At 39.5% G+C, this 72,089-nt stretch overlaps 1 protein-coding gene across 1 annotated transcript; it reads left to right on the top strand.

Moving 5' to 3' along the window:
• The first annotated feature begins 9,855 nt into the window (after window positions 1-9,855).
• Window positions 9,856-46,558, top strand: ERCC4 (ERCC excision repair 4, endonuclease catalytic subunit). The gene is made up of 11 exons (XM_004466621.5): window positions 9,856-10,082; window positions 11,251-11,431; window positions 16,313-16,508; window positions 17,396-17,603; window positions 19,822-20,002; window positions 26,702-26,830; window positions 27,749-27,859; window positions 30,743-31,340; window positions 33,051-33,143; window positions 39,475-39,587; window positions 41,658-46,558. Exons 1-11 carry the CDS (start codon window positions 9,876-9,878, stop codon window positions 42,389-42,391), a joined length of 2,751 nt encoding a protein of 916 aa, XP_004466678.1. The 5' UTR covers window positions 9,856-9,875; the 3' UTR covers window positions 42,392-46,558.
• Window positions 46,559-72,089: the final 25,531 nt, after the last annotated feature.

Genomic DNA, 72,089 nt, shown 5'->3' on the forward strand with positions numbered 1-72,089 from the left:
CAAATCTAATCTCTTCCTCTCACACCTCTGCCTGTGCTTCTCCAGGACTGTCAGAACCACAACGAAGTGTTAAAGACATCAGAAGTCTAAATTTCAGTCTCTGTGTGAATGAGATGCTCCCCCACCCCCAATCACCAGCCCACCTATCCCTCTTCCATGAGAGACCCTAACTCTAAATCAGTCAAATGGATTACAACAGCAGAGGCACCAGCACCTAATGCCAAACTACTAAAATGTTGTCATTCTCCAGCCCAAAGCTGCTCTGCCTGGGCCAGCTCCAGGGCGCCCCTCCTTTGCAGTTGCACCAACCGAGGGTTCAGAAGGGCCCTGTGCTTGGTTGAGTGCTCTGAGGGTGCCATCTTGAAACTGTTAATTTTAACAAGAAGTCCTGCATTTTGGTTTTGCACTGGGCTCTGCAAATTACATAGCCAGTCCTGTACTCTGTCCCTTCTCAGAAAACATCCTAAGAGTTGGGATACAGTAAGGGCTTCCAAAAATAAGGAAAACCACACCTTGCAAACCTTGCTTGACTAAAGCATTATTTTCCCCATGGGGAGCCTCCTTGTAAATCCCTCTGAAAGGTTAATTGCCTAGTACATAAGCACCACTATCATTTTCAGAAAAGACTTTTTGTCATTACAAAAAGAGCAGGTAATTGGTTTTTGTATTCAGCATCATTCTTACTCCCCCCACCTTACCATTTTCATTAATGATGAGTGGTTTGTCAAACAGTAAAAATTTTAATTACAGAGTCATCAAAAGTGCATATTTCTGAGAGAAAAGATTAGTTTAATGATGGAATTCCCTCTGCCTCCACAAGTAATAATTAGTTAACCAAATAGTAAGTCTTCTCTCAGAGGACTTGGGATCTACCACTAGTACTCAGATGACTTCATTTTTAGTTAATTAATGTAAGTGATCCATGCCAGTAGATCCCTCATGGACCTCAGCTCCAGGGGTATTATAACTGCTTCTCCAGTCCACGCCTGTACAAACCATTGTCTGCAGACAGAATGAACAATAGGTCTCTCAAGGACATGGACTGATGCTTGTGAAATGTTTACAGATGCTGTTGGCATTAGGAAGACAAATCTATGTGAAAATGTTGCGACATTCACATTAGGTTTTTTTGGAAGTATTGCCTCCATGAATGGATGCAAAAATCCTACTGCCATCATAAGGGTTTGTCCAAAAATACTTTATGCCAAAGGGATGTTTAAGCATGGAAAGGATAGGAACGGAGTCACATGTGGTCAAGTCTAAATGCCTCAGGGCGATGTTCAAGGACTTGCAGTACCAGCCATGTAAAGATTATACAGCAGATATACTCAGCTTTATGCTCCACATTTGGCTGGGTGGCTGTGGACAAGTTGCTTAGCCTCTCTAAGCTTTAATCTCCTCACTTGAAAAGAATAATAATAGTACCTCCCTTGATGGGTGCAGAATAAAATGAGGTTGAATGTGCTTAGTCTAGTACCCAGTAAGAACTTCATAAATGTCAGGTATCACATTGTCATGCCTATTACCTGTCCATGACTGACACAGAGACAGAGCATAATAAAGGTCCGTTTAATGAAGGAACAAAGTAATTTCCCAACCTCATCACCCAACACTTACCCCTGCCAAGCCCTGACATCATGCTGTAGATGAGAAAATTCATCATTCCTGAACATTCCATGTATCATAACAAGAGTCCCAAACCAGCAAAACTAACCCTAAAAAAATAAAAATAAAAAAATCTTTTGTTAATTAATGCTTTTAATTAATATCTGTACACAAGTGGTAAAAGGTTCCAAAAGACCAAAAGCAGGAGCTGCAAGTGGGGCCCAGGCTCAGAACTCATTGTGTTGGTCAACGCCAAGTCAAGTCGCAAAGCCAAACCAGATTCAAACTGTGGGAAGTCAACTCCACCTCTTGATGGGAGGCACAACAAAATTCTGTAGCCTTTATTGCAATCTACTATAGAGGTATATCAACTAATTATAATGTATGGACCTTATTTAAATTCCCATTCAAACAAACTGTTAATAAAAAGCATAAGGAGACAATATGGAATTATGGATTGGGTATATGAGGATATTGAGGAATTGCTATTGGTTTGGGTTTTGGTTTTTTTTTTCATTTTTAAAAGATTTCTTTATTTATTTTACCCCCACCCCCATTGTCTGCTTTCTGTGTGCATTCTTCTGTGTCTGCTTGTCTTCTCTTTAGGGGACACCAGAAACCAATCCTGGGATCTTCCAGAGTGGGAGAGAGGTGCTCAATCTCTTGTGCCACCTCAACTCCCTGGTCTGCTGCATCTCTTATTGTCTCTCTTCTGTGTCTCTTTGTTGCATCATCTTGCTGTGCCAGCTTGCCACTCAGGTCAGCACTCCACATGGGCCAGCTCTCCGCTAGGGCCAGCTCATCATCCAAACCCTGGACCTCCCATATGGTAGATGGGAGCCCAATTACTTGAGTCACATCTGCTTCCCTTACTATTAATTTTAATGGAATAATGATATTACAGTTATCTTTAATTTTTTTTAATGGGAGGGTCCTACCTTTCAGTGATAAAAACTGAAATAATCAAAGATGAAATTTATGATGTCTGGGGTTGGCCTCAAATCAACAGTAGAGAAGGAGAGTGTATTGTTTCCTATCACTGCTGTAACAAATTCCTGCAAACTTGGTAGCTTAAAACAACACACATTTATTTTTTTACAGTTCTGGATGTCAGGAGTCCTAAAATCAAGGCATCACCAGGGTTGTGTCCTTCAAGCAGCTCTAGAGGAGAATCTGTTTCCTTGCCTTTTCCAGCTTCTTGAGGCCAATGCATTCCTTGGCTCATAGCCCCTTCCTCTAGCCTCAGGGCGAGCAGCATAGCATCTTCCAATCTGTCACTCTCTGACCTCTGATCCCCTTGTCACAGCTCTTCTCTTACATACCACTCTTCTTCTTATAAGGACCCTTGTGATTACATTATGCAGGATAATCTCCCCATCTCAAGATCCTTCACTAAATCACATCTGCAAAGTACCTTTTGCTATGTGTCTTAATCAGTCAAAGGGGTGCTGATGCAAAGTACCAAAACTCTATTGGCTTTTATATAGGGTATTTACTGGGATTGAAGCTTACAGTTACCAGGCCTAAGGAGTCTACCTCAAGATCCCAGAAGAGGTACTTTCTTACCCAAAGTCTGTTGCCACACATTGATGCAAGATGGTGGGTGACGTCCGCAAGGGGTCAGTCTTCCTCCTTCCTCTTAAGGCTCTGGGGTCCCCGCTTCTTCTGATCTCAGGGATCTCAGGGGTAGGCTGGCATAAGGCTCATCACTTTCTCCCCAGGGTGCATTTCTTTCCCAGCTTTCTCAGCTGTTCACGGTTCTGGTCTCTTCAATTGCCAAATATCAGGCAAACAGCTTGGCTCTCTCCCTGGGGCTCCAGTGTCCAGAACTAAATTCCGTGTTCTCCTTCTCCATGTATTTACTTCTTTCTCTGTCTTTGACTGAGCATCCGTTTATCTAGCCCACACCTGTAGATTAACTCTAGGTGGGAAATCAAACAGAGTCACCTGAATGACATAGTCAAGTAAAAGCCCTAATCTTGATTTAATAAAGTAAAAGTAAAACTTCTGAGTCTAACACAATCTAATATACTGAGAGGAACAGGCCGGTTTTCAAACGCAATCCAATATCTATTTTTGGAATTCATGAATAATATCAAACTGCTACAACACGGAAGATAACATAGTCAGTTCTCGGGATTTAGGTGTGGACATCCTGGGGACCGTTATTCTGTCTATGCAGAGAGCAATGTGGTCTGTGAGTTGACAGTATTGAAGCAGGGTGTTAGATACACGAGGGTTCATTACACTACCCTATCTTTGTAGATGCTTGAAATCATCTGTAATTTTTTAAAAGTAAAAAATCAAAGTAGTAATAACTAGCCCAAGTTTGCAAGACTAATGGTAGCTGGATAAGGATCTTTAACCTTACTATTTAACTACAAAGTAAAAATAATAAATAGCCAATGAGTTCATAGCACTTATGAACCAGGGTCTGTCTATATTAACTCATTCACTCTTCATGGCAGTCCCATGAGGTCAGTACTACTTTTTATTTTTTTATTTTTTTACTTCTCTCCCCTTCCCCCCCGTTGTCTGCTCTGTGTGTCCATTCACTGTGTGTGAATCTGCATCCGCTTGCATTAGCCGGCAGCACTGGGATATTGCATCTCTTTTTTTTGTTGCTTCATCTTGCTGCGTCAGCTCTCCATGTGTGCGGTGTCACTCCTGGGCGAGCTGCACTTTTTTCACACAGGGAGGCTCTCCTTGTGGGGTGCACTCCTTACACGTGGGGCACCCCTACATGGGGGTGCCCCTGTGAGGCTGGGCACTCCTTGCGTGCAACAGCACTGCACATGGGCCAGCTCACCACATGGGTCAGGAGGCCCTGGGGATCAAACCCTGGACCTTCCATATGGTAGGCGGATGCTCTATCAGTTGAGCCATGTCTACTTCCCAGTATTACTTTTAACACATGATGAATAGGAGGAAACTGAGGTCCACAGAGGTTGAGGAGCTTGCCACACAGCTAGGAGGTAGTGAGTTTGGGATTTCTCCCCAATTAATCTGCTCTGGAGCACATACATTTTCAGCAGGGACAGCATCACCCTCAAGGAGGCAATAATTAGTCCTTGCAGTGTCATGGTGGAATTGCATCTCCCTGAAAGACACATTCAAGTCCTAATGCCTGGTGCCATGAATGTGACCCTACCTGGAAACAGGGTCTTTGAGAAGTGATTCGTTAAGATGAGGCCAAACTGGATTAAAGTAGGCTCTAATCCACGATGACTGGTGTACTTATAAGGAGAGGGAAACTTGGGCACAGATACACAGAGGCAGAGGCAGACTGAAGTGTGAGCTGCAAGGCAAGGAACGCCAAGGACTGCCAGCAAACACCGGAGGCTAGAGAGGCGCCAGGAAGGATTGTCCCCGCAGGCTGCAGAAGGAGCACGGCCCACGGCACCTTGACTTCTGGCCTCCTGAGCACATCTCTGTTGCTTTAAGCCACCAGGTTTGTGGTACTTTCTATGGCAGCCCCAGAAAACTAAGACAGGGCCAGTGCTTTCTTCTTATTTATAAAGCACAGGGACACATACCACACAGAAACAGAAATAGGGTAAGTCTGTGGCATTAAAATTGCATGTAGAGGGGGAGGAGCAGAGGGGCAACCAGGGAAAAATGTCTTTAAAGGCTCCTTGGGGGGTGATAATAAACAAGAAGATGGAGAAAGAGTGCCCTGGAGTCTGTGCTTTTACTCGCTTCCCTATCCTGCCTTGAGGGACATTAGGACAGCTAACTAGCCTGTGAAACGAGACCAGTGAGCAAGCCAGGACTAAGGCTAATTGCAGACTTGCCAAAAGCAGCAACTGTGCTGCACTTCTGCAGGTGCAGGGAGCATCACTGACCACTGTTCCCCTCTCTTGCTCTGTGCAGCTCCTTCCTCCCCCCAAAGCAGGGACAGGAGCTCGCTGGAGCCCACTCTTTTAGGCTCAGGGTGACCTGGAACCTTATGGGTGGTGTCCTCGGAGATGAGGACAAGGGTGGAGCAAGGCCCAGCAAAGGGATGGCCAGGCTTCTCTCCCGCCTGAGCTCCCCGCCCCCGCCCCACTGTCGTAGGCTGTGGGCACAGAGGTGGGAGGCAGGGGAGTCTGACTCCTGGGCTCCCCCGCCTTCCCTGGGCACCTTCCCGGGGATCAGTTTCCAGGACGGTAAGCACACACCCTCACCCCCAAATCCTCCTTGCTTGCTCCTCTTCCTCTCCCCCCACCCCAAGTTTTCAAACCACACCTACTTTATCCCTCCACACAAAAGTCCCAAATATCCTCTTTTCCTCTCACAATCATCTTTAAGGACTTTTTAAAACCAGAAACCGAATAATTAGGTTCAAACTACTTTTCCTTTATTAGAGAAAAGGGAAGATCCTGTGGTCAGATGCACCTCAGAAGTGTAAACCGTAATGTGAACTATAGACCCTGGTTAGTAACAAGGCTTCAACATTTGCTCATCAATTGTAACAAATGCACTATACTAATGTAAGATGTTATAAATAGGGGGAAATGGAGGAGGGGAGGAGGGATCCCATATATCTTAGAGGAATCCCCTATACTTCTGATATAACTTTTCTTTAATCTAAAACTTCTTTAAAAATAGAGTTTATTACTAAAGGGGGAAAAAAGAAGTAAGGACAAATGTTTGTCCTTCATCCATGGAGCTACATTTGCCTCATATCTTTGAATGGATCATTTGAAAGCAGCTGTCATTAAGTTACTATAGGGAAGCGGACTTGGCTCAACTGATAGAGCATCCGCCTATCACATGGGAGGTCCAGGGTTCAAACCCCGGGCCTCCTTGACCCATGTGGAGCTGGCCCATGCGTAGCGCTGATGCGCACAAGGAGTGCTTGTGCCATGCAGGGGTGTCCCCCGAGTAAGGGAGCTCCACACACAAGGAGTGCACCCCTCAGGGAGAGCCACCCCGCACCACAAAAACGCAGCCTGCCCAGGAGTGGTGCCACACTCATGGAGAGCTGACACAGCAAGATGACACAACAAAAAGCGACACCGATTCCTGGTACCACTGACAACAATGCAAGCGGACAAAGAAGAACACACAGTGAATGGACACAGAGAACAGACAATGGGGAGGGGTGGGGAGAGAAATAAATAAATAATAAATCTTTAAAAAAATAAGTTACTATATTGAAACTGGTTGAACATTCATATCCTGCTATATTCTTTATCTCAAGTAATCTCTACAATAACCCCAAGGTAGGTACTATTATTAACCACACTGTAAAAATGAGGTAATTTAGGCACAGAGAGGTCCTGTAACTTACAGGAGGTCACACAGCTAGCAGGTAGCCAAAGTGGGTTGTAAGCCCAGGTCTTCCTGACCAGAACCCAGGCCTTTAACTCACCACAGCAACCTCTAAGAAGCTTGATGGCCTTTGGGCCTTAGGAGAGGAGTTAATCCCAGGGAGCACTCAGTGTGCTCCCTCGTGTCTCAGGAAATTTCTACTTGCAGCTCCTTCTGCCTGGAACAAATTTCTCTCCCTCTTTACTTAAGGCAAGAGATTTAGACCAACTACAAACTGAGAAGGTCCCAAGACCGCCTTCATTTCTGACACTAACTGTGAGTTTGGGGGTTCCCCAAACCACCCTCAGTCTCTATGAATCACTAGAAGGACTCACAGAACTCACCAGAAGCTGTTACACTCACAGTTGTAGTTTATTACAGGATAAGGATACAGAGAAGGATTCAGCCAGGCGAAGAAGCAAGTCCAGAGTCCAGAAGTTTCAGACTTGGAGCTTCTGTCGTCCCCTCGCTGTGGAGTCAGACCTCGTCACTCTCTCAGCATCTGTGTATGACAACATGCCTGGTGTGTCGCCACCCAGGGAAACTCACTGGCGCCTCAGTGTCAGGCCCCCTTCCATAGGAATGATCGATGACTGAGCGCATCTGGAGTTACACTCCAGGTGGACTGATACCATGTGACCCAAAGCCCCCACTCTAAAGCCCATTGTTAGACCACACGGTATGGCCCAAGGCCCTCAGACACGCGAGGACATTCCCATCAGGCATAGCATTCTAAAGTTCCAGATATTATCTTCCAGAAGCAGAGGGCAAAGGCCTCCCTTGGGCAAGGCCAAATCCTTTAATGCGCACACGTAACTGGCTTCCCTGTGCTCATGCTCCCTCAGGGAAGCCTTCCTGGCCAGCAGACTAGATTGAGTTCCCTGTCACACTCGCAGTGTCCCTGGACCTTTCCTTCATAGCACTTACCATGTTTTTTATCAAATATTGGTTAATTTTGCCCACGGCCTCCTTCAGAGGGGGCACTCCTTGAGGGGAGGGACCTCAGTGTCGTGCCCATCGCCGACTCCTCAGCATTAAGCACCAAGCCCGACGTCGGCCTGGATTGAGTAGGCATTCCCATGAATATATGACAGAAGACTCAGAGGTTGCTGAGAGAAATTACAGTGGCTTGACCGGCGGTCAAGCTAAGGTTAACTTAGTGGGTAATGATATCCAGGAAGTAATGATATTGTTGAACACAAGCTCCCTACTAGAACATAAGCTCCATGGGGGCAGGGATTTTGCCTGTTTTATTCTTTGTTTCTTAGAAGAAAGAGTATTTGACACAAAGTAGGTGCCCAACATTCATTGACTGATTATATTTTCATGTGTATGTGTTTAAATATACACACATTTAAAAATTTTATATACATTGGCAAATTACCCTTTAAAATATTGCGTCAACATTTACTCCCATCTATGTTTTGTTATGTATTGTGTTGAGCACCTGGGGCCTTCATCTTTAGCGTTGAGTGTGATAGAAATAGAGAGTGCTTGTGCATTCATTTCCCACTGCTGCTGTAATAAATTATTGCAATTTTTTATTCCAGTAGCATATATATGTCTTAAAATTTCCACATTGTAACCACATTCAAATATATAATTCAGTGCTGTTAATTATATTCACAATGTTGTGCTACCATCACCCCCATCAATTACCAAAACCTTCCATCCTCAAATCAGAAACTGCAAAAATTAAGCATCAACTCCACATTCCACCCCCACCCCTACCCCTGGTAACCTGTAATTTAATTTCTCACTCTGTATATTTTAATTCATATATGTGAGATCATACAATAATTGTCCTCCTGTGTGTGGCTTATTTCACTCAATAGTATGTCTTCGAAGTTCATCCCTATTGTTGCATGTATCAGAACATCCTTCCATTAGGCGGCTGAGCTATATACTCCACTGTACCCATACACCACATTTTGTTTATCCATTTAAAGAGACTCTGTAAAAGAATATTAAATAAGATGTTTAAGGCTTGCCAAACGTTACGCTTTGGGGGTTTAAATCAGGGTTACTTATCTGCTGTCGTAGAATTCTGGGTGGAGAAAGAATGTGTGTGTGTGTGAACAGAAAAAGACACAGTATATATTTCGTGATGTTCATAGTGGTTATTTCTGGGCTTATGGAATAACAAGTGATTTTTATTTTTGCTTACTTATATTTTTTATTTTCCAACAATGAGCATGCATTATCTTTGCAGTGAGAAAAAAAAGTTTTGGGGAAAAGGGATTTCGACAGAACAATTCCTCTAGTTAGAGTAGCAGCTATAAAACAAGTACAATGAAAGGTGTCCCTCTAGTGGAAGGCGGGACGCGGCTGCTCAGGTCCACCTGGTTGCGACTCTAAAATAGCTTACGTATTTCAGACCTTTCGAGGAAAACACGACCCTGAAATTCAGTAAATTATTCAAAATATATATAATTTGTAAGCGGGGGGACGGGTCAAATGCAAAAAGTATGCAAAAGTAAAGACCAAATATCCACCTGGGAAACAGGTAGGCGCACTGGGCAGATTTACAATGAACTAAACACTTAATTTCCCCCTTCCTTGCTTTTTGGTAGCTTGTGTTCCAGGTCTAGGATGAAGTTGCCCGACTCTCAGATTAAAGGATGCGGAAACCTGCAGGCCCGGGGATGGCCCAAGGTCCGGAGCACACGAGTCTTCAAGTGACTCAGAATCTTCGGCCCGCGCGCTTTCGGATTCGGCCTTCTTCGGCTTCCTTCGGCCAGAGCGAGACTTCTCGGCCTCGGCTCTCTTCGGCCGTCTTTGGCCAGCGCTCGTCCCCTGTTCGACTCCTCTTCGGCTTCCTTCGGCCGGCGCTCGTTTTTCGGGCTCGGCTCTCTTCGGCTATCTTCGGCCAAAGCTCGTCTGGGCTCGGTTCCTCTTCGGCTCCCTTCGGCCGACGCTCGCCTCGGACTCGGCTCTCTTCGGCTACGTTCGGCCGCGGCCCCGGAAGGGCGTGCATGGAGCCGGGACTACCGGCTGGAGTGCCGGCTATGGCGCCTCTGCTGGAATATGAGCGGCAGCTGGTGCTGGAACTGCTTGACACCGACGGACTGGTAGTGTGCTCCCGCGGGCTCGGCGCGGACCGGCTCCTCTACCACTTTCTCCAGCTGCACTGCCACCCGGCGTGCCTGGTGCTGGTGCTCAACACGCAGCCCGCCGAGGAGGTGCGGCCGCCGGCGGCGCGGGAGCGAGGGGATCCAGGGCGCGTTCGGGGGCCCCCTGAGCCGGTGCAGGCCCTGACGCGGCTGCGAGGCCTTGAGCGGGATGGAGGGGCGCCGAAGGGATGCATGTCCCTGACACGGTGCGAGGACACCGACAGGGATGGAGGGGCTCTGAGGGGAGTAGGGGGGTCATTTGAGGAGGCTGGGAGGGATGTCTGAAAGAGGGTGGGGATGGGAGTAATGGGGGATCCCGAAGTTGGATATTGAGGGTGTTGCTGGTAGCAAAGAGTAAGATTCCTAAAAGGAAACAGTGTTGGGGAAGAAAGGGGTTGCTGAGGGTGAAAGAGAGACATGAAAGGAGACGCCGAGGCCGGCGAGAACCGAGTAGCAGAGGGGCCCTGAGGGGAATTAGGGTTCACCAAGGCTATAGGAAGGAGGGGACAGGGTCAGAAAGGTGGGGAGCTGGAAGCTGGGGATATTGGGGGAGATTAATTGGGTGTAAGGACTATGGGGGAGTCTGAAAGATGGAAAGAGGATACGCCTGCCTGACAGCTGGATGGAAGGTGACAGAGCCAGGTCTGACAAGTCTGATGAGTCCCTCAATAGAGCTGGTGGCCAGGAGGTAAATGTCAACTGAAAAGAGGGACCACAGACTCTTTGAGGCTAGTGACCCTGTCTTATGCATCTATCCCCAGGTCTTAGCGGAGGGCCCACCACACCTGAGGCCCACGAAAGGGGGTATCCACATTATGTTGCAGTAGGCCAAGAGACCCAATGACATTATGTCCCCTCTAGCGTGGATGGGGACAGAACTAATAGTCAAAGCAATCATCTGGGAAAGTGAGTCCTTTGTATCTTCTCACACAATACAGTTGGCTACAAACTTGACTTTGGTGGGGAAGTGTTTTCTAGGTATCAGAGGTCTTTTAAGCCAGGGTTTAACCAGTACTTTTTTTCCTAAAGTGCTCGTAATAACTCAAGTGCAGTAATTCCTTACATAAATCCAAAAACAAAATCCTGGTTAAATCCTAGCAACATAAAGTAATAGCGAAGTTTGTACATTCATCTTGTGTTCATAATCTCTGAGACACAGTGCATCATTTTAATACCTGCAACCTAGTAAAACCTGCCCTGCATTAAACAGCCACTAATCAAGTTTGGTTTGGTTTAGGAGTATTTTATCAATCAGCTGAAGATAGAAGGAGTTGAACACCTCCCTCGCCGAGTAACAAATGAAATTCCAAGTAACAGTCGCTATGAGGTTTACACACAAGGCGGTGTTATATTTGCAACAAGTCGAATACTTGTGGTCGATTTCTTGACAGATAGGATACCATCAGATTTGATTACTGGTAAGAATCTGTAACCTTATTGTTATTTGTATATAAATATGTACAATTTTTATGTGTCTCCACTGCTGAACTCTAAACTAGAATCTCCTTGTGGGCTACACTGGATCTTTTTGCGCAACAGCATGCTCACAGCCCTCAGCTTAATACCAGACTCATTGTAGATGCTCAATAAATATTTGTTATTTGAATGAGATTGACTTTTCCTTGTTTCCTAAACTCAGAATCAGTGCTGACTGGCATTTACTTTTAAAAATTAATCAAATTTGGAATAAATATTCTTTGTAAATATCCTAAAATATTTTACTTTCTTCTTTAAAAGGTATTTTTCCCACAATTTGAAATTAAACCAAGTGGTGCTTAATGACTTCAGAAAGAATGATTTAATTTTAATTAAATTATTTAATATAAAAAAGGAATTATTTTTTATTCTTATACATCCTTTGGGAAACCATTTCTCATTTCCCTGATGCTAATCTAGAGGTCTTGCTCTGGACCTTGTATTTCTTCCATTTACGCACCTCTGCGTATATTTGCCTGTTTGTCTCTCTCGCTCACTAGATAACAAGCTCCTTAAGCCATAAGGAGGAACCTGTTCACTGTTTATCCCAGGCTAAGTAACTAGTACTTGATAGGTACTAAACACATATTTGTTGGATGAAAGAATGGTTGGATAAACTAGTCTTTAATGAACTTCTTGAGGGCAGAAAGAGTGTGAAATTTACTGTCCTGTCTCCCACTGTACCTAACATATTGCCTGAATCTAGAAGACCTCCAGGAAATATCTAATGAATAAATGTATAAAGGAACGCTTTATTTGATTCATGGTGAACTTACCGAAGAAACCTTGTGTTATACTTTTATAGCATTTATAATTGTTTCAAACTGCAGCGTGAGCCAGGGGTCTGGTGCACCAGACTTTAAATGCTAACTCCACTGCTTACCTACCAGCAGGTTCCTTAGTGTTCATGAGCTTCAGTTTTCTCATTTCTTACATCATGAGAATAGTACCTCGTACAGTTACCGTGAGAATTAAGTGATAAGATCAATTGCTTAGCATAGTGTAACACATATGCTCAGTAGACATAGGGCACATAGTAAATGCTTAATAAATGATAGCAAAAACAATAATAATAAGTTTACTTTATAACTAGAAATCTTGTTATACTGTAAAGAGTTTTGTTGTTTGCTGATTTCTTCAAAAGCTTCGATTTGCCTTTTTTGTTGTTGATACATGAAAACAAAATTTTATTAAAACCACCACTAGATGTCAGTATTACTCTGCGACTTGGAATCTCAGGTCAGCCTCATTTGGTAGTGAGCAATATGAATTAATAAAGTGTCCAAAGTATAGCTTTAGACAGTTCCTTATACCATCCCCATTTCTGATAGAGTCCCAATCAGTAATGAACTTCTGGAACTTCTGCTTCTGCTTAGATGAATGGCAGCAATGAATTCCTTCAAAGTCTCCATCCCCTGGGATCATTCTCCTTCACCAAAACTCCTAAAAGCCAAAGCACTATCCCCGGATCAAGTAACCCTCCAGAAGCTACTTGATGCCCCTAGTCCCAGCTTGTTCCCCCCGTCACCACCCAAATATTACCAGCACCATACCCTACTTTAGGTATCCCTACCAACCAGAAGTCCTAAAAAGTAAGAGAATCATGTAAATACCTACCCAGCTTGTACTTGCAAAAAGACAGTGAAAGAGGATGCTTTCATTGCTAGAGTTGATGCTGACATCTCCAGCTAGGACTCAGAGCACGTTCTCTTGGAAATGGTAAAAAAAAAAGGTTACATGTTAGATTTGTATGCCCATTGCTGCCATTCAGCTCTGTATTCTTTCAACAAACATTTACTCAGGGTCCCTTGTTTGGCAGGAATGTACTAGGTGCAGAAGATAGAAGAACGAGAGTATGGTGAACTCTTGAGTTAGACTGCTTCTGGGTGTGAGCGCACCCTCACCATTTACCAGCTGTGTGGCTTTGGGCAAGTTACTTAATTTCTCTGTGCCTCAGTTTACTCATCTGTAAATTCAAGAGTAATAGTACCTTACCTTTTAAAATAATTGTGATACTGAAGTAAGATAATGTATGTAAAATACATGCATGGTACATAGTAAGTATTCTATTTCTTGTGATTAGGATATTTCTCACCTCAAGCCATTTAGTGGGGGAGACAGATAAAGATGTAATGACAGTACAGTATGAGACACAGAATGTTGTGGGAACATAAAAAATTTAAGTAGGCTTTTGTGGGACTAGAACCGCCCCCAGAAACCTAACATGCTTGCACTGCTTTTACTTATTTATTTTTTTTAAGGGGAGCCCTAAGATGGTATTTAGTAGGTAGAACATAGACATTAGACACATGATTTGGAATCTTTGGTCTCCCATTTACTCGCTGGTTGGACCCTGGCCAAGTTGCTTCCCTTTCTTGGTCTCATAATAATACCTGCTCCTTAGAATTATTGTGAAGAATAAATGAAGTAAAATCTATAAAAGTACCTAACCTAGTGCCTGGGACATAGCATTAGTTCTCTTTTCCTTCTTCGTTTTGGGTTCTAAAAAAATGACCTAACCTTTTGGACCACAACATTTTCTTAAAACTGAGGTTCACTTTTTCTTTAAAAGGCAATTACAAAAATGGCTTGAACATTTGGAGTACATTTTCTTAAATCAGTGTTTTGTTTTTTTTTTAGAAGTCTGTTTTTATTATCATAATTTTATGTACTATTTCAATCCAGGCCAACAAAGTGTGGCCCAATAGAGTCCTTAGAAAACCTGCCTACTAGGTAAAGAATATTTTTTGAGTATTAAGTTAGTTATGTACACGTATTGCATATTATTGAAAATCTTTTGTCTACAAATTTCTAAATGACACTTAGTTTTTACCATATTTGAAAAATAATTTGCTTAGCTAGAGTAAATTTTAGCTGCACATACCTTGATCTACAATTTTTTTTAAGATTTTTTTTTTTAATTTCTGTCCCCTTCCTCCCCACCCCCACCCCCAGTTGTCTGCTTTCTGTGTCCATTTGCTGTGTATTCTTCTGTATCTGCTCGTATTCTTGTCAGCGGCACTGGGAATCTGTGTCTCTTTTTGTTGCATCAGCTCTCGGTGTGTGCAGTGCCACTCCTAGGCAGGCTGCGCTTTTTTCACACTAGACAGCTTTTTTTCACTAGACAGCTCTCCTTGTGGGGCACACTCCTTGCACAAGGAGTTCCCCTACATGAGGGACACCCCCTGCGTGGCATGGCACTCCTTGTGCGCATCAGCACTGTGCATGGGCCAGCTTATCACTCAGGTCAGGAGGCCCTGGGTTTGAACCCTGGACCTCCCATGTGGTAGGTGGACATTCTATCCATTGAGCCAAATCCGCTTCCCGATCTATGATTTTAATAGCATTTTCATTTTCCAGATCCTAAGAGCGATAACTGGAGAGAAAACCTACAAGTACATTTTTAACATATCTATACAAAGCAACTGGCTTGATTTAGGTCTAAAAGTCTAAAAATCATTGGCATAGAATAATTGAATTTTTGATCTAGAAACCATGTTTGTGCATCATAGCAACTCATGTATATCTAACTAATCACTAATCACTCTGTATCTAAATGGCATATACATGTATATCCATATCTCTCCCTAGACTGTACGTTCTTTGAGGGCAAAAATTGTGTTTTGTTCACCCACAAACTTGGGCAGACAGTGAACACTTGGTAATCGTTTACTGAATATAGCTAATCCAGTACTTTTATTATTTTTTAAGTAAGTAAACATATTTATAATTAACCTTATTTTTATTATCAGATGCATCATCCCCCCCATAAAAAGAGCTGTATTTTTTTTAGATTTATTTATTTATTTCTCTCCCCTTCCCCTCGCCCCCGTTTTCTGTTCTCTGCGTCTATTTGTTGCATCATTTTCTTTGTCCACTTCTGTTTTGTCAGCGGCATGGGAATCTGTGTTTCTTTTCGTTGCGTCATCTTGTGTCAGCTCTCCATGTGTGCAGAACCGTTCCTGGGCAGGCTGCACTTCCTTTCGTGCTGGGTGGCTCTCCTTTCGGGGCGCACTCCTTGCTTGTGGGGTTCCCCTACACGGCATGGCACTCCTTGCATGCATCAGCACTGCACATGGCCAGCTGCACACAGGTCAAGGAGGCCCAGGGTTTGAACCACGGACCTCCCGTCTGGTAGATGGACGCCCTAACCACTGGGCCAAGTCCGCTTCCCAAAAGAGCTGTATTAAGTCTACTTATTAAATGTTTTTATTTTAAATGGGTAAAATTATCTCTCACCTAAATATTGATTCTGAAAATTGAATTACTCTACTAGGTAATTCTGATGTTGCCCAGACTTCTAAAATAGAGTTGTTTTCTATAGTCCACATCTGATGTACATATAAAAAGAGAATTAGTAACCCACTTTGCTTTTAGAAATTCTTTCTCCAACACACCAGACATGCTCCCACCTTTGCTCTTACTGTTCCCTCAACCTGGAACTCTTGTGGTCCAGATGTTCACAGGCCCACTTCCTCATCTCCATCATACGCATATCACCTTGGTGAGGCCATCCTACCTAAAAGTACAAACCTCTGCCCCTTATACTGCTCCCTCTCCTTCTCTGATTCATTTTTTCTCCTTAGCATTTATCACCTTCTAATGTACTAAATATTTTACTTGTTTACATTATTTATTGCATATGCCATGTGGGCAGGGATTTATATCTGTCTTGATTATGGCTGTATCCCCAGCCTAAAGCATTTCCTGGCTATTCTCAAATAGGCACTCAAGAAAAATACATCGAATGAATGGATGAATAAAAGTGAGCATGACAATAACAAGTCTATTCTCTAAGTGAAGTTATAATTTTCCCCCTTCAGGCATCTTGGTGTACAGAGCTCACAGAATAATCGAGTCTTGTCAAGAAGCATTCATCTTGCGTCTTTTTCGGCAGAAAAACAAACGTGGTTTTATTAAAGCATTCACAGACAATGCAGTTGCCTTTGATACTGGTTTTTGTCACGTGGAAAGAGTGATGAGAAATCTTTTCGTAAGGAAGCTGTATCTGTGGCCAAGGTAAATAGCATTATGTAACAAATTTCTCTTGAGAAGCTCTACTGTGATTTAATGTTAACTTCATTTTACATTTACTAGATGCTAGTAAGTTTCATAAGAAGCATATCCAAGTATAAATACATGGTCACCATATTAGTGATTCTTCTGAAAGTAGAGAAAGATTTGATGGTTATTTACCTGGTAACCCATCAAACCCATCCAAGGGTAGCCACTTAATTATTTCTTGGGCATTTAGTGAAACCTACAGGAATCTAGAGACCCACACATACAACAGCTTTAGGTGAGCTGCAGATTGGCTAAGACTCCCACTTCTGTTTTGAAAATCACACCTCAGGGAATTAAAACCTGAAGGTTTTAAAGACTTTATGTAAATTTCTAAGAAAGACATAAGGTTTCAATTTTCAAATATTTTACACCTTATGCTGATATGTATTTTGGTTATATTCTATGTTACTTAACATCCTTTTTCCTTTCTTGATTATACCTTATTTAAGGGGTTAATAAACTTTCTGAAAAGGGCCATATAGTAGATATTTTGAACTTTGTAGGCCATGCAGTCTCTGTCCCAGTTGCTCAACTCTGCTGATGTCAAAAAGATCACAGCTAGAGATAATACCTAAGAAAAGGGCATGGCTGGGTTCCAAATAGGACTCTCTAAAAAAAAACAGGCACTGATTTGGGCCAGACCATAGTTTGCTGGCACCTGCCGGATTGGAATAACACTTCCATTCTTTGAAGTTGAAAGTGTTCCTGGAAACCTTGTCATTTTGCTTTCCATTTTGCTTGTCTCTGAATTGCATTTACAAAATCTGTTAGAGCATTAAGCCAAGACCATACTGCTTAGCTGTTGAAACTCAAGAAAATATTTCAAAACTATTTTTCTTTAGGTTCCATGTAGCAGTAAACTCGTTTTTAGAACAGCACAAACCTGAAGTCGTGGAAATTCATGTTTCCATGACATCTGCCATGCTTGCCATACAGACCGCTATATTGGACATTTTAAATGCATGTTTGAAGGAACTAAAATGCCATAATCCATCACTTGAAGTAGAAGATTTATCTTTAGAAAATGCTATTGGAAAACCTTTTGACAAGGTACTGTTTTTCCTTTTCCTTTTCCTTTTCCTTTGTTATGTTGTAATTTTAAAGAATGCAAGTTATTTTAATATTGTCAATATTCTTAATAGGAATTTGCTGTTATTTTAGAATTAAATTGGAAGTGATTTAAAATGTAGCTTCTTTGGTTTACTAGAAAGTAATATTTGTAATGAAATATGTAGATTGGCATATAACTGTTTTTGCAATGATATAGTAAGTGATTATGTCCTATTTTGAGTATAATTAAGAGGCAGATAAACCTTTTTGCTCTGAATTGATTTCTACAGATAGAAGAGGTTTGCATAAGAATACTCCATAATTATAAATTAATTTATGATCTCTTTTTTGGGATAAAAAATAATTTGGATGAATTTTCATTACTGAGGAATGTGAAACTGTCTTAAAATTACTTTCTGAATTGAGAAAATGGTAAGAATTTAGTGCAAAGAATTTTTATTCTAATTTTGTCACTGAATTAACATTAATACAGATATATAAGTAACTAAGCTTGGACTGTAAGTCCAGAAATTGCTGATTTTTTTTTTTATGAATTCCAGGTTGGGTTTTTTTTTTCATATTTTGGTAAGCTGGTTCCTCTCATTTAAATTTTGAATAATCTCTTTGTTACAGGAAACAATAATAGTGATTATAAAAAAGGAAAATTTTAAGTCCTCATTCCTCTCATCTTAGCTATTGATTTCTTCTAAAAAGTTAGTTTAATGTGAAATATTGATACATAAAGCTGATTTCATATATTCTGTTTCTCTATGCTTAAAGATTATTATGATTTAGTACTTGATTTAGTTATACCAAAAAAAAAAATTCCTCACATTCTTTTTAAAGAATGACTGTGTTCCTAGAAAAACATTATATAACTTAATACATTTTTCACTAAATTGTTGTAGATCGTCCCCTGGCTAGTAAAAATCAAAGCATTGTTTTAGGTATTTGAGTAACCGAATCTAAATATGGATATACCTTACATCTTATTAGAAAATGTAAGCTTTTGTTTGTTGATGGTCTTATGAAAGAGGCATATTGTTATAGGCCCCTATTTAGCCAGGACAGACCCAGTAACTGCCTCTTGTCTATCTTTTCAATTTTATAATAAATTTATATAATAATGCAAATATTCCTCCTGCTTAATATTAAATTCGTTGGATAAGAGACTCTGCTTTCATGTCATGCTATAAATATTTTCCTTTTTAGTTAGAGAATCAGTTACTTAAAGAAATATGATTGTGTACTCAGTACCAAAGCGTATGTATAGCAGAGGATGTTTAGATATCTACTTAGTGTATACATAAAGCTGTGCTTTGTTTAAGGCAGCTTTTTAGGAACTTGAAAGAATTAAAACTTAGTGAATTTTTAATTTAAGCAAATATTTTCCATGAAACATTGATAATTGTACCAACAAATTAAAGTACATATTTTTATTTAATTGAACCCCATGTAGTTTATTTGATTTATGCTTTGTGCTCCACATTCGACATGGTCCATTTATCCATCCAGAATAGAGTCAGAGACAAATCTAGCAGGAACTGAATGTGTCTGAGCTACATGCTACATGCTTTTGACTATGTTCATAAAAGCAAATAATTGGTTATCTGATGTTTATCAGGCTTTTTTTCTCCTAATAATGTAAATATGGATAATTATCTGATCGTTAAGATTCCAGCAATAAGGCAATAAGACACTCTGCTTTATATTTCAGAAATTAAACGTTTTTATTAGAGTCTTTAGAACTAAACTTTTCTGTCCACTTCCTTGGGGGAATAAGTTTTTTGAAAGTGTGATTTGTATTAAGAATAGCTATATTAAAAGAGGTGTAATATGGGGGCATTTTCAGCACTTGGGCTTGACCTGAATGACATTGCAATGACAGAGTGTAAACTACAATGTAAACTGTAATCCATGCTGTGTGGCAGTGCTCCACAATGTGTTCATCACTTGCAATGAATGTACCACACCAATGAAAGAAGTTATTAATGTAGGAAAAGTAGGAGATGTGGGGAATAGGGCATATGGCAATCCCTTATTTTTTTAATGTAATCTGTGTATCTTTTAAAAATAAATTAAAAATGTATTTAAAAAATAAAGTTAACATCATGCTGTGGGTTTTTTTTTTTTTTGCTGTTTATACAAGAGCAAAAAAAAAAAAGAATAGCTATATTGAACATATATTATCAATGCTAAATTGTATTCTTGTTTTTAGACAATCCGCCATTATTTGGATCCTTTGTGGCACCAGCTTGGAGCCAAAACTAAATCCCTGGTTCAAGATTTGAAGATTTTACGAACTTTGCTGCAGTATCTCTCACAGTATGATTGTGTCACATTTCTTAAACTTCTGGAATCTTTGAGAGCAACTGAGAAGGCTTTTGGCCAGAATTCAGGTGGGAGATAAAAATACAAATATTATTCTAGAAGCCAGTTTGAATAAAGTGTTGGATTTTGTTGGGAAATTTGGTGTGGGGAGTGCTATATTCAACTGCATGTTATACACTAAAATTTCAGATTATGTTTTATGTTCATAGCACAAGGATGTAGGATTTATTGATAGCTAACGTTTCCTCCTACTTAACTGCTGTTCTGTGTAATAATAAATATTCATATCCATTCTTGGCACTTTTATTTCTAGAAAAGACAATGTAGTACAAGCAGTCCCCAATTTAGGAATAGTTTACATTCTAGAAGTTTAGCTGTTAAGAACTTAAAATTCATTTTCCCCAAAGAAACAGCAAGGGAGTATGGGGCTTTATCAGCTACAGTGCTGAGTTAGTCAGGGTTCTCCTGGTGGAGAAACAGCACCAACAGCAGGTGTGTGTGTGTGTGTGTGTGTGTGTGTGTACATGTATATAAAATAAGAAATTCATTATAAGGAATTGACTCAAGTGATTGTGGGGCTGGCAGTCTGAATTTAGCGGGCAGGCAGGAGGCTGGAAATTCTGATGAGAGTGAGTTAATTCCTGAGTTCATATTTTTTAGACTGAAATTCAGGAAGCAGTGGAGGATGTAGTGTGGAGGTAGAATTCCCTCTGACCTCTGGAACCGTCAGTTCTTGTGTTTAAGACCGCCTTTACTTTGAGGGGTGCTAATCACATCTACAAAATACCTCCACAATCACAACTAGGCCAGCGTTTAATGACCATAGCCTACTCAAGTTGACATAAAACTAGCCATCACAGGTACCAAGGACTGAAGAGAAGATTTGTAGGGAAATTAATAATGAGAAAGACTAGTTGAGCCTAGTGATTCTCAACCTTTGGGTCTCTTTCACACTCATGATTATTGAGAGCCCAGTGAAATTTTGTTTATGTGGATTATATCTATCAATACTTATCAGAAAAGAAAACAGACAGGATTAAAAACTACTTCTTCATTAAAAAAAAAAAACAGGAAATTAATTACATCTAAACACAATGAACATTTTATGAGTAATATACTTACCAAAGCATAAAAATTATTGACAGTAGTGGCACTGTTTTACATTTTTGCAAATCTCCTAATGTCTGGCATAATAGAAAACTTGATTCTCATATCTGCTTCTGCATCCAGTCAGCTATGATATGTTTTTTGACTGAAGAATATGAAGACAATCTGATCTCACAAATATAAGTGGATTGGGAAAAGAGTGAATATTTTAATGACTAAGGATGTAAAGGACTTGTACACAGAAAAAGATATTGGTTCACTGAATTATGCAGATCTTGCAAGTGTTGACATACTTCATCATATGACATCAAAATGCCATGTGTTAATATTGCCACAAGTCTTACCAGGAAAGTCTTTCAGTATTGCGACACTGCCAAGCTTACAGTGGTGGATATCTCTTTTCCAAAATTCAAATTTTCCAGTGGAAACTAGATTTTATAATTGGCAACAAATTCTCTCAGTTGTTTTCCTTAAAGTGAAATGCTCAGTTTGTTCCTTTTCCAGAAAATATCTGTCAAATGCCCTAGTCTGAATGACCATGACTTTTCTGTCTATTGTTCATTCAAGTAAGTAGTGTTCTGTGAAAAAAGTGACTACATCAGCACAACTCAAACAGTCCTACAAGTGCTTTTCCTTGAGTCAGTTGGGCATGAAAGTAAGGGTTGATTTCTAACCTCTCTATTCTATTCCATTGGTGCCAGTAGTATGCTGTGTTGATTACGTGACTCTGTAATAAGTTTTAAGATGGAGGAGTCTGAGTATTCCAACTCTATTCTTCTTTTTCAAGGTGGCTTTAGCTATTCAGGGCCCCTTACCCTTCCATATAAATTTGATGATTAGCCTTTTCCTTTCTGCAAAGAATGTTGTTGGAATTTTTATAGGGATTGCATTGAATTCATAAATTGTATTGAGTAGTATTGACATCTTTTTTTTTTTTTTAAAGATTTATTTATTTAATTCCCCTCCCCTCCCCCGGTTGTCTGTTTTCTGTGTCTTTTTGCTGCGTCTTGTTTCTTTGTCCGCTTCTGTTGTCGTCAGCGGCACAGGAAGTGTGGGTGGCACCATTCCTCGACAGGCTGCTCCTTCCTTCGCGCTGGGCGGCTCTCCTTACGGGGTGCACTCCTTGCGCGTGGGGCTCCCCTACGCGGGGGACACCCCTGCATGGCACGGCACTCCTTGCGCCCATCAGCACTGCGCATGGGCCAGCTCCACACGGGTCAAGGAGGCCCGGGGTTTGAACCACAGACCTCCCATGTGGTAGACAGACGCCCTAACCACTGGGCCAAAGTCCGTTTCCCTTGACGTCTTAATGATAATCTTCCAATCCATGAGCATGGACTATCCTTCCATTTATTTCGGTCTTCTTTAATTTCATTTAGCAATGCTTTGTAGTTTTCTGTGTACAAGTCCTTTATATCCTTGGCTAGATTTATTCCTAGATATTTGATTATTTTAGTTGTTATTGTAAATGTAATGTTTTTCTTGATTTTTTTCTTCCAATTGTTCATTGCTTGTGTATAACAATTTTTGGGGTGTCTTGATATGGTACCCTGCCACTTTGCTGAGTTTATTAATTAGCTCTTGGAGCTTTGTTGTGTATTTTTCAGGATTTTCTATGTATAGTATCACATCATCTGCAAATAGGGAAACTTTTAATTAGTTATTTCTTTCAAATTTGGATGCCTTTTATTTCTTTTTCTTGCCTAATTGTGTAGTCAAGACCTTCTAGTACAGTGTCGAATAACAGCCGTGACAGTGGGCATCCTTGCCTTGTTCCTGATCTTAGAGGGAAAGCTTTCAGCCTTTCACCATTAAATAGGATGTTACCTTTTCATATATATCCTTCTATTCTTAGTGTTCTATGTGTTTTTATCAAGAAAGGGTGCTATATTTTGTCAAATGCCTTTACTGCATCTATTGAGATGATCTTGTGGTTTTTACCTTTCATTCTTTTAATGAGGTGTACTCTTGATTTTCCTTTGTTGAACCAACCTTTCCTAACAGGGATAAAACCCACTTGATCATGGTGTATAATTCTTTTAATGTGCTGTTGGATTCAGTTTGGTAGTATTTTGTTGAGGATTTTTGCATCTATATTCATAAGAGCTATTGTTCGGTAGTTTTCTTTCCTTGTGATATATTTATCCGGCTTTGGTATGAGGGGTGAGTTAGGAAATAGTGCCTTCTTTTCAATTTTTTGGAAGAGTTTGAGCAGTGTTGGAGTTAAGTCTTCTTGGAATGTTTGGTAGAATTCCCCTGTGAAGCCATCTGGTCCTGGGTTTTTCTTTGTTTGGGAGGTTTTTGATTACTGATTCAATCTTTTTTCTAGTAATTGGTTTGTTGAGACCTGTTTCTTCTTGAGTCAATTTAAGTAATTTGTGTGTTTCTAAGAATTTGTCCGTTTCATCTAGGTTATCCAATTAATTGGTGTACAGTTGTTCATAGTATCCACTTATAGACCTTTTTATTTCAGTAGCCTCAGTAGTAATATCACCCTTTTCATTTCTGATTTTAGTTATTTTATCCTTTCTGTTTTTCTTTGTTAGTCTAGCTAAAGGTTTTGTTAGGTTTATTGGTCTTTTCAAAGACCTTCTAATTTTGTTGATTCTATTGTTGTTGTTTCTATTTCATTAATCTCTGCTCTAAGTTATTCTCTTCCTTCTGTTTGCTTTGGGTTTAATTTGCTCTTCTTTTTCTATTTCTTCCAGTTTTGAAGTTAATTCTCTGATTTAAAGACTGTCTTCTTATTTAATGTAAGCATTTCAAGCTATACATTTCCCCCTCAGCACTGCCTTCACTGCATCTCATAAGTTTTGGTATGGGTTGTTTTCTTTTTTTCTTTTTCTTTTTTTCCTATCTGGTTGCCTCATCTTTTTTTTTTTTTTTTTTTTTGGCACCTTACAGTGTCGGGCAGGGACCTTATGCTGCTCTTCACCACACAGCACCTCTCCGTGCAAGTCTGAGATGCGTTTTTTCTTTTTTCTTTTACCAGGAGGTCCTAGGGATTGAACCCTGGTCCTCCATGTGGTAAATGAAAGCTCAATTACTAGAACCACAGCCACTTCTTGGTATTTTCATTCACCTTAAGATATTTCCTAACTTTACCTCTGATTTCTTCTTTAACCCATTGACTGTTTAAGAGTAAGTTGTTTAATTCACATATTTGTGAATTTTCCACTTCTCATTTTGTTACTGATTTATAACTTCATTCTGTTGTGGTCAAAGACTACATATTGCATAATTTTAGAATTTTTGAATTTACTGAGACTTCATTTTGTGACCAAACATATGGTCTGTCCTGGAAAATGATCCATATGCACTCAAAAAGAAAGTGTATCCTCTTTTTGTTGTGTGCAGTGTTCTATAAAGGACTGTTAGGTCTAGTTGGTTTCATGTTACCATTCAAGTCCTATACTTCCTAATTGATCTTCTGACTAGATGGTCTATCCATTATTGAAAGTGATATGTTAAAGTCTCCTACTGTCAATTTCTACCTTCAAATCTGTCAGTATTAGCATCGTATATTTTGGGGCTCTGCTATTAGATGCATGTATATTTATAATTGTTATATCTTCCTGTTGAATTGTCTCTTTTATCAGTATGTAATGACAACCTTTGTACCTCATAACCGTTGTTGACTTAAAGTCTGTTTTACCCAATATTAGTATAGCCACCTGTATTAGCCAAAGGAGTGCTGATGCAAAATAGCAGAAATTGTTTGGTTTTTATAAAGGGTATTTATTTGGGGTAGGAGCTTACAGATACCAGGCCATTAAGCATAAGTTATTTCCCTTACCAAAGTCTATTTTCATGTGTTAGAGTAAGATGGCTGCTGACGTCTGCCAGGGTTCAAGCTTCCTGGGTTCCTCCCTTCCAGGGTCTTGCTTCTCTTTGGGTTCAGGGTTCCTTTTTTCCCAGGGCTTACTTCTTCCTTGGCTGAGGGTTCCTCTCTTCCTGGGTCTTGCTTCTCTTTCCTCTGTGTGCTTACTTCCTGGGGTTCCAGCTTAAGGCTTCAGCATCAGACTCCAATATCAAAAACCCTCAGCTCTGTCCTTTGCCATGCCTTTTATCTCTGAGTCCCCACCTACCAAGGGGTGGAGGCTCAATACCCTAATGACATGGCCCAATCAGCCCTAATCATAACTTAATCATACCCAGGTTCAGACCAGCTTACAAACATAATCCAGTATCTCTTTCTGGAATTCATAACCATATCAAACTGCTATGCCACCCCAACTCTCTTTTAACTACTTTCATGGCATATTTTTTCTGTCCTTTCATCAATCTACTTGTATCTTTAACTTTAAGATAAGTTTTTTGCAGACAGCATATGGTTGGGTCATGCTTTTTATCCATTCTGCCAATCTCTGCCTTTTGACTGGTGAGTTTAATCCATTTGCATTTGCATCATAATGCAGGACTTTCTTCTACCATTTTGCTACTTCTCCTTTATAAATCTTAAACAATTTTTGTCCCTCACCTCTGTTAAAGCCTATTTTTATGTTTATTTGCTTTCTTGTGTTATACCATATTGAGTATCTTCTCGTTTCTATCTGGATGTATTTTTCATCTGTTTTCCTTGTGGTTAACATGGGGTTAAAATTTAACGTCTTAAATATAAAACAGTCGTATTTGGCTTGATACCAACTTAACTTCAACAGCGTGCACATATACTTTTCCTTTACCCCTCTGTTCCCCCACCATTTTTGTATTTGTTACCACATATATCTTTTTATGTTGCATGTCCAAAAACCTAGATTTATCATTACTTTTTATGCATTTACACTTTAGTACCTGTAGGAAGTAATAAGTGGAGTTACATACCAAATAATACAACGCAATAATAATTACCCGAATGGTTACCTTTCCCATAGGTCTTTATTTCTTTATGCTGCTGTGAACGACTGTCTAATGTCCTGTCCTTTCAGCCTGAAGAACTCCCTTTAGCATTACTGGTAGGACAGGTCTAGTGGTGATGAACTCCTTCAGCTTTTGTTTATCTGAGAATGTCTTAATCTCTCCCTCATCTTTGAAAGTGAGTCTTGCTGGATATAAAATTCTTGGCTGTCAGTTTTTTTCCTTCATCACTTTAAGTATTTCAACCCACAGCCTTCTTGCCTCTGTGGTTTCTGATGAGAAATCACACTGTCACCAACAGCTAGCCAGGGATTTGACCCCATGGCAGCCTGCCACGAGAGTAGGGGGTGGGCACCGGTAGCCGCTGCCCTGAGAAGGCAGTTTACTGGGCTTTACTGTAATTTATCAGCCTTTTCCTCCGCTCTTCCCTGGATGCTGTACAGAGTTCTTCTGATGCCTGGAGTTTCAAAATAGTTGTTTCAGACATTTTCTGCCTTTTTAGTAGTTGTTTTGGTGGAAAGACTGGGTCCTGGGCTCTCTCTTCCACCATCTTCCCCGGATGTCACGAAACTAGTTTTGATATTGCAGAGCCCCTGAAAGGGTGTTGGGGACACCCAGGAGACCATGATCCACACTTTGAAAACCACTGGTCTAGCCCAACAGGGACACAATAATGGAGAAGGTTGTGGTTGGCAGGAAACCAAGGTGGTGGCCAAGTGTATGCATACATCATGTGACCATCAGAGACTATTTAAAATTAACTAAGTTGAAGGTGCTTATTTTTTTCTCTTTTTTCATACTAGGTTGGCTGTTTCTTGACTCTAGTACCTCAATGTTTATAAATGCTCGAGCCAGGGTTTATCATGTTCCAGATGCCAAAATGAGTAAAAGAAGCAAAATGTCTGAAAAAATGGAAATTGAAGAAGGGCAAGGTATCTTGTAAACTTGTCTTTTAATGTATCTTTTAAGTTAAGCATTTGATGTGGAACCATTAACATTTGTTATGTACGTATGTAATGTGTATGTTAAAATGTAACTTAAAATTTCCTTCAACCATGTGAAAATGCACGTCTGTATGTTAGATGTAGCATATGTAATGTATGTTAAAAGTATTCAGCCTGCCAGGTTTCAGAATCCATTGACAGGGATTTCTAAATAACAAATGCCAAGTCCCAAACAAGACTATCCTTACTGCCACCCAGAAGCTATAGATTGATTGTTTTTAACTTCAAAAGAATTTTTGACACATAAACTCTTAGTGCATCTTTTTAACATTGCTTTTAACTTTTGAAGAATATAAATATCATATTAGAATGATGCGACTATAGATTTTATTCCAAAACTCAATTCATATGTATCATAAATATTTGCTGGTGTTTGAAGGCATGAGATAGGGTTCATGATTGATCCTGCCTACTTCAGAGGTCTGTTTCCAAACTTAACTCAATATATTAATGATGTATTTGATTGCTGCCTTCTCTTGTCCATGTTCAGGATTGTGAAAATCATGTGGATTTTACTGCTGTTCTGTACTGATTGTTTTATTAGTAGCAGCTTACAGAGAGCATAGCAGTTGTCAACCAACACAGAATAATTTTTTATCGGTGACCAGGCATAGAACCTTCTGTCGAGGCTTTGTGACACCTTTATTAATGTGGGTTCAAAGTAAATTTTTTTCTTTATTTAAGACCTTTTTCAAAAAAGCTGATTCCATCGAGCACTATGAAGAATGCTCAATGGAATGGTTTCATGGAATGTTGTTTGTACTCTCTATTGGCTTTAAAAGTCTTTGGAATACTTCATGGATAAATGTTATCATATAGAATGAAGTCACTTTTTATTCTATACAGAAACACAAAAGGAACTGGTCCTAGAAAGCAACCCTAAGTGGGAAGCCCTAAGCGAAGTACTGAAAGAAATTGAGGCAGAAAATAAGGAGAGCGAAGCCCTTGGAGGTCCAGGTAGGAGAAAAGGGGGTGGTGATATTTGCTTTCAAAATATCAAATGTATCTTTTTGATTCACTCTTTAAAAATAACTCACTTTTGTTTATAAAATGTAAATGATTAAATGCTAATGAATATTGAGATCCTAGTGGCAGTTTCCTCTCTGTTCAATTGAAGTGATTATCTCCTAATTGAACCATTGTGTATTTATGAAAACAGATTTTTTTTAAAACAGAAACAAGATGGATTCTCAGGTCTTCTATGTAAAGATTCAGCTGATATCGATATATATATTCACCAGGCTTTAAATCTGGAATCCCAGCAGCGGATGTAGCTCAATGGTTGAGCGCCTGCTTCCTGAGGTCCCGGGTTCAATCCCCAGTACCTCCTTAAAAATCATTCTATCAATTGATGAGTCAATCAGGAATCCCAGGAGCGGGTGTAGCTCAGTGGCTGAGCACCTGCTCCCCAAGGTCCTGGATTCAATCCCCAGTGCCTCCTTAAAAATAGATAGACAGACAGATCTTGAATCCCCAAAGAGAAAGCTAATGGGTCTTCTGTTTTATATTCTCAGCAAGTGTCTTTCCATAGAAGCCTGAACTCTTCTATGGGATGACATTGACCAGCCCTAGAAAAAAAAATCCACATTTTAAGACTATTCTCTTCAAACATAGGCATACTAGTAAATTAGCACTGTAGACTAAACCCAAACTATGAGTTTAAAAATAATAATAAAAGCAGATAGAAAATAAAAGAAATTTTAAAAAACTAAATAGAGAAAACAGCTGTTGAGACCAGGCATCTTTACAGAGAGTCGCTGCAGTCTCCTGCTTCACCCACTGCTCACCCTACTTGTCTGGCTACTCCAAACCAGCCCTCTGTCACCTCCTTATGTGCTTGGGCTGCCCCAAGGCCCTGCCGCCGCCTCTCCCCAGCCGCCTGCCATGACGACCACATCCCTGTCACAGTGTCGCCAGAATGGCAACCAGGACTGGAGGCCGCCAGCAACCTCCAGGTCAGCCTCTTGAGCCCTGTGCCCCTACTGTTGACGTCTTACTACTTTGCCTATGATGATGTGGCTTCAAAGAACTTAGCGCAATATTTCTTTCACCAATTACATGAGGAAATGGAACTTGCTGAGAAACATGGAGCTACAGAATCAACAAGGCAGCAGGATGTGCCATCAGGTGACAAGAAACCAGAACTTGATGACTGGGAGAGCAGGCAAAATGTAACAGAATGTGGTACCATCTTGGTAAAAAAAAAAAGGCAATCATTTACTGCTGGAACTGCACAAACTGGCCACTGACCAAACGACCCTTTTATGTAACTTCATTGAGAGGCATTACCTGAATGAGTAGGTGAAATCCACCAAGAAATTGGGTGTCTATGTAACCAACCTGTTACATAGATGGGATCCCTGGAACCTGGCTTGGCAGAGGGTCTCTTTAACAAGCTCACCCTGGGAAACAGTGATGAGGAGAGCTAGACCGTAGGCCAGCTTCCCCACAGCCCCAGGGATGACATCCAGGGTCATCACAGCAGGGCATGCATATTGGGTTTACCTTTATCTTTTCTAGAAGTTGTATCAGTCACCAAGTTCTTTCATTTGTACCATTCCTTCAAATAAAGTAATTCTGCCCATCCCAAAAAAATGGCTATTGAGCCTTTGAACTCCTGCAAAGCAATATAGGCAATTACACAATCCTAATATCAGTAAATATGCTGGTGTTATCATCCCAGAACTTATAGTGCTATGATTTAAGACCCAAAGTCATATGTGCTCACTGTAGAAAAAGTGGAAATTACAAAGAAAAAGGAGAAAGGAAGAAATTACCTCTAGCAGCCACTATTAACATCAGCATATTTCCTTTCAGATTCTCTTTCACATCTTTCTTATTTGTTAAAGTCATAGTTTAGATAAAATTTCTGGAGGTAGAATTAATGGGCCAACTGGTATTCAAATTTTTAAATCTGTGGCAGCCTTATCACATTGATTTACAGAAAGCTTTTATCATTTTTCATTTCTTCTACCAGTATAGAAGCATATCTCTTTCACTTTATCTAACAGTGCCTGGGTACTATATGTATTCGTGTGTGTATGCATATTATATGTGTGTGTATGTATGTATATGTATGTGCATGGGTATATGTATTTATGTGACTATACGCAATTTTATTAATTTGATAAGAGAAAAAGTATCTGGTTTTAAATTTTCATGTTTGGTGAGTCTGAATGTTTTCCTCTTTTGTGAATTGTCTTATTTCTCCTTTGCCAAGCTAGACTGTCCTCAGTTTGTATTAGCTCTTAGTATATTAAAAATAATAACATTTGTCATAGTTCTTGCATAGAGTTTTTGTCTTTTGCTTTTTTAATGTGTTTTTTTAGTCTTACAGAGTCAAATCTAGCAATCTTCTCTGAAATTCCTCCCATTGTTTTTTTTTAACAAATCAATTTTATTAATACATATTAGTAAGCTTAGAAAATATTTCCATACAGAGAGCTAGAGAATAGTCACTTCTAGTTTTTCGTGGTTTTTGGGTTTTTTTATGATTTAGTGTTTAACATATGACTCAACAATCCATTTGGAATTTATGTTGGTGAATAAGATCCTCTGGAAACTTATTAATTAAAAAAGAAGCTTTTTTGAACCTCCATTATACCATTACTGTTCTTCATAAGACTCTAGATATTTCTGACTTGAACTTTACTCAAAAGATGTAAGCAACCATGCCAGTGGGGTGAAACCATTTGATCAGCTCCTAAGTCTCTTTCCAGACTATTTGTAAATTCTGCCTCTTTACCACAAAGGGCTAACAGGTCTTCCTTTTGTGGGGAGGGGCAAGAAAGAGCAGGGGAAATGTGGTAATAGTGACATGACTATGTTTTCTAATTTTAGGTCAAGTACTTATTTGTGCCAGTGATGACCGAACGTGTTCCCAGCTGAGAGAGTATATTACTATTGGAGCAGAGGCCTTTTTATTGAGACTCTACAGGAAAACTTTCGAGAAAGATAGCAAAGCTGAAGAAGTATGGATGAAATTTAGAAAGGAGGACAATGCAAAGAGAAGGATGAAATCTAACAAAAGACTCAAAAACCCCCAAAACAGAGAAAGGGCTTCTACCAAAGAGAGGACTCTCAAAAAGAAAAGACGACGATTGACTTTAACTCAAATGATTGGAAAATCTGAAGAACTTGAAGCAGAACCGGGTATTGAGGAAGGATATCACAGAGAAATAAGTAGTAGCCAAGACAGCTGCTTAGAAGAACCTAAGCACGAAGAATTTGACTTAAATATATCGTCTGACGCAGCTTATGGAATCCTGAAAGAACCCCTCACCGTCATCCATCCACTTCTGGGTTGTAGTGACCCCTATGCTCTCACAAGGGTACTCCATGAGATGGAGCCGAGATACGTTGTACTATATGATGCAGAACTGACATTTGTTCGTCAGCTGGAAATTTACAGGGCAAGTAGGCCTGGGAAACCTCTGAGGCAAGTGATGGAGAATTTTCACGGTTTTTCAAAGGTTTCAATTTCACAGTTCTTTAGGATTCAGCAGTTCCATGTTGGTTCTCTTATCTTTAGCATTCCATTATGTGATGTTGGTTAAGTGTCATGAAGACTTTTTTCTGCTTTCTGGTGAGTCTGAGAGGTTTGCAGAGGAAGGGTGTTAAATATCATAGCAGAAAACAGCTAGGGGACTACTCATGGTCTCATTACTTGCTGCTCTGTTCTGTGCCGTATTCTTTAGGTGTTGGTTAGCAGTTTTGGGTCCTCTATCTGAACAAGTCTAGGAAATTTTTAATAGTCTCAGTTCTACCAAAAGATAATGTACAACTTGGTGAAATGTTTTCCATCTTCTAAAATGTCTTTCATATAAATTTTAAGAAGTGACTCTAAATTACTTCCACATAAAATGAAAGTATTTGGGGGAATCATTATACCAAGTTTTTTTGAGTTTCAAGAAATATCAAATGAGAAATCTACAAAACTATCAGATGAGAAAATGATGCCTCCCAGAGAATATAGTGTTCTGGCTTTCCAGTTATCTGAGGGGAAATAAACAGCAAAATTAATATCCTGAACTCAGTCTGAACCAAAAAACAGAGCCAAAAGAAATCTCTTTGGCAGTTTAACTAATGCAGCCTTCAGAGTAGAAATGAATGGAGGAGGTGGATCAGCAATAATGCAGGATAAAGAGATTAGAGGAAGCTGGTAAAATAATTATAGGCTGGTAAATTTTTCGTGCTTAGCTATTGATCAACATTCTAGATAGCTTGTGTGCTCCATAGTTCTTTGTTCCCTGAGATGTTACAGAAGTGTGTGATATTTGGAAACAAAATGTCTTGATCAGAAGGGATCCAGGAATCCCATCTCTCTATCGACAGAACACTGAGTGGGGGAACTGAGGTTTCTAGATTCATTGTCCCCTGGTCTTTTCTCTATCTTTGTCCAAACTTCAAAGAAATATAATCTAGGAAGGCGAAGGCTAAAAGAAGAAGGGCTAAAACAGCAAAATTCTTCTGATAGGAGGTGAAGAGAAGGGACAAAGGACATGCTTGAGTCATGTCTCTTAGCAACAAACCAACTAGAAAAGCAGGACCTTTTGAAGAGAAAAGAATATATCAAATTATTTTTTGAGAAGCATAATATAGGCCACATGTCTTGTATTTCTGAGTGTTTATATAAAACGTGCGATGACTCTTCTGTTAAAACACAAATAAAGAACTGAGAATTTTCTTGTGAAGATAAAGGTCATATAGATTTCATTTGTTTAATTTTCACTACCATGAACTTTTATAAGCTGGTTTTTATAACTACTATCCAACTTTTTAAATGATTGTTTGGCAGAGGTGCAAAGAAAAAATTGAAAAAAGAGAAGCCCCTAAGATTTTGTGGTTTTTTAAAAATTTGTTTATAGTTATGAGGAAAGAATTATTCTATTCCTTTAGTTATATTTCAGTGTTTATCTAAACTCTGTTCCTTTTTTTGGCAAAAGAAAAAAACAACGTGGTAATGAAACCTTTAACAGGTGGGATTTTTAGGCAGCTTAATTTTAGTGTGTGATTAAAGAAACTTTTATTCTTAGTCAAATATTTATTTTTGAGCACTCTGGATTACTGATTTTAAATGCTATGCTCTTCCTTTTGGGGATTAAAATTATGTTTTTGCAGCCTAAAAGTGTTCTCTCTTAACTTACAGGGTTTATTTTCTCATATATGGAGGCTCAACTGAGGAACAACGCTATCTTACGGCTTTGCGGAAAGAAAAGGAAGCTTTTGAAAAACTCATAAGGTAAAAAATAGAAGAGCACTGTGAAAATAGCAAATTATATCCGAGGCCTTTCTTTATATCCAGGGTTTCTCTGGGAGAAAATATCTAATAGCCCTCAGTACATATGGAGAGGAAGGGCTTGGAGAGGATCATGTCAAAATAAAAACGTGGCCTGATTTGTCCCCCAGAGAATACATTGGCACATGTTTACTTTTTTCCTTCTCCCTCTCTTTTCCACCATTTTCAGTTGCTTCTCAAGGGTTTACTAGCACATTAGAAATTCTCTTTTTTATAAAGAAATATAAAACACCAGAGCTAAACTACTTTTCTAAGTAAAAAAATCACTACTTTTCTAAGAAATACATTTTTTTAAAGATTTTTTTTCTTTCTCCCCCCTTCCCTCCCCTCCCCGGTTGTCTTCTCTTCTGTGTCCATTTGTTGTGTGTTCTTCTGTGACCGCTTCTATCCTTATCAGTGGCACCAGGGATCTGTGTTTCTTTTTGTTGCATCATCTTGTTGTGTCAGCTCTCTGTGTGTGTGGCGCCATTCCTGGGCAGGCTGCACTTTCATGCTGGGCGGCTGTCCTTACGGGGCGTACTCCTTGCACGTGGGGCTCTCCTACAGGGGGGACACCCCTGCGTGGCATGGCACTCCTTACGTGCATCAGCACTGTGCATGGGCCAGCTCCACACAGGTCAAGGAGGCCCGGGGTTTGAACCACGGACCTCCCATATGGTAGGCAGATGCTCTATCCATTTGGCTAAGTCTGCTTCCCAAAATACATTCCCTCCCCTCCCCCTGCAACGCTTATTCATAAGATTTCTCCCTTCCCTTTAAATTAGGATTTCTTTCCTTGTTAAATTTCTGTTGTCTGTGGGTGGGAGCCTGCCTTACCTTTTATTGGGGTACCCTGTACTGCCCAGTCAGTTCAGATCGCCATCAATAGAACCACTCTGGGGAATTTTTGTAAAAGGTGTGGTGTTTGTCTGAACCTGTATGTTTGTTTCTGAGAATGGGTATCTGATAACCTTCCAAATTCCAAATAGAAAATGCTTTTCAGTTTAACATCAGGTAAGTGTTCATAAGAGATAGTCACAAACTGAATGTCTACCTCTAGCCCCTGCGTTTTTGAGAAATCTGATAACCACCCATCCGAGATGTTGGCAAGAAGATTGCAGCTAGGCATGGAAGATGGCCACATGGTCTCTAGGGGGCCTTGGAAGCCAGGGCAGGGCCAGACGGGCTTCATGGAGCGGAGCCAGAGAAAGCAGCTAGACTGGAGGAGATCGTGGGCTGGCCTGGAGGGATTGGCCAGGCCACTTTTGCAGGCCTCAGACATTAGCAATGTCTCAGTGGCAAAGGGAGGGCAGAAATTATTTTAAGTGGCAGTCAGCCACCCAGGCCCGAGACAGAATTTCAAAGTGGACAGCCATCCTCCAGCACTGGTCGTGGGTGTGTGTGTAAAAATATGCCAAGTAGCCCAGGGTATGCATTCCTGGAGGTAGGGATGTTTATTGAATCAGTGACATTGGGCCCCTGTGAAGGAATGAGCCCAGGAGATGGAGACTCATCCTTCCATCAGTTCAGATCCTCTACAACTCTGCCATGCCTTGACCACAGATCTCCAGCTATGAATCATACATTGAGCTATCAGTTCTCCCATCTGCTGTGAAAATATACTTCCTAGTAATGTGCTCTGTGGAATTGTTTATATATATATATATATATATATATTACACGTGTGTATAATTATTTTTTGAAAATATGTTGCAGAAAGAGTGTTATAGCAAATCAAGTGTTAAACAGCCTCCTTCTTCTTGTCCAAAGCTCTTAGCACCTCCCTGTCTTACTCTGCATCTTCTAGACCTTCATTCCCCCATGGCTCAGATAGTAAGCAGATATTTATTGAGCAAGTATTATATGCTGAGCCCCTGTGTTAATATTAGAGTGCTGAGGTTACACCGGTGCAGAAAATGTCTCTGCCCTCTAGTGGAAAAGACTGACATTAAAAATCATTTAATATTGTAATGAATAAAAGCGTACGGAGTGCTGCTGACTGCCAGAGTCAGGGTAAAGGGTGTAATAGAAGAGTAGATCAGAGAAGACTAACCCAGCCTGGGGGTCAGGGACAGCATCACGGAGGCAGTGACAGTTAAGCTGATACATAGATGAGAGCTGCTAGGCCCCTGCGGTAGAAAAGGGGACTGTGTTAAGAAACAGCAGGTGTGAACAAATGCTCGGGGCCCAAGAGCCCTGTTAAGAGTTTAGGGCTTTATTCTAAGGGCAATAAAACAGCACTGAAGGGCTCTAAGTAGGAAGGTAACATCAGTGTATTTTTAAAGGCGCTCTCTGGCACTAAGCTGAGGCATGGATGGAGCAGTGAAGCTGATGCTGGTGAGCAGGCTATTTGCAGTCATCTGATAAGAGATGACAATAGCCAAGAGTAGGTTGATGGAGAGAAGTGGGCAGATGGAAGAGATATTTGGGAGATGGAATCAAAGAATTGGTAATACTGGCTGTGAGCCAGTACCTCCTAACCATCCTTCACTCTTTTTAAAACATCCTTTGCCTAAGGCTTCTCTAATTAGAGTAATTGTTACCAACTTACACATGTGCATAGAGCTAAAATATTCAGGGTCGATTATGGTTGTTACACCCAAATTAGCCCGTAGAAAGTGGGGAGGCAGTCCCCCAGTGCGGGAGTTGTAATGCTCCAGGCTTTCTCCAGGCAACATCCCCTCCTTTAGTATATCAGGGACCTGAAATAGAAAAGGGTGCTTTTCGTCTATTGTAGCAAGGGATTGGGGAGCCTGTGCCACCCGTGGTTTACACAAGCGAGTCTGCATATCAGAGGGCTCGGTGGCAAGGAGTGGATAAGCTGGCATAGACTAGAGGAGCCCTCACTCTGCATAGCCCTGGATGTGGAAGATGGCATGTCTCCTATGTTTCAATCAATATAATAATTGTTACACCAAATTTTAATGTAATTTTATCTAGTCTGGCCTAATTTTTTCTAAACCTCTCATTGGTGATTATCTACTTATTATAGGTTAAATCTTCCCATTTTATACAACAATCAGATGGTTATACCCTTTAGATTCTTAAGATATTTACTTTCCCAGAAAACTTGGGGAATTATTAGGGTGTTTGCTCTGAAAAGTGAATATATTTGAGGTGTGAGGCTGTAAGAGCATTTGCATGGAGCACGTGCTTACGGAAAAATCTGTGAGGATAAGATAATGTGCTTTTTGCCAGGACCTCCATGGGCGATGTTGTAAGAAAAACTGCAGTGCTACTATTTAAAATAACCAGAAAGGAATGAATGAATCAGATGAGTTGGCAGCAAAAAGATTATTGGTCTGTACTAAAGATCAGTAGATTACAGGTGACTAATAAAGAAGAAAAAGCTTACACTTACAGTCATTGCTAATTAACTGCTACTTGAGTAGAAAAGTTAGTAATAGCTTTTTCGATATACATAGTTTTGAGGAGGTCACTGCTTTTCAAAGGAAGTAGATTACTTGAAAAGTTAGTTAGAAAGTGTGAACACAAAATGAGTTAGTGTGAGGGCTTGAATAAACACCTTTTTGAGGAGACTGCCAGTTCGACGCCTCCTCCTTTTACTGTTCACATTAATTCAGATTTCATGGATGATATTAAAAATAAGAAACCTCCATACGTGCATAGAGTAGAAATAGGAATCTCTGAATTTTTAAATTATTAATTTATGCCTGGTACTCAGAGTAACTTGAATAATTATGCTAAATGTTGAAAGCAAGGGTCTGAATATTTATAATTTGGTAAATTTCTGTTAAATTACTTTGAGTTACTGGATAGGAAGACTCAATATTTTCTTCACCACCCAGGTTTCATTTCTGGAGGATATTTTTTCTCAATCTGCAATTATAACATTTAATGATAAACTCTATTATATATAATAGTATTAATCACAACAGTTGTAATGTCATTTGAAAGCAAATCTTCAGTTTTTACCATAATCCTGGGTAATTAGGGGATGAATTTACTACATTATAAGAGGACAGTAATAACAACAGCTAACATTTCTATAGTACTTATCATATGCCAGGCATTTTTCTGAGTGCCTTACATACATTACAGAATCTTCATAACACTCTTTTGAAGTAGATACTGTTACTATCATTATACCCATTTTACAAAGAAATTGAGGCATAGAGCCATTAAACAACTGGCTAAGGTCACTCAGCCAGTAAGTGGTTTCCAAATGACAGGGTGGATCCCAGACGTGAGCCCTCACTACAGCCACACCCAGGTGGCAGATCCATCAGGAGATCAGGATGCCTAAATGCACTTGCGCTCAGCCAGCAGAGTAAGTAAAAATAAAGAAGCAATGACCTAAGCAATTCCACATGTTAAAGAAAACTTTCAGAGCAGTCATTTGTTTGCCTGCCTTGCCCTTTGTCCTCGCAGAGTGGGGCAGATGCCTAGGGCAGTCATGCCCCGGGGAAGATCTTCCAGCAGGTACCGTTTGACAGTGCTAGTGAAAATAATGAGGGGCTATCACCTGGCCCCTTGTGATCTTTGTATAAAATGTGCTGATAACAACTTTGCATTTGCATATTGTTTCAGATAGAAAGGAATTTAGCATTGTAATTTCTGGTGTTCAGTGGTATCTATCTCTGAGCTGCTCTAAAACATCATTTATCAGAGTAGTTGGAGAACTGGTCCATCTGGTTTCATTTCCTCTCATTGGAAAATCATTGTCTCTCTAGCCCTTGTTGAAAGTAGTTAATATTGAAGAATCTTCTACATTATCTCACTGTAACCTGGGTCCATTGCAGTCGGTAGCTTTGTCTCTGCTCAGCAGCAGGCCCCACAAAGGAGGAGACCCAGCCTGGCACAGTTTTTCTGCCATTCACAGCACAAATCAGACACAGTAGCTGCTAGTGCATTAACTGATTGTATTTTTCTTTCCTGGCTTTAACTTTAGTTATGACTGTCCAGTCCTGTTGCTCTACAAGGTATGAGATACTGAGCAACCTTGAAGCTAGGAATTAGAGTGTGATCATATTTATATCCAAAGTCTGTAGCACAGCATGTGGGAACACTTGGCAAAGGTTTTTAAATAAATGTGTGAGTGAGTGAATGAATGTTGCCACTGAGGCATAACTTGAGATGCTGATTCTTCATTCAAATCTCTTTTAGAAATTTGGTTTCTTATATTAACTTTACTTTTCCCTTTAAATTTGAGGGTGTTTAATGTGGCCTCCCATCTGGGATTTTTTAAGTCAAAGTTCTACCATGTATGTGTTTTCATTTCTTTATCACTAATTTTTTTTTTATTAGAGAAGTTCTAGGTTTACAGAAAAATCACGCATAAAATACAGAGTTCTCATATACCACCCTAATATTAACACCTTGCATTATTGTAGTACATTGGTTACAAATAATAAAAGAACATTTTTCTAATTGTACTATTAACTAGAGTCCATGGGCATTTACAGTAGGGTTCACTGTGTTGTCCAGTCTATGACATTTTGTTTTTTTATGTTTATTCTAGTAGCATATATGCAACCTAAACTTTGCCCCTTGTACTGCATTCAAATGTGTAATTCACTGTTGTTAACCACATTCACAATGTTGTGCTACCATCTCTACAATCCATTACCAAAACTTTTCCATCAATCCAAATAGAAACTATACAATTTAAGCATTAACTCCCCATTCCCTTTCCTTACCCCAACCCCTGGTAACCTATATTCTAGATTCTGACTCTGAATTTGATTATTCTAATTATTTCTTTTCGGTGAGGTCACACAATATTTGTCCTTTTGTGTCTGGCTTACTTCACTCAACATGCCTTTGAGGTTCATCCGTATTTGTCACATGTATCAGAACTTCATTCCTTTTTATGGCTGAATGATTTTCCATTGCCTGTATATACCACATTTTATTTATCCACTCATTGGCTAATGGGCACAACCATCCCTACTTGTGATTATCCTGGAAGTATTGTATGGAAGTGATTTAAATTATTTTTAATGCTCAGTCACACTTTAGTTTTACAAAATAGTCTCAATAACCTTTGGCATTTTTGACGTGTTTATTTCATCTCTCAAAGTGTATAAAGGACATACAGAGTAGAAAATAAACAACTTTTTTTTCCTCCAGAGGATCAGGCAGTAGCACTCAATGAAGAAATAGCTTTTACTTCCTTACCCATCACTTGTCTGTGCAGATTTTCTTATCATGTATTCTTCTCTTATTTCTACAGGCATGTAGATCATTTTAACAATAGAATTTGCAAAAGGTTAAAATCTGAAAATTTGAAATTCCATTTTAAAAAAATGTTTAAAATATTTTGCCTCCCCAGGGAAAAGGCAGGCATGGTTATCCCTGAAGAAAGAGAAGGCAGAGATGAAACAAACCTAGACTTGGTGAGAGGCACCAGGTCAACAAATGCTCCCACCGACACACGTAAAGCAGGTAAGTCCTGCCCTCTGACCAGCACTCCCACTGCTGAGCAGGAGAAGGTGAGGTTTCAGACGTATTCTGCAGAGGCTTGGTTTTCCTCAACCAAATCTTAAAACCTGACATCAGACCAGGGACAGGGTATCTGCTCCTGTATCCCAGGCTCAACTCTGCCATTTACTAGCCATGTGTCCTCCCTGGAGTTGAGGCTCCTCATCTATAAAACAATTGGGGCCGTGTTATGGGCACCCCAGCTTAGAAGTGACTTACATTGCAGAGGGGCTTTTAAATTTCATTGGTTGAGACTCAGAATGTGCTTTCAAAGAAACTGTTATAAATGGTGATGAAGTTCTTATCCTAATCCAGAGGAGCCTTTTTTAAAAAATATTTAATACAAAATCCCCAATTTTTTTTTTGAGATTTATTTTTTTTATTTATTTCTCTTCCCTTCCCCCCTCCCCCCGCCCCATTTGTCTGCGCTCTGTGTCCATTCACTGTGTGTTCTTCTGTATCCACTTGTGTCAGCGGCACCTGGAGTCTGTGTCTCGTTTTTGTTGCGTCATCTTGATGCGTCGGCTCTCCATGTGTGCGGTGCCACTCAGGCTATGCTTTTTTCGTGCTGGGCAGCTCTCCTTACTGGGCACACTCCCTGCTCATGGGGCTCCCCTATGTGGGGGACACCCCTGTGTGGCACAGCACTCTTTGCACACATCAGCACTGCACATGGGCCCGCTCGTCACAGGGGTCAGGAGGCCCTAGGTTTGAACCTTGGACCTCCCATGTCTTAGGCCCTATCCGTTGAGCCAAATCTGCTTCCCCCAGAGGGGCATTTTTAATCTAGAGAGTAGATAAAATGTCTCCCTCCCTTCCTCTGCCTCTCCCCTTGGATGTATTAATAGATAGAATTTTGGGGGGTGCATTCCCACTCCTCTGTCTGTGTGTTTGGTACTTCTTGGTACCTCTTTGGATCCCAGGCATCTGATAGACTCCTTGATGCTCAGGGGCCTGACTGTGGCATACCACCAAGACCTGCTAGGTGCAACGCACCCTATCCAGAAGTTACCATCTCCACTCCCCTCTTCCCATTTCCCCATGACATCTGCTGGTATCAGCCGAAGTGGTATGAGAAAAGCAATTTGATTGAATTGACTTAACCTTTGGTGGGGTTGAACAGCTACAACAGTGGTTTTCATAATTTAGTATACTTCAGAATCACCTCGTATCCTTGTGAAAACTTTAGACTCACCATAGAAATGCCAATTCAGTGGATCCGAAAGGGGGTCAGCGTCTCAGGGGATTTCTGGTGGACATGGTCCTTGGACTGTATTTTGGGAAACAGTGTCTTGGAACATCTATGTCTTTTTTAAAGGAAGTTTGTGTTAACTCAGGTTGGTGATATTTCATGTAGAACTACAGAACGTAAAACAATATGAAAGAAGAGAGATTTGAACATGTAGGCGCCATACAGAAAGCTAGTCATAGGAGTCAGTCCTTTTGAGTTCAGTCCTCTAAGCCATTGAAACTCAAAAGTCCTTAAACTAGCAGCATTGTTAGAAATGCAGAATCATCACAGACCAGCTGAATCAGAATCTGCTTTTTTATCATGATTCCCAGGTGGGTCAAATCTGAAAACAAGATGTTCTCATTTTTCCCACCTTCCCTTTTCCCATCTCTGGATTCATTAATGCGAGTACCAAAAGCTCCAGATTGTTTCACAACAGCTTCTAAGGCAGTTTATTCAGCAAGCATTTCTAAGCATCAACAATGTACCAGGCTCTGAGACTACAATGATCATAAAATACAGTCAGTGCAAAAAGAAGGGGAATGACAGAGAAGATGACAGCAAATGCTTGTATCAATGGATCGGTGTGTGGAACTTCCAAAAGATTCTGACTTTCCTAAATAGAGCTAAAAAGAGTTGGTTTCAGGGAAATTGCCTCTGTTTTTCTCTGTAAATAAGTCGTTCTGAAAATATAGAAAAATGTGAAATAATATGATATGAACCTTATGTAACCATCCAGCAGAGACAGACTTTAAACTTGGATATATTCCATCGCTTAAACTGTTACTACATCTTCTCCGTAGGTGGCCAAGAACAAAATGGTATCCAGCAAAGTATAGTCGTGGATATGCGTGAATTTCGAAGCGAACTCCCATCTCTGATCCACCGTCGGGGCATTGACATTGAACCAGTGACCCTGGAGGTTGGAGATTACATCCTGACCCCAGAAATGTGCGTGGAGCGCAAAAGCATCAGTGATTTGATTGGCTCCTTGAATAACGGCCGCCTCTATAGCCAGTGCATCGCCATGTCCCGCTATTACAAGCGCCCGGTGCTTCTGATCGAGTTTGACCCCAGTAAGCCTTTCTCCCTCACTTCCCGAGGTGCCTTACATCAGGAGATCTCCAGCAACGACATTAGTTCCAAGCTCACCCTTCTTACTCTTCACTTCCCCAGACTCCGGGTGCTCTGGTGCCCCTCCCCTCACGCAACTGCAGAGCTGTTTGAGGAGCTGAAACAAAATAAGCCTCAGCCTGATGCAGCAATGGCCACGGCTATTACAGCAGATTCCGAAACCCTCCCCGAAGCAGAAAAGTATAACCCTGGTCCCCAAGACTTCCTGTTAAAAATGCCAGGGGTAAATGCGAAAAACCGGCGCTCCTTGATGAACCACGTGAAGAACATTGCAGAATTAGCAACCCTCTCCCAAGACAAGCTCACAAGTATTCTGGGGAATGCTGCAAATGCTAAGCAGCTCTATGACTTCATTCACACCCCTTATGCAGAAGTCGTAGCTAAAGGGAAAATGAAAAAATGAACAAGGGCAGCTGCTTTCTGAGCCCAGGACTGTGCTTTCTGACCACCGCTGGCAGCCGCAAGAGGCCATTCTTCATTCTCCACTCAGTACTTCCTTCTCTCCCCGTGCTTTTACTAGTCGCAAAGTCGGTTTTCCAGGGGGTGGAACTGGAGCCAAGGTTCCTCGCTGAGCTTGGCATGTAGGCAACATTTCCTTTTTCCCACGTCTGCTCTCAGCCCTCCCGGCAATGTCCAAGCCAGGGTTAGTGCATTCAGTTTTGAAAGGAGGTGCATCTGCATTGGGTAAAGTTTCTACTGGTGTTTCTAGAGGGCCATTTTTGAAACAAGCAGAAATCTGTGCTTCTTAAACTGCTAAAACACACAATCGTGTTTTTTTCCCTCTGTCTGCAGAAGGGCCCTCTGGAACACAGAGAAGGAAACGTCTCTTTGCCATTCCTGACCATTTCTCTGCGCTGCATTTTCCTCATCTCTACCTTTCTTCTACCTGTCTGCCTCTAAGAAAAATTCCTGGGGACTTCCCACTACTAATTTAAGACACTTTACTCCAAAACTGGCTGATTAATTTTCTAATCATTTGAATATGTATAGCATATACTATAACTTGATTATTCAGAACCAGTACTTTTAAAACATGAAATGAATTACAAAATTTGATGGTATGGGTGAAGGAGCCCCTAGAAATCTGCTTTTGCAGATAATCTGATCTCCTAAAAATCCCAGAGATCTCTAAGCCCAAATGGCTAATTAGGGAGTCTCCTAAGACTTCCTCTTTTCCCAGCCTCTCTTCACAGATCCCAAGACCACTGGCATCACAGCATAAGCTCATCCTCTCTTAGATTCTCCGCTTCTTGTTCCTGTGCCAGAGTGTTTCCTTCCATCTCTATGAGGACTCACATACAGGCAAATGAGTGGCCACAAAGCTGTTAAGATCTGACTTTTCTTACTTGAGTTAGGATAAAAGGATTATCAGAAAATGGAAGATCAACTCATGGAATATAGTAAAAGCTTCCATAAAGTAAACAATTTCATTCTAAACCTCCCTCGGATTGAATTAGTTTAGATTTTTACTGAAAGGTATATATAGGACATTCATAGCATCTTTGTGCATTTTTCTAAACTTTTATATTTAAGCATTATTAGTTTAGGTAAATTTTCTACCTCAAGAGCTTATATACACATCAATTCTGCTAGCCATATCACCAAGTTTAACTTTTCCTTAATGTCAGCACATTTTTGTTTGTCACACTTTTGTGAACTTAGTATACTGTGGACCACTTAACATATGCTTGCCTTCAACTTTAACAAAAGTACTTAAGCCATCATTTCCAAACTCTTGCTCTCATATTGTCATCTTGATTTATTGGTATTTAACAGTATATTTGGATTGTCAACTCTATGCAAGAATATCACAGGAACGAATTTGGAAATCTGCAGGGGAATTTTGAGAGAAAGGCAGAGAACAAGAAACAAAATTAGTTTAAGGTACAATAAAGATTTGGACCACTAATTTTGTCCCAGGGCTAAAATTTATCCTCGGGTAGAAAACAAAAATGTTGAGTACAGATGATAACAAACATTCACTTTTATATTCAGCCTCTTTATTGAAGAGTTCAACCATAGTTAAAAGTATATTAAAAGAGACATACCACTTCAAACGGTAATAGCTGTTATAATTTTTCTTCACCCTATATTAGTGCTTCTGCTTGCAGTATGAAATTTCTAATTTTTCTTCTTGTGTAATTCTACCTGCCTTTTATTGGTGTTTCATCGAATTCTTAATGTAACACAATCTTTGATAGCAATTTCATTCCAAAGTTAACTTTTCAGAAAGAAAAACTCTTAAAGCTTCCATTTTCAATGGTGCTTGTTATCTAACAACATAGATAACAGTCTTCATTGCATTGAGTGCCAAAATCCCTGGACTCTGGAATTCTGGTTCTCACTATTTATTGTACCTAATGGCCACTCGAGGACAGGTGCACTAAGCTCATGGCTATTTGAATTATGAAAGATACTTCCTAATGAACTCAAAAATGGTCATTACCAATCACATACTCTCACTGTCACTTCCTCTCCCAATTAAATAAATGTATTTTATGGTATTTCCAGTTTTGGAAAGCTTTTACTACATTCATCAAGTACTTTTACCAATTTTTCTTTTTTACAAATTTTTACCATCTAAGAATATTTGGTAAAGGAATGAGAGTTGCACACAGTGGCAGAATTAATGTGTTACTTTCTTTTCTAGCATCATTTTGTTAACTTTGCCTTTTTCTTCCATAATAATATATTAATTTATTTCTGAACTCATGTTTTACTTTTTTAAAACCTTTTGTTAAAAGTAGGTCACCATTCTATTTCATAAGATTTTTGCATAACAAATTTGAACATGGGAAACATTGCGGGAAATCATTTTCAGTTTTCTTTGCTTAAATCAGTACTTCTCTTTATTTCCTTAAATACTTATGAGAAGAAATCACTTTTTAACAAATAAATTTTAACTCATTAATAAAGCATAAATACATCCAAAGTGTATAATCAGTGGTATTCAGTATGACATAGTGGTTCATTTATCACTTAAATCATTTTTAAAGCATTTTCATTATTCCAGTAATAATACTAAAACAAAAACCAACCAAACAAAACACATCACCTCTCAATCTCTATGCTTCCCCTTCCATACATAGCTGCCATTCTGTTTCCTTCTATCAAGTATACTTCTAACAGTCATATACATTCGTATTTTACATGAGGTCTCACTGTCTTATACAGGGTCATGTTACATTTGTTAGCTTTCCTTTTAGTAATCTACATGTCCTTGAACTTTCCCTTTCAACCATTGTCATACCCATGTAGAGATCATTTTTAATAGCGGCATATAAGTAATGTCCTTTTTGCAATAGGTTAATGTCTCTTCAATCTGAGGCTACCATCTACACATGTTTGCGTCCAGAATGCAGTATCCCAGCTCAGGAGGGACTGAAAATAATGGTGTAATCAGTCAACTGGGACATGGAGAGCTAAGTCTAGATTTGGTCCCTTTGAGATAACAGAGTAGAGAATTAGTAAATGGCCTTCAGCATGAAAAGCTACACTAAAGAAGATTTGAAGTGGGTGGGGAGAGAGGCCTCATTGGTGTTTGCTTTTGTTTTTCAAGCATAATTTGATTTTCCTTTGGCTCAGAAAATTTCTTTAGGGAAATTATCTTCTCTTTGGTGTTCAGCTTAACCTAGAAATGTCTTCTTAAAAGTTGGCATTTGGAGAAAATTCTTTTCTCAGTCTTGAGTACATTAAAATGTATCCAGGCTTTTTAACATGGTTGTCATTTTTCTTTACTATTTTGCTTTTTGGTTTGGTTTGTAGCTATTTCCTATCCTATTCTGAACATCAGCATTAAATTTACCATCCGATAATTGGATTTTTGGTGGCCTATACCACTATGCTTTTGCTTTTTAATTTAAGGGTGTTTACACCAAAATTTGGGTGGGAAGGAGACATTGATATAATTGATTTATATCAATTTGTTAACAGGCTTTGTGTTTGTGTGTATTTTTTAATAAAATATATTTATTCAATATTTTCCTCAGCATTTTGTGGGGAAAGGAAAAATAACAATGTACGGTGTTAGGGCATTTATCACCCCAGTGTCTTGGTAAATATAATTTAAAATTCAAGAGAATTTTTAATTTTTTTCATTTTTAGTTATGCAGAATAAATTGATTAAAGTTGAAATGCTCTTTGAACCACTGCTTTAGCTGCTGGTCTTGCTTGGCAGTGCACTCGAAGGCTTCAGCATATTTTTCACTTTGTCATTTTCCTTACCACTCTTCATTTTGTAGCATTTACTCTAAGGGAAAAAACCATTTACCTCCCTAGAACACTCAATTGTTGGTACATAATGCATATGTGGTAAGTACATGCCTGGGACCTCCTAACTTAACAAAGGTTCATTTCCTGCCATCCCTGCCTCATACATTTTTCTTCTTTAATGTCAGAGTTGGAAGAAGTAAATTATCCTTTTGGCACGTTATTAGTTTACTAATTGGCTCCATTTCAGTTTTGCTTCTGCTTTGAAATATAGAACTGTATCCCTTTTTAACAGAGTTTAAGTTGGGTTATTTCTCAAAATGTTTTAATGTCTGAATAAAGATCTGAGTGGAATAATGAACCCATTTTTAATAGTGATATAGTTCACATTTATAAAGCACTTACACATTACCTCGTCTAATCCATGTAATAACGCCGTAGGTGGGTAGAGGTCTCTAAACAGAAGTTAAGTGATTTGGCCCAAGTCACCCAGTAATAAATAGGGAACCATAAACTTGAACCCAAGCCCATGATGAAACATTGCAGTGGACTGTGGTTTGTGTCCACCTTCATGTATCTAATTACAGATTTCCAACAAACCGATTGTTGACCACAAGCATGTCAGAGAACAAGCTTATTCGTTTTGTTTTCATACCTGTCTGATAGTAATGTCAAGAGCAAGTATGGAAAACCTGAACTAGATGAAAGAGAATATCAAGCCCGGATGCACACTGGGTATTGTCCAGTCCCCAGCGACTTGGGGACTATCTGATTTTCTGGAGCCATGTACCTTTTCCAGCTGACTAGGATGGCTATAGAACAACTCCGTAGAAACAGAGGCTATAGAGGTTAACTTGAAGAAAAATTATAGCTGTGCAAACGATTCTTGTCCAGTAGCATTGCAAAACATTGTCTAGTGCAGCATTAACTAGTTTTGCATCCATTAGCAAATTTATTTCTACATTCCTTGGACTGACCAACTATAATTCTCTGGGTCCTAGAATTTTCTTTTGAATTAGTCTTAACATCTTACTGGTTTCCTTATTAATTGAGTTAAATAAAATCTTTGCCTTCTGTTTATATATATATATATATATATATATATATATATATATATACTTGTATGAAAGTCATGCTTTTAACTTTTTAAAATTATACTTTACAGTAGCATTGCCAACATGCATTCCCACATAATAATACTATATTTCTAGCCTCATATATCTGAAAGCTAAACTTTGTAAAATAGAAGATGGATTGTGTACAAATACATATATATTTTAGAGCTATAAATTGAAACTAAGATATATCAAAATTATAAATAGATAATAATTTGTAAAACTGTTGACTCATTTTAAAATGCTAATGTATTGCTCAGTGGACCTTGGTTTCCCATTCCATTTACAAAAATCTCAATGGGCCATTTAATCTGAGTTCCTTTTCTGTTTGCCCATTGACCATCAGTGTAAAGGCACTGATTCATGAATGATAAAGAGGAGGAATTTCACATAGTCCCAGGGATCCATTTGTGTGAGTCACATATTTCTACACCAGAAGAACACTGCTCCTTGGGGCGTGGGAGAAAGATAAAATCAATTCATGATTTCAAACAAGGGTGTTTCCTGGGATTCGTGAAATCGTAAACAAAATTGAATTTAATGAAATGGTGAGATGCTGATGTTTGGGGACCCTTTTCCTCTCATTATAAGTGCCAGTATTTGGTGGTGATTGGAGAATACCCTTCACAGAGTTCTTACTCCCTATGCAACTTCATTTTGGGGAAGGGAGACTGCACCTAACAGGAGATTAGCAAAAGGAGGTGGTTTAGGTTTAGGAGACTAAAGGAAGCATGACTGGTCATCTGGGTTTTGGCTGATGGGTCCACTGCAGAAGGCAGAGGGCTCTCTCGCGGTTTGGTGCTGCAACAGATTACACCCAGCAAGGGGCATTCAGTCTTGGAGTGAAGAGACATCAAAGGCAGAGATTGAGCAGGTAGCATCTCAAAAACGCCAAGGGGGTGACCGGGCTACAGAGGGCAGAGGAAGGAGGTCCTGTCTGGCTGTAGGGGTCGGGAACAGCCTCATCGAGAAGGTAGAATTCATGAGGAATCTTAAAGAATGCTTAGGATTTCAATATACATTGTGGGTACAATTCAGCCCAGGTTAGCAAAGAAACGGATGGGAAATAGAATGATGGTGTCTAGATAAAGAGTTGGGGATAATTAAGTAGGAGTAATGAATGGGGGCCATATTATTCGACTCCCATGAGTGCTAAACTGGAGGATTTGTTCTTATTTCAGTAGAAGAATGAAGGTTTTTAAGGAAGGGAAGAATGAATCAAGAAGTCTGTTTTAAGAGTTTAACCTGACAGAGGTGTTTTTGAAATGAAAAGGAGCTACTATTAATTGAGCACTTACAGTGTGCTGAAAACTGCTGGATATTTCATGTATATTACCTCATAAATCTTCTCTTCCTGAGAAGGGATTATATGTACTTTACAGCTGAGGAAACTAAGACTGTGAGATTAGGAAATTAGTCACACAGGCAGTAAATGGCAGTGACAGGATTCAAACTCCAAAGCCTATTTGCCTTTCTACCATGCCTCGAAACCTAGAAGGGTGGCTTACAGGTAAAAAGACCATTTTGGAAGCTGTTGTAACAATCAAAGCAATAGGTCATGAGACTCAGACCCAGGAATACAGCTTTGGAAATGGAAAGAAAGAGATCAACTGAAGAAGCAATGGAAGGAAATACATGCCTAGGAAGAGTCTGAGTAACGCCTCGCTTCTAAGCCTAGGCTCAGGAAGTGATGATACTGTTCACAGGAGGGGAAAGAAAAAAGGCCTGGAGAAGGACCTGATTTTGTTGGGGAGAAGGGTAAATTCCGTTTTGACCCAGCTGATTCTGAGATCACCAGTGGTCTCGATTTAAGATGCAGTAGACATCACTTATAAGTGAGACTTGAGGACATGCAAAGAGGAGAGGCCTAGCAGACAGAACTTTAGAAAATACAGAAATTTAAGGGATGGGAAGATGAGGGAGACAAAATATTAGAAGAAAAGCAATCCGAGTCATGGAGTCATGCAGCAACCAGAACCAAGAGCAGAAGAGAATTTCAAGGGAGTGACTCACAGCGTTTCAGTACTGAGAAGGGGAGCAGTTTGAGCACAGTCGGCCTGCGAAGTCCCAAGGCCAGAGCTCCTGTCACCTGGACGGTAGTTCCCAGGAGCCTTGGGAGACACACCTGCCCGGGAGGGGTAGAGGAAGGGGGGAGGACGAAGGAGGAGAGAATAGGGGCGTTAGTTGATCAGGAGGAGCAGGAAAAGAGAGTGGGAGAAGGAAGATGCTAGAGAGCGACAATGAATGGACCAAATCCTGGGAGGGGAGAAGGGGAAAGTGTTTTTTCCCTGTTTCTCTACGGATCTGCCTCTTCTTAAAGACCAGCATTGTATTACCATATACCCCAACCTGGAACCTGGCGAACCACCATAAGGTGACAAAGAGTCCTTTCCTGAAGCCTTCTATTTTAATAACAAAATGCAGTTATTTGGCAGTGGGGTCTGCTTATGTTTAAACTAGTGGGGGAGGGATGTACTAGACCCCCTCCGTTTGAAAACTGACTTTTGAGTCTGGTTATTATTGAAAGCATCCCTTTCATCGGTTTATGAAACATCCCACCCTCTCACGACCCCCTCCGCCCCAAAACAAACAAACAAAAAACCGTGCTAAGGTCATCTGGAAACTGAAAGTTGACGTTCAGCAGCTCTCACTCAATAGCAGCCAATCCTAATTCTCTGCAAGGAGTTTTATTTTGGTCGTACTGAGCTTACTGTAACTGGGGCGCCGAGTTGCTATGACGATTTGTTCTCAAAACAGAGCACTTCGCCTCAATACAATGAACCAGTAGATAAATCTATTTTATGTTAACTTGATCGTGACATTAATTCTAGTTGAAGCATCCCCACCCCCCAGCCTCCATCAGGACTTGAGTATAGGAATTTTTCAATCGGGGCCAAGAAGGCATTGGCTAAAAGAATTGCGCCTTTGGCTTTTGAGGGCGAGGCCTTCACAATTCATCCTACCGAAGACAGCGGGTCGCCAGCCTGGAGCTCGGCGACGGGGGCGGATGGCAGCTGGGGGAGGGCTCATCCCTCAAGCAGCTCTGCGGTTGACTGCTCCAGTGAGGCAAGGCTGTGACTCACGCCCCGCTCTGTCACTGAGGCAGCCTGGGCAGGTGGGAGGGGGGACGGTGGACGGGATGCAGTGAAAACTCCGCTGCTGCTCGCCATTCCTCCCGCAAACCTGTAGCCCACTGAAGATCTGCCCTTGAGGCGTGGGGAGGTGGACCTCGGCTCCAAGGCCTGGCGCTCCTCGGCGCCGCCGGTAGGGGTCGCCGTTGAGCAACACAGCGGTGACCACGTGCGGAAAGGGGCGAGTATCTGCCTCTGATTCTTGCCCTAACCACGACATGGGAGAGAAAGAAAGGAGCCGCCTGATTTCCAGCATGACTCATTATAAACAAACGGAGGACAGATGGACTGCCTCTTATCGGAGCCCGAGTCTGTGCCCCACGACTGAGGGTGAGTCAGTCTGGAAGTCAGTCTTGTTGGTCGGAGGGATTTTTTTCTTGTTCTGTTTTTCTAAGAGCAGTGGATTTTTTTTTGAAGAGAGCTTTGGGTTTCTTAAACCCCATGAGTGACCCCGTGTTAAGCCCTGGGCTTCTAGGTGAAGTCAAATCCTTAAGGCTTCCAGACTGAAGATAAAAACCCGCCATGCCTACAAGGAATCTCAGTTGGAATGGATGGAAATGCTCAGAATCTTTGCGGTGATGGTTTCAACAATGTATACTGATGTCAAAACTCATCAAAGTGTACCCTTTAAATAGGTCCAGTGCCGTGTGCATAAATTATACTACAAAGATTTTTCTTAAAAAATAAATAGTTAACAGGTTATTCGGGGAAATAAAACCTGACCAGCCCATGACTGATTTATCAAGCCCTCCCTGTTGCCTGTTGTTGGGTGAAAACAGAAACACAAGGGACTTGCCCAAAGTCACCTAAGGCTGACCCCAAACGCCTGGAGCTGGTGATTGCTTATTGTTCCCCAATCCCCTATTTCACCATACCAGGAACCCTAAGAGGGATAAAAGGGGAAGCACAGGCTGGCAACCAAGTTAGACGCGGGGTAGTAAAGGACAACGAAGCACCCTGGAGAAGTCTGTTCATGCTTCATTCTTCCACGAATGCAAGTCGGGTCAAGTCGTGTACGTGTCTGCACCGCGCAGCCTCGCCATGGGGCCAGCAGACACAACCCGCACACGTGAAATGACTTAACACTTGGAAGCCAGCATACCCGTCAGCAAACTAATTTAGGGGGAAATGAACACAAATGTGCTAGGATGGCAAAAAGCAAATGGAGTTTGGCAGGTGGGATTAATCAAACAAAGAGCAGGGATGAGGGAGGGGGGTCCAGATTTTTTAAAATGTAAATGACCTCAATGGAGAAAATATGAGTGTGTGCCTATGCACAGCCTGGCTTAGGATCTCCTGGAAAGTAGGCAGTGTTTTTCTCCCTTTAGATAAGATGCCGTTAAAGGACAGGAAAAGGGACTTTTCCTTCTTCTCGCTCTAGCTTTTCTCTTGCAAATACCTGCTTTTGGCTGCTAACCCTATGGAAAGGTCTTAAGGACGGGTTCCCTGCTGTCTCAGGGAGGGCCAGTCTGTTCCTGCTGCTGGCATTTGGCGAGCAAGTTCAACGTACATATCAAAGTGATCTGGGGAATTTCCCTGTCGTCATAGGAAGAGAGTCATTCGTGTCAGAGGGCTGTGTCTTAATCTCCTTGTGTGTGCGTGTGTGTGAGCGTGTTGCTTTCTGACTCTCTGGAGTCTGTGCCCTTGCCACAGTGTTCATCTCATCATATCATGACTATCTGTGTCTTTAATTTCCAAAGCAGTTCCAAATTCCAACTATTCTTTTCTCATAGCTCCATAAATACATTCATACACTTCAGCTCATTTTTTGCTGTATAAAATACTATCTGTAGGAAGAATGTTTCACTCCGTGAGTCTTTCCTCTTGAAATCCAAGGTCTTCAAAGTTATTATTTGGAAAATAATTCCAGTTCCTTCAACAAGCGTTGATGAAGTGCCTACTGGGTGCCAAAACAGTAGGACCTGGCCTATACATTGGGATTAAAAGGCTGTTGCTTTATCTAGTTTATAAAGAGTCTGAAAAGCAGAGGGAGCTTTGTATTTGTAATGATGGAATTCCAGTAAAGTATTATATTTTATATATAAACACTCATTGCCTGGAAATGACCAAACCTTCAAAACACTCTGATATGCATTACAGAGTTCTGGGGTGCTATGAGCATAGGTTACAGAAGTTGTAAAAGTATACTTCTCTGTGGCAAGCTGCCAAATGAGGCCTTATTTCACATTTAATGCCTTGTGGGAATAAGATAGCAGGAGCTGAGTCTTTCCAGCAGATGAGAGCTTAGTCATCCCGAAAAGCAGAGAAGTCGTGTCCTCAGTTGTTCAGGAGCTCCAGGCTAGTCACTGAGCCACGTCAGAACATGGCTTTGAAATGGGAGAGGATTTCTGTAAAAGCAAAGACATTTTCCAGGTAGGTCTGGAAATTTTAATTTACTCCTTGCAGCTCTTTGAAATATAGCTTTGAGTAGGGCTCCAAACCTTTCATCTGTCCTTTCAAAATGAAACTTCCATCTATGTCCCAACGTTTCCTCTAATTAATAATCTGTTTCCTTTATTACAATCTAACCATTTTCTTTGAGAAGGGTGTTTTTTGAATTGGGCCGCTGGGTGAGCAGAATTCAAGTAATCATTATCCCTAGTTCATAAAACACACTGCTGATCCATGCGTGACCTGCTTTTATTTACTTAGCTCATTATTTTTAATAATGCAAAAGTACTCATGAAGTTGCTGCCCAAAATGAAAATTAGGGCTTTGACAAGATTATAGAGTATATCTTACCATATACATAATTTTTACACCTTTTTCTCTGCTTCTCCCAAGCCAAAGTGACCATCATCCTGAATATATTTACATGTTCAATATTCCACTGCTTTCTCTTTTATCTGGTTCTATTGCTTATTATATGTATTACACGTCTTCCAAAAAGTGTGGGGCATGTGTATGTATATATGCTGTTCTTAGCTTCATAAAAAGGATGCCATGTCATCAGTAAGGTGTTAGCACTTACTGTGAAGACTCATCCTATTTTTGCATGTACTGTCACTCATTTGTTTCGACTCCTGTATAATATTCCATCGTGTGAACACACCACAGTTTATTCAGCCACACTGCCATTGCTGATCATTTGGGTGGTTTACAGGTTTTTGATATCATAAACAGTGTTTTCATGAAGACTCTTGTACATGGTCTTATACATATGCAAATGTTTCTTCTATATATATGTATGAGTGCAATTCCTGGGTTGGATTTTATATATATATATATATATATATGTTCAACTTTAGGGTACAATGCCAAATGATTTTCTGCAGAGATTGCACTAATTTACACTCCCATCAGCAATGTATGTGAAAATCGATGGGCCCACATCCTCTCCAAGACTTAGTATTATTAGGCTTTTAAATTTGACCAATTGTGTATAAAACAGTGCCTCATTATGGTCCTTATTTGCAATACCTAACATCGCTCTTATGTGATTGCCAAAACATGTCTTCTTTTTGCTGAGAAGTACCTGTTCATGGATTTTTGGTCCATTTTTTCTAGAGTTGATTATGCTCTTTTTATTAAAGGAGTACTTTATATATTCTCAATACTAATCCTTTCTTTGTTGTATTTTTTTTGTTTCTTAAGGTATCTTACATTTTTTAAATTTTGAAATACTTTCTTTCAAACTTACAGAAGAGTTGGAAAAATAATACAAACCCAATACAGAGAACTCCACCGTACCCCATCGCTCCAGACCCAGATCCACCAATTCCAACATTTTGCCACAATTACTGTATCATCCTATCTGTCCATCTATCCATCAAGTCATTTTCTGAACACTTGAGTGTAGGTTGTATATCTGATGATCCTTCAGCACTTAATACTGCTGCTATATGCCTTTCCCAAGAACAAAGATACTCACTTTTGTAACCGCTTTAAGTGCAGTTGTCCAGTTCAAGAAATCTAATGTTGGCATAAAGCTTATAGTCTACTTTCGAATTTTTTCTTGTCCCAAGAATGCCCTTTTGAGCCTTTTCTTCTCCCTTGTTAGATCCTGTCCAGGATCATTTATTGCCTTTAATTGCATCATCTCTTTAGTTGCTTTTTCTTTTTTAATTGTGGGAACATATACGCAACACTTGCCTATCTGAACCACTCCCAAGCATATCATTCAGTGGGACTTAATCATTTTCACTGTGTTGCAGTACCCTTACCACCTTCTGTTACTAAAACATTCCCATCTCCCCAAACAGAAACCCTATTCCCATTATGCATTAACTTTCCATCCCCCATGCCCTCCAGCCCTGGCAACCTATATTCTAATTTCTGTCTTGATGACTTGCATATTTCCAGTATTTTCTTTGTAACTCCTGTGGGGCTTAAATTTAAATCTGTAAAAATCGTCTTTGTTTCAATACCAATTTATCTTCAATAGTATACACAGACTCTGTTCATATACCTCTCAATCCCAAGCTTAATGAAGTTCTTGTCACAAATTATATGTTTGTATATTATACTCCACAAACCCCTGATTTGTCATTACCTTTTATGCATTTGCCTTTTAGGTCCTGTAGGAAATAAAAAGTGGAGTTAAAAACCAAACATACCATAGTATAGGCATTTATATTTACCCATACAGTTATCTTTACCAGAAATCTTCATTTCTTCATATGGTTTTGATTTATTGTCTACTGTCCTTTCCTTCCAACCTGCAAAATGTCCCCTAGCATTTCTTGTAGGGCAGGTCTAGTTGTGATGAACACCCTCTGCTTTTGTTTATCTGGGAATGCTTAATCTCTCCCTCTTTTTTGAAAGACAGATTTGTCAGACTCATAATTCTTGGTTGGCAATTTTTTGCTTTCAGCACTTTAAGTATGTCAGCCCACTACCTTTTTGCCTCCATGACTTGTGATGAGAAATAAGCATTCAATCTTATCCAGGCTCCCTGGTACATGAAATGTTGCTTCTCTCTTGTGGTTTTCAAGTTTCACTTTTTATCTCTTGGCATTTGACAGTTTGACTATAATATGCCACATGGGTAGGTCTATTGGGCTTTATCCTCTTCGGAGTTCGTTAAATATCTTGGATGTGTACATGCATGTCTTTCATTAAAATTGGTTAAGTTTTTAGTCATTGAGTATTCTCTCTGTCCCTTTCTCTCTTACTTGTCCTTATGGAATTTCCACAACATGTATTAAAAGATTGGTACATTTGATGGTGACCCACAGGTTTCAGGCTGTGTTTACTTTTCTTCATTCTTTCTCTTTCAAACTGGTTGATTTCCATTGTCTTTTCTTCTAGTTCATGGAGTCTTTTTTCTGCCAGCTCCAATCTGCTATTGAACCCCTCTAGGGAATTTTTAATTTCTGTTACTGTGGTCTTCAGTTCTGTGGTTCCTTTCTCTCTTTCTTTCTTTCTTCCTTCCTTCCCTTCCCTTCGTTCTTTCTTTCCTTTCCTCCTTTCTTTCTTTCTTTCCTCCTTTCTTTCTTTCTTTCCTTGTCTTTTTTTTTTTTTAAGATACATAGATCACAAAAATGTTACATTAAAAAATATAAGGGAAGCAGTTGTGGCTCAACTGATAGAGCGTCTGCCTACCACATGGGAGGTCCGCGGTTCAAACCCTGGGCCTCCTGACCCATGTGGTGAGCTGGCCCACGCACAGTGCTGCCATGTGCAAGGAGTGCCGTGCCACGCAGGGGTGTCCCCCGCGTAGGGGAGCCCTACGCGCAAGGAGTGCACCCCATAAGGAGAGCCGCCACATGCAAAAGAAAGTGCAGCCTGCCCAAGAATGGCGCCGCCCACACGGAGAGCTGACACAACAAGATGACGCAACAAAAAGAAACGCAGATTCCCGTGCCGCTGACAACAACAGAAGCAGACAAAGAAGACACAGCAAATAGACACAGAGAACAGACAACCAGAGTGGGGGGGTGGGGAGAAGGGGAGAGAAATAAATAAATAAATAAATACATCTTTAAAAAAAAAAAAGCGACACAGTTTCCCGGTGCTGCATGACATGAATGCAAGCGGACACAGAAGAACACACAGTGAATGGACAACACAGAGCAGACAATGGTGGAGCAGGGGAGAGAAATAAATAATTTAAAAGTACATATATATATATATATATATATAAATATATATGAGGTTCCCATACACCCCCCCACTCTTCCCACATCATCCACCTCTTTCATCATTGTGGCACATTCATTGCATTTGGTGAATATGTTTGGAGCACTGCTGCACCACATTGATTATAGTTTACATTGTAGCTTACACTCTCCCCTAGTTCATTTAGTCGGTTATGGCAGGATATATAATGTCCAGCATCTGCCCCTGCAATATCATTTAGGACAACTCCAAGTCTCAAAAATGCCCCCACATCATATATCTTCTTCCCTCTCCCTGCCCTCAGCAACTACCATGGCCGCTGTCTCCACATCAATGATACAATTTCTTCCATTGCTAGAGTCACAATAGTTCTATAGTAGAATACCAGTAAGTCCACTCTAATCCATAATTTATTCCTTCATCCTGTGGACCCTGGGATGGTGACGTCTACTCTACCTCTAAATTGAGAGGGGGCTTAGATCCCACATGACTGATGGATGTAATTCTCCTGTTTGTAGTTACAGGCACTCTTGGTTCCCTGGAGTGGTGGTTGACCATCTTCACGTTCTTAGCTGACCTGGATAAGTCCAATGAACCAGAGAGAAAGTGTTGCAACTCTGCTAGGTTCAGGGCACAGCTGGCACATAGCCAGTCCAGATATTCAAGTCTCCTGAGTATACACCAACCCTAGCACCAACTACAGGTTCAGTGAAAGTGACAGAAGAGGCATGTGGTTCCTTCTTAAAATTTCCATCTCTCTGTTGATATTCTCTTTGTGTTCATCTTCTGTCTTCCTGATTTCCTTTCCTTCTTTATCTATATTTTTCCTTTAGTTCTTTGAGCATATTTAGGACTTTTTTTTTTTGTCTTTGTCTGGTATGTTTTAAGTCTGTCCTCCTCAACGATGGTTTCTAATACTTTTATCTTCTCGTTTGTCTAGGCCATCACTTCCTGTTTCTTTGTATATTTTATAATCTTTTGTTGAAATCTGGACATTTTGATATTTTAAGGTGTTATCACTGGAATTTAGACTCTGAGGCATCTGTTCCTTACACATGTATGAAAGTAGTATCCAGGTAGTCTTATGACAAGAGCTTTCCTTGAATGCCAGAAGGTATGAGGGGGAGAGGGAGGGGGGAGCCTATCCCAGTCTTTGCAGATTGACCTGTGCAAATGCTCTCCTTTAGTGCCTATCCATACAGTGGTTTGAAGAATAACTCAAGGTCAAAGCTTAGAGGTCTCCCTGACCCTTCTGCACATGTGCTTCATTTGGGCATGCTCGTGTACCCTAGGAATTCCTCTGGTTATGCAGCTATGAATGTCCCTTCTTCCTTAGGAAATGCTTTCCTCATAGTCCAGGGCGTCACATTGTACGTCCTATAGCCAGCAATCCCTTGCCCCAGGCAGCCACAACATGGCTGCTCTCTCAGAGAGTTCTCTAGGAGAGATCTGTGTGCTGCTTTCTACATGCAGGGCTAATCCTGGGATGGCAAGCCTGTGACAAATATCCTGGTTCAATTCCTCAGGCTGCGACCAGAGAGACTGGGTCTGACATACAAGCTCCCAGTAACAAGAGTTACTCTGCTCCCTCCAAAACTAGGACCAGGGATCCACCCTGGAAGTAAGGGCCAGCTCTGTGCCAAGCCAGTGAGGGGTTGGGGATGGGCCAGCCAGGATGCCACAAGCTCCTACCACTTCTAAGTTGCCTTTTCTTGATTCAGTGCTCACCCTGTTATACAATGCTTCAATTGTTTTCTGGAGCTCATAGAAATATGTTTCTGCTTGATGCTCTAAGCTTGTAATGGGGAACAGAGACCTGAAGTTTCTTACTCTTCCATCTTGATGGGGCTAAAGTTATCTTTTGAGGAACAAAATTTCTTAAAAGTATAAATAGTTTCTTTAATAATTAGTATTTTTTCTTTAAGAAATCTTTAAGTAATTGCTTAATCAATTTTTTGCCACCCAAATTGTCTAAAAGATATATAGCTTTTTATACTAAGAGTTTTGAAAGTTGATTTTGTTTATATGTAGTGTCAGGTAAGGATCCAAATTCTCATCTTTTTCCTTATGGATTTTGTATAACTTTACTTCTCTTTTCTCCAATGATCAGAAGTGCCACTTCTAGCAAACACCAAAGTTCCATTTCACATACAGGTCCACTCCTAAGCTCTCTTCTCTTCTAATGATGAATGTGTTTTTCTGCACAGCATGCTGTCCTGATTATTAAAGCTCTATTAAGAGTCCTGGTCTATGGTAGGGCAAAGTCTCCCTCCCTACTCTTCCTCTTCAGATTTGTCCTACAAATTCTTGGCTCTTTACTGTTCCAAGTAAATTTTAGAATCCTCTGATCAACCTCCATGAAATACCCATTGGTATTTTAATTGGAATTACTTTGAATATAAAACTCAATCTATGGTGCATTGACATCTTCCCAATATTTATTCACAAACATGGTGTATCTCTCCATTTATTTCCTAATAAATGCTGAAATTTTGGTTTCTAAAGAGAAGCAATCAGGATATAAGACTAAGTGGAAGTTTGCATAAAAATTTGGCATGGAAAGGCATTAATTCAAAGAAGAGAAAGAAAGTGAATTTCTTCAGAATGAATTATGAAGAATTGAATCCTAAACTACTTAAAATCTGATATACATTTACTATAAATAAGAATTTTAAAAGAAAGGATAAACAAATCCAAGCTATTTAAATTGCCTGAAATTGCTAAGTGTTAAATGCCATAAGATTGCCCAAACAGAAAAATAGTTATTTTTTAAAAATCATTATAAAGCCTTTTAGACTCTAGATAACAGGTACATGAATGTTGGAAAATTCTAAATATGTTGAAAGAAAAAAATAGTGTAAAATAAAAATTACCTAAGAAATGCTTAAAGTATATTCTTATCATCAACAACCAAAATTCAACATTTCCTTTAAAGATGCTAAACTTTCTTGTTAAAGCAATTAAAACTTTTGGTTTTAGTGAATTGGCAAACTGGATATTTTGGCCAAGAGTTAATTTGGGAAACTAATCTGGTAAATTGGCTTTCACTAAATTAATTTCAAGCCTATTAACCTAGAACCAAAGAGAAAAACCACTCCTGGCAGAAGAAACTACAGAAGCAAAGGTGGGAAGGGGGAAGTAGCAGAGGCCCATTGACTGGGGCATAGCAACCTCTGGAGGGACAGGTAGAATGTGAGAAATGGAAGGGTTGCAGGGCCCAGCGCCTGCTGGGATTCAGAGCCATGGTAGGGTTTTTTATTTACTAGTTGTGTTTTTTTCCTGATTATAAATGTAACAGTCTTGTCAAATTTGAACTATAAAACAAATATAGGAAAAAAAAAAGAAGACCATAATCCCTCCACCCAAGCTTTTCCCTACCTACACATATTAATATGCAAATATGTTGATATACATATATATACTGCTTGTTGTCCTAAAAGGAGGTCACTATTTATATTGTAGCAAGTAGCATATAATTATCCAACTTCCCTGACCCTAGCCAGGGATGTTGTCCAGTCATCACCATACTTGAACTTCTAGTAGCATATACCAGTATTGACCAATACCTTTTGAAAAAGTAGTAACCTCTGTTAATGAAATAATATTTAAAACTTTGTGGAATAATTAGAAAATTTAGTTAGGCAAAAAATATCTGTCTAGTTTTACTAGCCAGAGATATCATCTCTAGCATTTTGTTGTGTGTCCTTCCATACTTTTTTTTATGTCCTTGTTTGCATATATATTATATATTTTTAAATGGAATCTTTATATATATATATATGCTATTTTGTAAGCTTTTTTTGCCTAATTTTATATATCTTTTTCCGATGTCATAAGTGTTCTGCTTCATTATTTGATTGGCACAGTGTATTTTGTTATGTGAGTGATATTTAAAATATTTAATGTGCATCACAGCCACTGAAATCAATCAAAATGGATATTGACTGGACCATCCACTTTTCCCATTCATTTCTACCAGTCCTGGACTTCATTTGACCAAACCTATATGTTAACTCCTCTGTTGTTTCCAATTGTTCCATATTAGAAACAAAGATGAATTAGTATCTATTAAACTAAAGCTTTGTGCACATTGGTGACAATTTTCTTAGGATAAATTCTAAGAAATGGGAATGCCTACTCAAAGGGTAAAAGCATGTTTTAACTCAGATCTATACAACCAAATTGCCCTCCATAAATGTTATATCAATTTATTTCTGTATTAGCAAGATATAAAAGAGCCCCTTTTACATACACTTACTAGGGGTAGTGTTTTTATATCTTTTATCACCAAGTGCTAAGTCAAAATACCATTTCACTATTTTAATTTATACTTCTTCAATAACTTCTTGAAGTTAAAGTTTTTATCATATGTACATTGGCCATTTGTTTGTATGTGTATGTGTTTGTTTTTGGTGTGTGTGTATGTGAATTTCTCATTGGCATCCTTCGCCTTTTTATCTATCAAATGTTCTTTCTCTTATTTATGTGTAAAAATAATATCTGTTGAGGGTACTAATCACTTTTCATAATCAATGCAAATATTTTTCTAAATCTTTTTATCTCTTTTCTATGCTTTTACCTTTCAGATTTTAAAAATGTATATTTTGTTGAACCTTTCAGTATTTTAAAATTTCTTTTTCATTCTAAGAATTCATAAAATTCTCCCAAGCTTTCTATAAGTCTTGTTTCATTTTTTTTTACGTTTAAATCTCTATCCCACCTAAAACCTATGTCAGTATGTGGTAAGTGGCATGTTTCTAACTTTTTTCAAAATCGCTACACAGTTGTTCTAACACCATTTGTTAAAAATTATATATCCTTTACTTGATTATTTGACTTGGCATCTTTGTCTTATACTGTTTCTATGTCTACATCTGGATACGATTTTTGCTTTTAATTTTGGTCCTTTGTTATGTAGATTGTTGCTGTAAGCACATCTTATATGTTTAATTATCATTTCATAATAAATTTTGATAATTTTTGATCAAATGCCTGCCTTTTACTACATTCTTTGAATGTTTTATTGGCTATCCTTGAGCACCTATTCTTCCAATTGAACATTTAAAAATCTTTGGTCAAATTTTTCCCAAAATTTGTGTTTAGATTTTTATTGGAATTGTATTTTATATATATAAATAAATATATATATATATATTTTTTAGTAATAATAGATGTCTTTACAATAATGGGAAAAAGGCATAATTTACTATTTGTTGAAATCTTTTATGTTCCTCAGTAATATTTTGTAGCTTGATTCATACAGGTCCTACACATTTCTTACCACGTTAATTAAAAGTTATTTGTTACCAATAATTGTGACTGAGGTCTCTTTCCCTCCCCATTTCTCTGGCTGTTGTATAGACTTTTATGGATATTATAAACTGGCCATCATTTTACAGGACTCTTAAACATTTTAATGGTTTTCAATAGATTTTTTTTGGATAATGACATATAGGCAATTACTTCATTCAGAAATAACAATGATAATGTTGTCTCCTTTTTAATATTGTACCTCTTTTTCTATTTCTTATCTTACAGCATGGGTTCAGGAATTCAGATGCCCATGGGGCCAAATAAAGTAACAAATATATGAATTTGGCCAGGGAAGGTCTTGTACAAATAGGAGAGATGGGCCTTGTCAAAAGGAGAAAGATCCTACTCAGCTTCAACAAAGTACTGCCATTTGGGGAATAGATCTAGTGTTGACAGATTGTCAGATCTTTAAAAAAGATATGCCAGAGATCAATTTTTTATGTGAAATTTACAAATCTTATGAATGTTGAAAATGTATTCAAAATGTTTAAAACAATGTTAAAACAATGCCTGATTGTGAGGTTCAGATCAGGCTCACAATTTGCCCCATTTTGGTTAGAACTTCTAGAACTTAAGAATGTACTGAGTTGAAATATTAGGCATTCTTGCTTATCCTGGTTTAGTAAAGATGCCTCTGTTATATAACCAATAGCTATTCTGTAGGCTCTTAGTTTGAGATAAATAAGCCTCTGGTTCTCTTCAATTTAATAGGTGTATTGAATGAAGGGAGGATTTTTAATTCTATTAAGCTGATATGATTTTCTACCTTGACCTGTTAATGTGGTGAACCCATAAACATTTTCATATTGAACCATCCTTGCCTTCATGATTTATGGAGTTTCACTATACTTAATCACATTATCATAGTCTTTTCAACATATTTTCTGTTCTATTTTCTAATGTTTTATTGAAGGGCTATAAAATATGCGAAAACTTATCTATTGCCTGCCTACCACTACCACTCCAAGCCTCACCTTGTCTTCTTGGATAAATAGCTTGATACACTGCTTAGAGGGAAGGGAGGGGTAGTGAAACATCCACCCAGACATGCTTGTGGACTAATAAATGATTGTTTACCTTTTGCTTTTTTGAGATAAAAGGGTTAAAGCTAGGTTGCTCTCAATAAAGAAATCTTGTTTTTGCCACAACTCTTTAAAGGAAGAGGGCAGAGAAATTTGGGGATAGGACAGAGATGTCTAATCGTTTCTGCTGAGGTTTATAATGTGGTTCTCTTCTCTGATAGCCTCATAAAGTTACCAAAGTTTGTCTTCAGTGTGCTGTAGAGTTGTATTTTTTTCACAACATGAACAACTGCTGAGCACCACCCTTGGACAGACCCAAGGAAGGGCACTCCTGCCTTTGCTTTAGGCTCCTGCCTTGTCCCTCCTTTGGCCACACTCTTCGCCAACAGGTAAGGTTATCTGCAGGAACAAGGAGGCCCCTTGAATATGTTCAGGCCCCTTTGGGTAAGGAGTTATGGGATCCTGGGTGCCTGGACCCTATGTTCCCTGCCTTCAAGAATATGTTCTAGATGACCAAGAGCCCAGAATTTTCTACCTAAACGTTTCCCTAGCCTATTTCCAAGGTCCCTTTCCTAGCTCCTCTTCTCATGAAGGAACACATTGCTGGTGTTTGCATTCCTAGGCTTGAGGAGTGATCTAGGATGACTGATTGCAAAGAGGTGTGAGCAAAGCTTGGACATGTGGGCTAGAGTGTTCAGACTTATTCACAAAAGGCCCATCATGACACCAGATGGAGCTGGGAGCTAGAAGTAAAGGGCATCTAATGGTCCTTGAGCCAATAGCTTAGAGCTGTGAGGAGTTGGGGAGAATTCTAAATTCAAACTTGGCTTTCCAAGTCATTATAAGCTATATTTGTCAAAGTAAAAGTATAGGACAATTTTTCTTTTTTTCTTTTTTTTAAAAAATTATTTATTTATTTATTTATTTTAATTACATTATGAAAAATATGAGGTCCCATTCAACCCCACCGCCCCCGCCCCCCACTCCCCCCACAGCAACACTCTCTCCCATCATCATGACACATCCATTGCACCTGGTAAGTTCATCTCTGAGCATCACTGCACCCCATAGTCAATGGTCCACATCATAGCCCAGACTCTCTCACGTTCCATCCAGTGGCCCTGGGGGGATCTATAATGTCCCGTAATTGTCCGTGAAGCACTATCCAGGACAACTCCACGTCCCGAAAACGCCTCCACATCTCATCTCTTCCTCCCGTTCCCCACACCCAGCAGCCACCATGGCTACCGTTCCCACACCCATTCCACATTTTCTCTGTGGACATTGGATTGGTTGTGTCCATTGCACATCTATGTCAAGTGAGGGCTTAGATTCCATATGGGTACTGGATGTACTCCTCCCGCTTCCAGTTGTAGACACTCTAGGCTCCATGTTGTGGTGGTTGACCTTCTTCAACTCCATGTTAGCTGAGTGGAGTAAGTCCAATAAGGACAATTTTTCAACAACAGTTTGTTAGCTTGACTTAAAGCTTTTAAATACTTTAGATGTATGGAATATGGGCCTCCTTATATACTTTTTCCTCAGGCTCTACAATTGTTTGGAGAAAACCTGCTGCTAACTATAGCCTCGAGATGGGCATGAGACCAGCTGTGGGAGACATGCAATAGGAAGTAAAATTGGGATTTTTGTATTAATTTTTTCCCATATGGTAAATTCAGCCTGAAATAACCAAAGAAAAAGAAAAATACTTGCATTCTACTTCTAAATAAATTTGATCTATATTGCTTTCATTCTCTCTCACTTGTGCTCTCAGTCCTCTCAGTATTTGGTTATTAGAGTTGGGTTTGCTTAGTAAAACTAATTGGAACACTTTTTTAGTTTCCTACGCTGCTTATACAAATACCATGAAACAGTTCAGCTTAAACAATGGAAATTTATTAACTCATGGTATTAAAGCCACGAAAATGTCCAAATCAAGGCACCCAAAGAAAGCAATGCTTTCTTCCCAGAGACTATGGTGTTCTGGGACTAGCTGCAGATGATCCTTGGTTCTCTGTTACGTGGCAAGGCATGTCTCGTGGTCTCTTCCTTCTCTTCTGTGTTCTCTTTCAGCTTCTTGCTTCTTGTGGCTTGCTCTGACTCTGTTTGAATTTTATTCTCTCATAAAAAACTCCAGGCATAAGATTAAGATCCATCCTGATTGAGGTGGAACACATCTTGACTGAAGTAACCTCATCAAAAGGTTCTACTTACAATCGGTTCATACCCACAGGAATGGTTTAAGTTTAAGAACATGTTTTTCTGGGGTACACATGGTTCCCACAGTTTACCTTCTGGATCCTAAAAAGACGTTATTTCCACATACAAAATATACTTGTTCCTTCACAACATCCCCAAAGCCTTAAGTCATTTCAGTAACAATACTAAGTACAAAGTCTTATTCAAGCTGGATATGGGTACAATCTGTCCCAGGGCAGAATTTTTTGTGGATCTCTGAAACCTAGAGAATAAGTCATCTGCTTCTGAAATACAATGGATAAACAGGCATAAGATAAAATTCCCATTCCCATCAGAAGAAATTGGAAGGAAAACAGGGATTACAGGTCCCAAACAATTCCAGAACCTGAATAGGCATACTCCATTAAATTTCAAGGTCTGAGAGAGATCTATGAATGATGTTTTGTCCTCTGGACCTGATAGAGTGGCAGCCCCACCCCATCCAAGTGCCTGCCTTGAAGCTATGCTCTCCTTATCCTCTCTAAGCATTGGAATGGTGGCCAAGCTCTTCACAAATTCTGAGGCACGGCTCCACTCTCTCAGAGCACCAGGATGGCGGCACTCTTCCTGAACAATGGGGCAGAAGGCCTGCTCTCTCCAAATGCTAGGGCAGACTCCCTTTCCACACACTTGGGTGGACCTGCTCTCTTGGCCTGAGAAGATGCCATTGGTCCCAACCTCAGCTTCCAGGTTCTACCCTTGAAGTGATTTTTCCTTCAATTTGCCCTTCTCTGTCCCTTTTAGTCCAAGTTGGCAGTGGTTCCATTATACAGATTATTTTTAAAAACTTGTCAGTTTTGCCTGTGGTTCACAAGGGTCCAAACCATCAGACAATTGAGATTTCCATAGATCTTTCCTGCATAACTGTATTTCCAGTCTTGACTTCCCCTGAAGTGGCTGGTTGGCTCATGTTCAGTTAAACCCTCACGTGGAACACTATTCTCTGGGGACTTATTCTCTGGAATTTTCCAAACCATCCATTTCTGGTTTCTTGACGTCCAGGAGTTAAGTTTTCAGCTAATTCCTTTCCTCTCACTTATTACTATAAGCTGCAAGAAGAAACCAGGCTGCACTTTTGACATTTAGCTTGGAAATCTCAACTAAATATCTAGGTTCATTGCTTTCAGATCCTTGCTGCCTTCCCTCTGAAATCAAAACGCAATTTCACCAAGTTCTTTGCCATTTTAAAAGATCACCTTTCCTCCAATTTCCAGTAAAACATTCACCATTTCCTCTTAAGACCTTATCAGAGGTAACTTTAGTATCTATATTTCTACCAACAGTCTTTTTAAAGCAATCTAGGCCTTTTCTATCAAGCACCTCACAATTCTTCCAGCCTCTACCCATTACCCAATTCTAAAGCCATTTCCACATCTTTGGTATTTGTAATAGCAGCATCCCACTCTTCTAGTACCAAAATCTGTTTTTGTTTCCAAGGCCACTCAAGCAAATACCATGAAATGGTTTGGCTTAAATAATGGGAATTTATATGTTCAAAATTTTGAAGCTGGGAAAACATCCAAATCAAGGCATCATGAAGCAATTCTTTGTCCCCAAAGACAGAGGCATTCTAGGGCTGGCTGCCACTGATACTTGACACCTCAGCCACATGGCAAGGCATATGCCAGCATCTCCTAGTCCCTCCCTTCTCTTCTGGGTTCCATCAATGTCCAGCCTCTGGCTTACTGTGTCTTTTCTCTCTCTGTCCATCTGAATTTCACTCTGCTTATAAAGGACTCCAGTAATAGGATTAACACCTGTCCTGTAGAAATGAAGATTTTAAGTAAGGGCAACTAAAAGGGTAAAAAGACACACAATAGTAAGATATAACCATGGAAAGCCAAGAGATAAAATGAACAAAGTAAGTAATGCCTTTGCAGTAACATCAATGAATATAAATGGATTGAATTTCCCAATCAATCAAAAGACATAGACTGGGAGCAGATATGGCTCATGCAGTTGAGCACCTGCTTCCCAAATGGGAGGTCCCAAGTTCAGTTGCTGTGCCTCCTTGAAAAAACGAAAAAACAAACAAGCAAAACAAATTTAAAAAGCAACTCAGGGGAGTCAATGTGGCTCAGTGATTGAGCACTGGTTTCCCACATATAAGGTCTTGGCCTCAATTCCTGGCCCTTGGTACCTCAAAACAAACAAACAAACAAACAAACAAAATACATAGACTGACAGAAGGTATTAAAACATATAAGCCATTTATATACTGTCTACAAGGGATTCACCTTGGATGCAAGAACACCATCACGCTGAAAGTGAAAGGTTGGAAAAAGATATTCCATGCAAATAGTAACCAAAAAATATCTGGAGTAGCAATATTAATATCGGACAATATAGATATTAAATGCAAAACTGTTATAAGAGACAAAGGTAAATATATATTTATAAAAGGGGCAATTCACCGAGAAGAAATAGCAACAATACATATTTATGTACCTAACCTAGGTACCCAAAAACACATGAGATACACACTGGCAAAACTGATGGGAGAAATACACATTTCTTCAATAATAGTTGGAGACTTCAATACACCTCTCTCATCATTGGATAGAACATTTGGACAGAGAATCAATAAGGAAACAGAAGGCTTGAATAGTATGATAAATGAACTAGACCTAACAAACATTTGTAGAACATTACACCCCAAAACAGCAGTATATATATTCCTCTCAAGTACCCATGGATTTTTCTCCAGGTTAGACCATATGTTGGGTCACAAGACAGATCTCAATAAAATTTAAAATACTGAAATTATACAAAGCACTTTCTCTGACCATAGCGGAATGAAGCTAGAAATCAATCACAGATGGAAAAAGGGAAAATTTACAAATATATGGAAATTAAACAATACACTTGAATAATAAGTGGGTCAAAGAAGAAATTGTGAGAGAAATCAATAAATATCTCCAGATGATTGAAAATGTGAACACAACATGTCAAAACCTATGAGACACAGTGAAGGCAGTGCTGAGAGGGAAATTCAGATCACTCAATGCTTATATTAAAAAAGAAGAAAGAGCTAAAATCAAAGACCTAATAGTACACCTGGAGAAACTAGAAAAAGAACGCAAACTAATCTCAAAGAAAGCAGAAAGAAAGAAATAACAAAGAGAGCAGAAATAAATGAAATGGAACATTAAAAAACAGTAGAGAGAATCAGCAAAACCAAAAGTTGATTCTTCCAGAGGATCAACAAAATTGACAAACCCTTAGCTAGACTAACAAAGAAAAAAAGAGAGAAAATACAAATAAATAAAATCAGAAATGAAAGGGGTGACATTACCACTGACCCCACAAAAATAAGAGAGATCATGAGAGAATACTATGAACAACCATATGCCAACAAACTAGACAACATAGATGAAATGGACAAATTCCTAGAAACACATGAACAACCCACGCTGACCTGAGAAGAAATAGAAGACCTTAATCATTCACAAGTAAAGAGATCAAAACAGTCATCAAAAACATTCCCCAAATAAAAAGCCCAGGACGAGTTGGCTTCATGGGTGAGTTCTAACAATCATTCAAAGGTGATCTACTACCAATCTTGCTCAAACTCCTCCAAAAATTTGAACAGAAGGGAGCACTACCAAACTCTTCCTATGAAGCCAACATTGCCCTAATACCAAAACCAGATAAAGATATTATGAACAAAGAAAATTAGAGACAAATATCTCTAATGAATATAGATGCAAAAATCCTCAACAAAATACTTGAAAACCAAATCCAAAAGCACATTAAAAGAATTATACACCAAGATCAAGTGAGTTTTATCCCAGGTATGTAAGACTTTTTCAACACAAGAAAATCAATTAGTGTAATAAACCACATTAATAGATTGAAGAAGAAAACTCATGTGATCCTATATAGGGAAGTGGATTTGGCTCAGTGGATAGAGCATCTGCCTACCACATGGAAGGTCCAGGGTTCAAACCCAGGGCCTCTTGACCCATGTGATGAGCTGGCCCACGCACAGTGCTAATGTGCGCAAGAAGTGCAATGCCATGTACGGGTGTCCCCCGCATAGGGGATCCCCATGGGTAAGAAGTACACCCCATAAGAAGAGCTGCCCAGCATGAAAAAAAGTGCAGGCTGCCCAGGAGTGGCACCACACACACAGAGAGTTGATGCAGCAAGATGACTCAACAAAAAGAGACACAGATTCCCGGTGCCACTGACAAGAATACAAGCAGACACAGAAGAACACACAGTGAATGGACCCAGAGAGCAGACAACCGGGGCGGGGGCGGGGAGCAGGGAGGAAGGGGAGAGAAATAAATAAAAAATAAATCTTTAAAAAAATATATAGAGAGAGATAAATGGAACCTTCTCAAACTCAAACAATTTTGCTCTTCAAAAGACTTGGTCAAGAAAGTGAAAAGGCAGCTTACTCAATGGGAGAACGTATTTGGAAACCACATATCCAATAATGTTTGGTATCCATGTTATATAAAGAGATCATACAACTCAACAGTAAAAAGACAAGCAACCCAATTTTAAAAAGGGAAAAAGACACTTCTCCAAAAAGGAAATACAATGGCTGAAAAGCATGGAAAAGGTGCTCAAAATGCTTCAATATGTGTTCATCAGTTGTAGCAAATGTACCATACTAATGAAGGATGTTGTTTATGTGGGAAAGTGTGGGAGGGGGAGAAAGGGAGGTATATGGGAATCTCTTATATTTTTTATGTAACATTTATGTACTCTCAAACTCCTTTAAAAATAAAATTTAATTAAAATAAATAAAAGAAAAAAAAGATACTCAGTGTCATTAGCTATTAAGGAAATGCAGATCAAAACTACAATGAGATGCCATTTCACACATTATAGAATAGTCATTATTTTTTAAAAAACAAACAGATAACCACAAGTGCTAGAAAGGATGTGGAGAAACCAGAACACTCCTTCACTGCTGGTGGGAATGTAGAATGGTGCTGCCTCTGTGGGAGACAGTTTGGCAGGACCTCAAGAAGCTAAATATAAAACTTCCATATGATCCAGCAATCCTGTTACTAGGAATATATGCAGAAGAACTGAAATGAAGGATGTGAACTATTTGCACACTGATATTCACATTTGGTATAGCAGCATTATTCACAATTGATAAAATATGAAAACAGCCTAAGTGTCTATCAGGTGATGAATGAATAAACAAAATGTGCTATATACACACAATGAAATAGTATCCAGCTGTCAGAAGAAATGAAATTGGGATGCATATGACACCATGGATGAACCTAGAGGATATTATGTTGAGTGAAATAAGCTAGACACAAAAGGACAAATATTTTCTGGCCTCACTATTATGAACTAAACATGATAAGTGAACTCACAAAGGTAAACTCTTTAATAATAGGTTACTAGGAAATAGAACGTGGGTTGAGAATTGAAACTGATGCTTAGCACATGTAGAATTTTTAATAAGGTTTATTATAAAAGTGTGGAGATGAATAGAGTGGAAAGTAACACCGTGTTTTGTAAATGTTATTGTGGCTGAAAGGGGTAGTCTGGATGTAAATCTCAGTTGAAAGGAAACTAGAGAATAATTTAGGGAATGTATAACAGTGATTTCAGTGGTGGATGAAAATTGTGGTTAATAGTATAAATATAAGAATGCTCTTCTTTTACAACATGCTAAAAATAGGATGATACATGGGAAAAATGTAACTTATGGATGATAGTTAACAGTAATATTGTAATATTTTGCAGCAATGGCAAGAAGATATTATTTTAAAACTAAAGGAAAACAACAGGGGGGTATAAGGGATATAGAATTTTTTCCTTTTGGAGTAATGAAAATGTTCTAAAATTGACTGAGGTGATGACAGCCCAACTCTGATTAAAATGAGAGCCACTGAATGTACAAAACGTGGGACTGTATAACACAGGGAATCCAGTGATGGATGACGGACTGTGGAGATTAGGACAAATATGAGAACATTTTCTCCTGAATAATAACAAATACATATCACCAATATAAGATGTTATAATTGGGAAGGTTGAGGGCAAAATACACCAGCTTTAAGATATGGGCTATAATTAGCAGTAATATTTTGACAATGCTCTTTCATAGTTTGAAACAAACGTTTCACAACAATGCAAGGTGTTGGTGGTGGGGAGATGGATGGGAGCCTTGTATGATGACATGCATGTTTGTTTTGTAAATGCGTAACTTTTACTATATACTTATTGTTTATGTATGTGCATGTATGAATGTTATACTTCAATGAAATTTTATTTAAAAAAATAAAACATAGACACTAGCAAGTCCAAGCCTGATGGAGAAGTGGGTGTAAATAGGCAAAAAAACTCAGAACCAATAAGAAGAGTCACAACAAGGAGGTGAGGCAAGTATGTGGAAAACACGTTGGACCTGCTTTTCTTGATGGTATCCACAGCACAGTGGAAAAGATGTTAATATAAGAAATATCAATAAACACACAACAGACAATAAAAAAGTTTTATGCACTATGATCAAGTGGGTTTTATACCAGGTATGCAAGGGTGGTTCATCACTAGAAAATGAGTCAATGTAATATACCACATTAATAAATTGATGAAAAATATCACGCGATCATCTAAATTGATGTAGAAAGGAATCTGATAAAATACAGAATCCTTTCTTGAGAAAAATACTCTAAAAGATAGGAATAGAAAGAAACTCTTTCAACATGATAAAGTTCATATGTGAAACACCCACAGTTAACATGGTACTCAATGGTGAAAAACTGAAAGCTTTCCTGCTGAAATAAGGTACAAGATAAAGATGCCCACTGTCTCCACTCTTATTCAATATTGTGCTAGAAGTTCTAGCTAGAGCAATTAGAAAAGAAGAAGAAATAAAAATCACTCAAAGAAGAAAGGAAGAAGTAAAACTTAAACTATTCCCTGATGATATGATCCTTTACCTAGAAAATTAAAAAAAAACAAACTTCTAGAACTGAGAGTTTAGTTCATCAATCAAAGTGGTGGTGTACAAGAACAACACACAAAAATCA

This window comes from Dasypus novemcinctus, chromosome 23, assembly GCF_030445035.2.
Source record: "Dasypus novemcinctus isolate mDasNov1 chromosome 23, mDasNov1.1.hap2, whole genome shotgun sequence".
NCBI lineage: Eukaryota > Metazoa > Chordata > Mammalia > Cingulata > Dasypodidae > Dasypus > Dasypus novemcinctus.

What these genes read in the sequence shown, in the direction of transcription:
- ERCC4 (XM_004466621.5), top strand. Translation starts at nt 9,876, where the DNA reads ATGGAGCCGGGACTACCGGCTGGAGTGCCGGCTATGGCGCCTCTGCTG. An exon ending in ACCATCAGATTTGATTACTG is followed by an intron (nt 11,432 to 16,312) that starts GTAAGAATCTGT and finishes TTCCCCCTTCAG; the next exon opens with GCATCTTGGTGTACAGAGCT. An exon ending in GGCTTTTGGCCAGAATTCAG is followed by an intron (nt 20,003 to 26,701) that starts GTGGGAGATAAA and finishes TTTTCATACTAG; the next exon opens with GTTGGCTGTTTCTTGACTCT.